The sequence below is a fragment of the Catharus ustulatus genome, chromosome Z, assembly GCF_009819885.2.
Source record: "Catharus ustulatus isolate bCatUst1 chromosome Z, bCatUst1.pri.v2, whole genome shotgun sequence".
NCBI lineage: Eukaryota > Metazoa > Chordata > Aves > Passeriformes > Turdidae > Catharus > Catharus ustulatus.
Window position 1 is genome coordinate 2,349,416 of NC_046262.2, and position 60,948 is coordinate 2,410,363.

The 60,948-nt window shown below is 43.7% G+C and overlaps 1 protein-coding gene across 1 annotated transcript; it reads left to right on the plus strand.

Moving 5' to 3' along the window:
• The first annotated feature begins 8,251 nt into the window (after positions 1 to 8,251).
• Positions 8,252 to 60,445, plus strand: ST8SIA5 (ST8 alpha-N-acetyl-neuraminide alpha-2,8-sialyltransferase 5). Its single transcript, XM_033085655.1, is given in 10 exon segments — positions 8,252 to 8,309; positions 8,711 to 8,811; positions 8,813 to 8,844; positions 25,720 to 25,827; positions 37,994 to 38,086; positions 40,546 to 40,632; positions 43,889 to 44,033; positions 46,237 to 46,349; positions 51,330 to 51,422; positions 53,728 to 60,445. Coding segments are annotated over 10 exon segments (1,293 nt in total). The 3' UTR covers positions 54,191 to 60,445.
• Positions 60,446 to 60,948: the final 503 nt, after the last annotated feature.

A 60,948-nucleotide genomic window follows, 5' to 3' on the forward strand; every position in this document is an offset into this window, starting at 1 on the left:
CATTTTTCCAGTTGGGAAAGGAAAATGGAAGATCTCTACCTAGACCAGTGTATTGTGAGGGATGGCTCTAAATGAAGAAAAGCAAGAACAACTAGGAGGTTAGAAATCTGTAAATTCAAAAGGGACATTCCTCATACAACCTTCCCATTTTGCTTTTAATTCTCTTGCCTGGTAAAGCTTAGAGCAAAAGTTGAATCACTTTATAATGACAGTGTGCAACAGTTTAGGATATATCCTCTGTAATATCTTTGTCTTTGCCACGGTGGAGAGAAAAAAAAAATAAAAAGAAACAACTGATAGATTGTGATTATTGCCCCTCTTATTAAACAAATATTTTGTCTGTGATCCCAGCAGAGGTGAACTCACAGCATTGTTCTTGTTTGCCAGCTGCTTCCATGCACTGCAAGGACCCACAGACAGTACTACATATGGTTTTTGTTGTCACAACAGGGAAGAGCTCTCCTCATCAATTAAGCAACTTCTGAACCTCTGACACCTTCAGTGTGAATCTGACTATGTGGTTCAAATTCTCAAGTGCAGCAAAAGAGAATTCTGGTTTGGGCAACCCAAATCTGTGAAAAGGGGAACCACAATAACAACACAAAGTGCAGATCTAAAATCTAGACAGAGTATTTAATTTTAACTGTTCATGAAAAGAAGCAGCAGGCTGGAAATCTTCACTGCTGGCATTTCACTGTTTAATGTTTCAAATACTTGAATTACATTTGGAAGTTATGTGCATTGAGAATACTTGTCAGACTCTGAGCCCAAACAACCATGGTTTTTACCTGTGCTTGAGCCCTTGGTTTATCTTCCTCCTTTACCCAGGTCCAAAACCTTTCTCTCTCCCTGCCAGTAACCCTCTTCTTGCTGCTGTTTGCTCTTGTGGATATTATTTATTATCATTTGATATTTATTATCATAGAAGCTGAAATTGAGTTCAGAGAAATGCCTTTACCAAGAGTAATTTGTTCCCAGCAAGACCTTTAGCTACACAGCAACATGAAAGCATCAAAATGGCAGGAGAACATTATAAAAATAAACTGCCATGGTGCTAAAATAAGATTTAATTGATTGAGAATTGCACTGAACCTGACAATCTGAACCATTTATTATTATTTTTCTTTCAAGCTTCAGCTACATGTGATTTAGAGTGACTGAATTATAGTTCCCACATACCTTCCTACCCACAGTGCGTGAAAGAAAACCCACGCACAAATTTCTCAGCTCCAGAGGAGCTGCGGATACACCTGTAAGAACATTAAAAAGCTGATTGAAAGTGATGTTTAAATAAAGGTGATGCTGATAGGAAAGTTCTGAAAAAAAACCAGCCTTATTCTGGCTGAATGCCATGCTGTGCTTCCCTTTCCCTCATCCCCACTCTTCTGGGATGTCTCTCCTGTCAAAAGCATTTCTTAATATCTGCTTGCAGAGCACTGGATCCTGTGGGCCGTATGGTGTTGGATGTCAACATTGGCTGTGGATAAACTACCATTCTGTCTTCCCCATTTTAGGTTCTTAGAGAAAAAAACACCTCCAATTGACTGTACCTGGCTATTTAAATGAATACTTGTTGCAGGGTCTCCAGCAAGAGTCAACATCACCACCAAAGACTGTGGATAAAATGAAAATTTTCTGATTGATGGCTGTACTTGTAGTCCTGATATAGAAAGAAATATGTGGAATACAGCACTGGAAGTAGTTGGAATATATCTAACGTCAATGGGGTCATCATAAATCATAGAATCACAGTTTTGGTTGAAAAGGACTTTAAAGACCACCTTTTTCCAACCACTGCTGTCGGCAGGGACACCCTCCACTATCCCAGGCTGAATTTAAGATCTCATTGTAAGTCTTGAAATCATAGCTCTGGACAATTCACTTGCAGCCAAGAGCCAAGCAAGGATTTTCATTTAACTCTCAACATCCTGAGAGGAGAAAGATGCTTAAATGCATTTTTGGCTGTGGCCTCCATCTCCCTGCCCATTGCCAGTTGTTAGTGCCTGTAACAGTGCTGTAAAAGCCCAGGCTGCTGGCAGAGGTCAGGGGTGATCCAGGCCCTGCCTGTGGTTTGGAGCTGATCCATCTGGATGGCTGGTGGCTGCCCTTGAGACTCTCAAATTTGTTTGGCAGCAAAATGGATCATTGTTGTCTTGGTTTTGCACTTGTTCACAAGCTGAGCCGTTTCCATGCTACCAAACACGACTCCCAAATGCAATTCCTGCTGTCTGCCAAAGGGCTAATAAATCCCACTCTCACCTTTCCTTCTTGCCTGGGTAAATGACAAATGCCCGTGGCAGGAGCTGACTCAGCTGATGCCTGGCTGCAGTGTCTGACTGTTCCAGGAATGGTCTTTATTTGTTTACCCTAACACAGGAAAGCATGACTCAGGGATTCATGGCAGATCACAGGTCCAAAGGAAGGAATTTTAAAAGGCCACCAGTTTTATTAATAGCCATCTCTGTGCCCACTGTCAGGTCAGACCAGAAAAGATGCAGGGCTTAAAAGCTGAATCCACACTGTCCCAGAAGGGGGGAAAGATGTGTCTGGTCGCAGTGCTGTAAGGGCAGAGGGTGTCTGTCTGCCAGGTTCCTTGTCCAGGTTCCAATGGGCATTTCCACAGTGCCAGAAGAGCAAAATAAAGTATGCCTCATGAAGAATAGGGGATTTTGAAGACCACAGAAGCCAGGAAAGGATTTTTTTTTAAATTAAAGATTTTGTCATGGACTGAACTAAACATGGACTCGCATGGATTATTAAAAAATTATAATGTGTCTGAATACACATTGACTTTGGCTAGAACAGTAACTCAGGTGAACAGTTAGACTAGTGGTTAGAAATGTGTGTAGCCAGCATTTTAATTAGTGCTATTGGAGGGCATAATGGGAAATGGCTCAAAACCTGAATGTCTGGGCTGCTTGAAAGGTCATGGGGCTGAAGCTGATGGTTAATTCAAGAGGAATATACTTCGTTCCTTTGAATACAAAAATCACCACAGAGCTGAGATAAAAAGTTACCCTTGTAACTTTTCCTAATAATTTTCTGTAATAGATCTATTTTACATCTTGATTATAAGAGCAGTGTAAAAATTTGAAGGTTTTAATTAGCTGATAGTTCAGAGGAAAAATTTCCTTTTCTCTTTACATTCATTCTGATTAGATGCCACCTCACTGACAGAGCAAAACATATTCCAAAATCTGATATGCTCTCTCTTGTGAATTAACCTGAACTTTATTATGCATATGTCTGCCATATTATATATTTTTAAAAAATATCTGAGATTAAAATTTTCACTTTTGCTGTAAAAAACATATTGTTGAAATGGTGAAATAATTATTAAATGTCGTTTTCAGCGTTAGATAATGTGTGATCCTTATTCTAGTCACAGGAAATACTATTTCATCGTGTGTTACCATTAGACTATTTTCATCCAAAGGAAATATCAATCTTTCAACACCCATTAAAGTGAGTGCCACTAATTCCAGCACTTTCCAGGCTTTCACTGGGAGGTTTTAAAGGTGGTTTTGGTGAGCTGGGTGGGGAGTTATGGCTTGTTTGGAATAGAGGCAGGATCATGTTCGAGAGCAACTGCTGGCCATGGAAACCCTTGACCCCTCTGTGGTTCTGCCAACATCTCAGGCCCCCTTGATTTGTTGCTAAACCCAGGGTTCCCATGCAGTGCTCCAAAATCAAACTAGTTTTTATTACTGATGATTCCTGTAAATTAATTGAGTCCTGTTTCTTTTTCTCTGCAGAGTCTGGGCTTCCACTGTTCTCAGTTAATTCCACGGTCTGAGCCTGAACAGTACCATAACAATCACACTTAACTTCCTTTGTTTTCCGGGAATATGGAGATGTCACTGGAAAAGCAGGCATGTCCCAGCACTGAGTTTTGCATTTTGCTATACATTTTAGCAGGAATTGTCAATATCAAATGTACAGCACTGCAGCCAGGCAGCCTCTGCAGAGCTTCCTGCCAGAAGACCTTATTCCTTTGAGAAGACATCATTCCTTTCCAGCAGAGATGATGTCAGGCAGGGTAAAAAAAGGAGTGTTTCATGCCCTGGGTCATTTTTTCCCCATATGGGGCCCTATGTGACCCATAATTGGAAGAAAATTGGTTATGATTAAAGAGATGACGTAATGTATATCCAGTGTACAGACCATATGTTATGTTCAGGACATGTCCTCTAATTCAGCTGTCTCCACAGGCAGGAGCCTGGTGCCAAATTAGCCACTGTCATCTCCACGTGGCTGAACCCAACTCAGAAGAAAATAAATGTTTACATCTTAGCTGAATCCTTTCAGCTTCCTTCACTTTCTCAGTTTAAGACATATGGGTTTGTGGCAGTGATGGGGACTAGACATTGTGTTAAGCACTCCATTATGCTAATAAATTCATGTTTTGTATCTGCAAAAGAATTAATATTGATAAGCATATGTTTTATGAGTTTCGTATTCAGCAGAACCTTTCAGTCATGTACCTATGTGCCAGCTCTTTGCAAAATCAGGGATCTAGCAGTTTACACAAGTATTGTAGAAACTGTAAATAGACATGATTTATTTAATTTAGGGAGGGAAATGAGGTGTAAAAAAATGTTCTAGTCAAACTGTTTACAGACCCTAGTATTCTGCAATGCTGGCTGTGAAGTTCTTTGGTCTGAATAACACCATGAAAGATGAGAGAGGCTGAGCAGGCAGGAGGAGAAAAAAATCCTGAGGGGCACTGTGAAGCATATCTTGTTTTTCCCTGAACCTGTATGATTCCATGAGTTTAACATGTTCAGTTATGTGTTCTGTGATTTGAACAACCAAGAGACAGATCTGCTTGTCCCAGACACCAAATACCCTTGCTTTCAGCTGAAATTAGAATGCGTGATCAAACACTGATTCAAATGACAGGTTCAGTGAAAGATACTTAAAAAATTTCCCAATCAAGATCTGCCTATCAAAAATGATTTTTCTAGTTCATTTGCATTAAATACTAAACTGCAGCTCAGTAGAAAAGGCTGTGTATTGTCCTTTCAACAGAGAGAGAGAGAGAGAGAGATGAACTTATTCCTTCCACAAGAGAAGTAGAGTCTGGCCCCTACCAGATTTTGTCCTCTTGCCAATTCATCTTTGCTCGTGTAGAGCTTCAGGAGCAAGGTCTTGGCTTCTTTGTCTTTGAGATGTAATGTTAACTTCCTTTTAAAAAAGCAAATAAATTCAAACCTGGTTCATTGGGCCTTAAGAGCAAATGACGAGCTCCCATTGGAGGGTGCCACTGTGAGGAGGCATGTTTTTATTTGTGTTAGAGCTCTCAGAGTCTCGCTGCTCAGGCTGGAGGAGTTTCTTGTGACAGATTATCTCTGGTGATATTTAGCAAGCAGCTCACATGAAACAAATAAAGGCCAGACACGTGTAAGACTGACTGCTTCTGGCAGCTTCATATTAAGATCCATTTGCCAGATTTGCTTTAGACTTTGAAGTCTGCTCCAAGAACTGATGCAGGAATACCCGTTCTGAGCTTGTGTCTGTCATGCTGGAAATGTTATAAAAGCAGGTGGATGCAGCATTTGGGGATGTGGATTAATATGGACCTGTCAGTGTTGGGGGAATGGCTGGGCTCAGTGGTCTTAGAGGGCTTTCCCAATCCTTCTCAGACTCTGGAGGGGGTCTGTTGTCGTCTGCTGCTTGTTTAAGTGCTGCGTGAAAAATTAGTTAAAATAGTAGTTTACAAGTCAAACTCTCAAAGGCTCTGGGAATGAGTGCTGACACTGCTTATTCAGCCTTTCTGCTGCACTCTAAGAGGGTTTTACTCACAATAAATATTGCAGGCAACCTTGAGCAATCTTGAGAAAATTTGTCAATATGCCATCCTATTTCTCTGTGCTAGCACAGAGCCGGTCTGCTTCCAGTTCTGCAGCGTTGTTGTACTGGGCTGAAGGCAGAAAACAGATTTCTTTCTCATGTGACGTCAGGAATGATGCACTTTCTGTGCAAGTTCTGGCACAGAAAACATTTCTATTTTTTGTAGATACCTTTGTACTTTGCTCTTTGGGTCTGCAGCTCTCCTGCTCGTAGGTCTCTCAGGTGCTGTATCTTCTGGTCAGTCCTGATATAGCTGAGAATGATGAGATGACACAGAAAATCAAAGACTGATGGAATACATGGGCTGTTTGCTGCAGCTCAGGCTCACCATCACTCCAGGAGAAAGAGCTTCTGCTAGGCACAGGAATTTGGTGCATTACTGCACACATCTCAAGAGAAAAAAATCCCCTTGAATGGAGGGCAGTAAAAGTAGAAAAGCTGAAAGTATTTTCACCAAAATCTAGGTGATATGAAAATCTGCAAAATCAGTGTTACACCTACAGAAAATCATAAGAAGCTGAATTCTACTCTCTGGTACTTTCTTGTTATTGTAAAATGACTCCCTGAGCAACTGAGGCAAATTTCCCTGAGTTTTCAAAGCTATCAGTAGAAATAGAACAGTTCAAATCATTAAGTAAATTTTCCTTTACATCTGAACTTACTGGCCTTGACTAAGCTCCTGCCTACAAACCTGCCTGTGTAGTATCTTCTGGGGTCTCAGCCTGGGAATTTTGATGACCATAGAGCTTTTCCTTTTACTGAAAAGATTTATGGTTAGATCCATCTAAATGGTACAGTTCCTATATGGAAACAGTCTCATGAACTGATCACTTAAAGAAACATATTTGGCCCCAGATCTGATGGCTTTGACAACAGGGAACCAAACTACTTTTAGTTTTTAACTTACAGTTCCCTGATAGGTGTATTATTATGTGTTTTATTCCCAGTACAGTGCATCCCACTGAGTTATTTTTCTGACTTAAAATATTGGTTTTCTTCCTTGGTTCTGGAAGAACAAAATGGTAGAAGAGTGTTTCCAAGGAAGTATCAATATGTCCTCCGCCCTCTGCCTCCACTTTTCCCTGGATAACCTTTGATCTGATCCAGGGGGTCCCTGCTCTATTTTATGTGATAATGGAAGCATTAGCAGGGCTCAGAAATAGAGGGGTGGGAGCTGTGAGGGACACTGAGGCAGGACATCTCAGGGGCTGCATGCCCACACCTTCTCTGCAAAGTCAGTTTCTGCCTAAAGTGCTGCTCTCCAGCCTGCTGGAGTTCAGGGTGACCAGCTTCATACCTTAAACTCTTGTATGACTTTTGTTGCTTAAAATTAGGTAAGGTTAAGCCTGCTTTAGCCATAGCCTGTCTTGCCTAAATTGCTGTAGGTCACACTGAGGACTAGCCCTGTCTTCAAGGACTATGTTGAGAAGGGTTGCACAAGGTTGCCTTGGCCCTTCTTCACATGGAGTTACAGCTGAAACAAAGTCCATGAGCACTCCCTGTTTGCTGCTGCACACAGCTGGGCTGCTGGCACCCTACAGCAATACACTGATTTAAACTGTTGGAAAATCTATTCTCACACAAAAATCTTCCTATTCTCCTTAGACAAAGGATTTTTTCCCCCCTCATTTTGTTGTCAAAATCCTTTCCCATCTGTTACTGGGGCGAAAACAACCTCCCAGTCTGGGAGCTTCATTCATGGATTAAGCTTTTGTCGGGACTTGTTTGAGGGTTGGGGCAGATTTTGCTCGCAGTGAAATGAGTAACAAAACTCCCTGTGAGCTGAACTGAGCCTCTCCTGAAAATGTGGGGTTTTTAGAGGAGTTACAATGGCCGTGGACAAGGTCTTGTTGCTCTGCCCTTTCAAAAGAGAGCTGTGCCTAGCGGAGGAGCAATCAGAATATTTGTCTCTTTAAATGAATGGTTCTTAGAGCCTGCACTGAGAGGCAGGCTCCCTCTCTGCGGCTGTGAGGCTACTCAGAGCCTCCAATAAATCAGCATGCAGGCACTGGGGAGCTCTGTCCTTGAAGGGATGCACAGTGACCTTGCTTGTGCTTACTCTGGAGGAATAGGGGGAAACAGAGGAGCCCAATAGTGAGCGGTGTGTGGCTGAAGGCTCTGCATTCTGCATGCAAATGCCACAGCACCGAGCCACGGCACGCTGCTACACAGAATGCAGTTTTCCTGCTAGCCTGACCAGACTGCTGCAGCTGCTTTCTTTTTTTTCCTTTTCTTCTTTTTTTCTTTTCCTATTTTTTTTTCTTTCCCCCTGCAGGGCTCTGATGAAATCCTCATGATTGTTGCATGCTTGTTTCAATAATAGCACGCCCCAGTCACGTCTCCTTGCGAGCACATTTGGTTGGAATCACTGAGCAGAAGCAGAGAAGAGCTGACGACTATGTGCTTCCAACGCAGGTTGCCGGAGCCCCGTGTTTGCCATTGGCTGCAGTTTTCTGGTTTGTGGTGCAGCTTCCCCACATCTGGAATATGAAATGGGATTGAAGTAGATAATTGCTAGCAGCGGGTTTTCAAGAGAGGCTTAGAGGGAACAGAATGCCTCTCGCACAGCACAGGCTGCCTGCGCTGAGAGAGCTCTGAGAGATGATTTTAGATGTTACCCACGGTCCTGAATCTCCTGGAAACTTTACCATGGAAGCAAGCCACTGCGCACAGTCCAGGAAGCTAACATCCAAAAGGGGCAAGGAAGGGGCAGCAGGGCCAGACAATGGGCTACCTTGTCCTTGGATTGCTCACAGAGAAAGCCAGCAGGCATTCCCCTCCGCCCCCCAGCAAAGAGGGCATGAAGGTGGCGATGAACTGAATTTTACCCAGTGAAGCTTCAGTGGCTTTTAAGAAGGATGGGGGTACACTGACCCTTCGTCAAGCCGGGATTTGCTGGGGAACAGAACTTTGTTCTTCATCTTCATCTGCGCCTTTGCCGTGGTCACCTTGCTGCAGGCAGATCCTCTACGGGAGAAACTATCTCAAGAGGTAAGGGGGGACCAGAGGGAATGGGAAAAAGTTGTTTGATCAGACCTGAGAGGAGATGGGGCTCCAGGGAAACCTTTACAGCAGTTCAAACCACTTCTCAGTGTTTTGCTGACGGTAACAATACCTTTGTCAGTTTGGGAAGGTGCATCCAGCATCTGTAATGTGTGTTAGATTATAAACGCAGGAGAGGGTTAAGCTGAATGTAGTGTTTGTGAGTTTCCTGGATTTTGCTCTAGTCCTCAGCTGTGGCAAAAATACAGGTTTGTGTTCAACTTAAACAGACTGAGTATTTGCCCCTGATCAGAACCCTGCCTTACAAGGCTTCTTGTGAGTTCAGGTTTAAACGTCTCGAGATTGAGGGAGCACGTTCATTGCTGAAACTTCAATGTCTTTGGAAACAAACATGCAGATGCAGTTCCTAAAATCAATGTTAGTGTTCCAGATAACCGAAGAGAGCACTTTATTTTTGCGCTGCTGTGTTCTTATGAATTGCTGCTGAGACTGCTTTCACTGTCGAGCACATCAATTCTTTGATCTGAAAATGCTCTTTTCATCAGCAAGCACCGATGGGGCTCTATAAATGTTTAACCTTGACCCACGCAGAGTTTATTTTACTTAAATCTAGTTTGGAGAAGTTACAGCTTGCAATGATTTTATGAAGATGAATGTTTCCCTTACATGCTTTGAGGTAAGTGTTTCAGTTGTGCAGCAGCTGCTGTGGGAAATTTTTTTACTGGGATTAAGCTGCATTCTGCCAGGAGAGATTCAATGGTTTGGTTCTTGCTTGCTTGCAACTCATGTAGTTGTTTGCCTTGTGCCAAGAACAAGCAAAAATGCTGGCAAATCAGCAAACGTTTCTCTCTGGGAGGGAAAAACAATCATGATATTAATATGTTTAGACAGGGGTGTTGTTTATCCACAGAGCATTTGTGTGCCTCAAGTAGCACAGGGCCTTGTCTGGGGGACTCTGATTTTTGGGGCACCTTAGCTCCAGAAAGATTTGACTTCCTCAGCTGGAAGAAGCAAGAAGTGTAGGAAATATGGGGTTTTTGCTTGGAGAAAATTGAGGGGAAAAAGGATAACTGACCTGAAACACCCAAATTAACCTTAGAAGAAGAAAGCAATAAATACATCTCTCTAAGCAATCACAAAGGTGAAAAAAATGTTGTAGCAGGAAGGAGTTGGATTTGCCATGATGGGGAACTTTTAAAGAAAACAGTTACCTGAGGAGGTACAAAATCTTCATATTTGGGGGCTTCAGGAGCCTGGCAGGTAGACAAGGGTAGTTTCTGAGCTTTCTCAGTGTTAAGAATATGACTTTATGGCCAGGTCGAGGTCTCATCTTGCCTTATTTTCTCAGTTTTTCCCATTTTGTCCCTGGAGGCCTGGCAGCCCTACCAATCCCTGCTTTTTCCAAGTCAAAATGACCACAACAGGATTAGAGAGTGGAAAAATAAATCCCAAGTACAAACTGAAACAAAAAATGGCAGAGTAAAGATAAAATGATGAGAAAGATGCAACCAAAAAACTCTTCTACTGAGTGTCTCTGTGGCTTGCCTCTGTCCCTGCCTTATGCCCTGGAGCCTCTCCTGTCACCATCAGGGAAAAAAAAAAAAGGCTGATGTCCAATTCCCAGGATTTCAAGGAGAAAGCCTGTTCTGAGCCCTCTGCCATCAAAGAGTATGGAGATGAGTATATATTTTGTCACTTGGACTGAAAAACACAGTTCTTTTTTTTTTTTTTCTTTAACTCGAGCTTGCAATAATTTGTTTATTTTTCCTTTTTCCCCATTTTAAAAAAATTTTTTGGGTTTTAACTAATCATGTGAAATATTCTTGTAGAGGGCTCCCCTAACTCAGTACAGAAAAAAAAAAAAAGCCCTCAGCTCGTTTCTGCTGGGAATTGGCAGTTCCCATCTTCCATGGAAATAAAAATGCAGGATGTGGCTGTAAGGTTTTGGTGACAAAAAGGTGATTTAAACAGTGCCTGTGTTGTTACCCACAATATTTTCACAAAGTGTAATTTTTTTTTTGGTTTTCTTTTCCCTCCCTCACTCCCTCACATCCTAATAGCCCTGCAGTACCTTCTGGTGAGCATTCCAGGGCAGTCTGGTTGCCAGTGAGCTCCGTGCAGGGGCAGCTGTAACCTTTAATTAATCTAGCATTTCTCAAATCTCCGTGTTAAGCCCCCTGCTAGAAAGCTGATTCCGGCTGCAGGGCTCCTTGGACGTGTTATAACTTGTACCTGGTGGTTTTGGAGAGGGGAAGTGGGATATTTAATAGTCTGGTGCCACTTGCCAAGCTGCCTGAAACCCTCAGCCATTTACTCAGATTCCACGTGCTGCTGGTTTGGGATGCTTTTGCCTGCATCCCCACACCTGCATCAACAGTGGGGCCCCATGGCCTCTTCCCAAGGCAGCAGGAAGAAATTCCCCAGTGGATTTGGAGAAACCTGAAGATTGCCCTGAAGTACTCCTTCAGTAAATGTACACGTGCTTTTAAGTCTAAATATAACACTGGGGTAGCTCTTTGCTCTGGCAAGGAGGTGGTGGAAATGGGTAAAGCCCAGCAAGGCAGGGCAGTGTGACCTAAAACAAGCACAATGCAGGGGACAGCAGAGGCTCAGGGCTGGTCCCAAAGAGCAGAGTGGAGAAAGGTTCCCTTTTGTGGGAGAAAGACAGAAAAGTTTGCTGCGTGGCTGTAAGGCTGTGCCGTGCCACTTTCCCTTACAAGCAGGGAATGGGCTGGTTTGATGGCCATGAAATCCCACCTGAGGCTGTCCATGGTGGCTCAGAGCCCTGCACTTGCCCATAGCCATGCTCCCAGAGCATCTGTGGGGGGGCAGAACTGTGGACAGGAAAGGATGCTCCAGGAAATAAACTCAGCTCAGTGAAATTTGATAAGAGGCCAAGGGGCCCAGCCTCTGGGCAGAACTCTCTCTTTCCCCTTATGGGATGTTAATGGGACTCCTGGCATTGCTGGAAGAAGGAGACAGTGCAGAGATTGAATTTCTAGGCATTCACACATTTTTCCCTCACGGTGTAATGTTCTCCACTCCTTCCTTTGCAGCTTTATACAGTGTCATCAGAAAGTAGAATCCTCCCCACCTTTATTTTTTGCCCATTTTCAGTTTTTCCCCAGGTGGGATGGGGTGTGGTGCTCTCACCAAGGCCAATAAAAGGCTTTATATCCCTGTAGTTGCAGCTGAAGTCCTGACAGGAGAGTCAAACTGCAAGCTGGAGAAATGGACATGGGGAAGCTCTGGTTTCTGCAGCTTCTGATCCCCAGCAAAAAGGATGATGAAATGAGATATAATTAAGGGGACTTTAATACCGCTCTCTGGGGTAATTATTTTATTTTAGGATTAATGTGATGATTAAAAATCCACTGCATTGATCTGCTAAAGTAGGTTAAACGCTGTGGACTTCTGCTTAATCCAGAGCAGCCACTTGCTTTTGTATTGACTCATCTTTCCAATGCTCGCCTTTCAGCTGAATTTTCTTTTGAATCAGATGCTCAGCTGAGGGCTGGCCTTTTTTTGTCAGCTCTTGTTTGGCCAGTAGGGAATAATCCTGGATTACATCAGGAAACTGCCACTACTGTAAAAAAATGTTGAAGTGTGTCTTCATCTCCCAACCTGTAGCATGGGGGAGATCAATAGGACAGTCCTTCCCTTTGGCAAGGGAAAAATATCAAGCAATACTTTGCTGTATAGCAATATTCTGTTGGCAGGAAATCCACTGAATTCTGGGTGTTTTTACAGACTGAATTCTGCACAGGGAGAGTGTCAGCTGAAGAAGGAAATCTGCGCCTTTAAAGCTCCTTTTTTTCAGCTGAGTGAGGAGAACACATTTCTAAAACTATTAAATAAATATTACCCCAGGGCCTGCCAGAGGGTAAATAAAAGATCTCAAAGAATTACACAGCAAGAGTCAGCAAACCTTCCCATGCAGGTAGCCTGCATTGTTTGAAAGGTTTGCATCTTCTAAATGAGAATAAAACATCATTCTTATGTATGTGTGCCCTCTTACTAATATAAGAATCTCATGACTTGAGGTAAACCCATCACATTTTAATATCTTAGGCAGCTTTATTCAACAGTTCCAAATCAATTCCTAGGCATCCTTACTTCTTTCCTTACCATAAAGGATTATTTGTGATCACATTCTGCACTGCATGGACTAAAGGAATAAACACAGAGAAAATAAACCTGAACTACATATTTGAGGGATTATTTAGTCTGTATCCTAAAATCGTGTCATTCTTACAGCAGGGACAGCAGGAATTCCAAAGGGGACATGGAGGCTACATGAGGCCCAAGCTGTATTTTGTCCTAAACTGGGTTTTTTGTCCTAATACAGCCAGCTCAGGTGAGCTGAGAGCTTCTGCCCCATCCCTGGCAGATGCTTCTCTGGCCAGCTCATAAACACCCTGTGAAAGTGTTAACTATTACCCAAACCATCCTATTCCTGTGTTAAAACTCTCCTTCCATTTAAATATCTTCCCCAAGAGGCGTAATCTGAAGGTCACCTGGTGAGTCATCTCTGTCTGGTCACACAGCTCTGTGCTTCCAGTTCTAACCAGAGGGAATTACTACCCCACAGAAATTACATGTATCCTGTGAGTCATCTGGATGAATCCCTGACAAAGTGCTAGGCAGGTCTTGGGTTTGGGGAGGTTTTCTTCAGAGAAGAAATTTCAGAGCAAAGTCTCCAAACAATTTAGAGCACCAGAAAAATGTGTGTTTATGGGATATGGGCATCACCTTAAAGTGGCCAGATGAGTCAAGCACAGCAGGAGAAGCTGAGGCTCCAGCCACGCTGTTCCAGGGCATTCCCAAGACCACTTTATGGGATGCAGGCAATGGGCAGAACCAACAGGGAGCTGATGGATTAATTCAGCAATCCCCAAAATTGTGGGATCACAGAATCCCTGAATTGTTTGGGTTGGAAGGGACCTTAAAGCTCATCCAGTGCCACCCCCTGCCATGGGCAGGGACACCTTCCACTGTCCCAGGCTGCTCCAAGCCCTGTCCAACCTTGGACACTCCAGGGATCCAGGGGCAGCCACAGCTGCTCTGGGCACCCTGTGCCACCACTGTCACTGGGAATAATTTCTCCTAAAATGTACCCTAAACTTTGTCAATTTGAGGCTATTCCCCTTTGTCCTGTCACTCCAGGCCCTTGTTGGCTCCCTTCACTTGCTGGAAGGTCACATTTAGGTCACCCCATTCCCTTTCTCACTGCTGCTGTTGGTTGCTTTAGGCAATTTTCCTGAATCCAAAATTTTTTCCTTCTTCTACTTAAAGGTTTGGGGATTTTTAATTTTAATTTGCTGCTAAAGGAGAGCATCAAGTGGCTGAAGATTTGGTACTAGAGTGTGAGGAAATGTTATTTCCTCCCTTGTGCTCCCTGGCAGTGCTCCCCACAGCCCTGATGCAGAAATCCAGCAGGGTTTATATCCCTGCTCCCTCTGTGCTGTGTTTCTAGCACTGTTTTGTTTCACCTCTGCTGTTGAGATGGCAAAACCACCTGCTGGTCTGGTCAGTGAATTGCCAGCCCTTCTCCACTCTTCAGATGACAGTGAATTAAGGTAATTATTTCAGTGTTTAAATGTGCAAATTGCATTATCCCAAGCGTGCCATCCCTGGTGTCTTACCCCATGGTCCTTCCTGACCTCAGACCACGAGAGATGTGTCACTACAGAGTGGCCTTGGGACACTTGCCCCTTTTTTGTGGCTGTGGCCACCCAGGAGCTCCTAGGTCAGTGTCCACAAGCCCACCCTGTGGCTGGTTTGGATCGTGCTGGGCTGCAGGAGCTCCCCAGCAACTTTTTGCCCTGGAGCAGAGAATTATAGGTGTCCTGCTTACCAGCCATAAAATGGTCATCATCATTACTGATTAATACAGGCACAACCAAATACTGATTCTAATTAATCTAGTACTCAGCAGCAGCTTCCTTCAGTCTAGCTTTGTTGTGTGAAGATCTAGGCCTGCTTCTGTCTGTGCAAACAATTCTTGTTGTGTATTTGACTGAATATCTGGGTTAAATCCTCATTTTACACAGATCTGTTGCCTCAATATGACAAAGTAATGGTTGAGTTTTGCCAATGCCCAGCATTCAACACCTTTTCATCCAGTGTGATTTAACTGCTGTGACATTTCTTTTATAAAAGAAATGCCATCAACTTGTTTTATGATGTTTTGAAAAGAATTACCTGTTTGGCCTCTGTGTGTGTGGACAGATATGAAGTTCAGTCTTGCCTCCATTTGTAAAGAGCCAAACCCAGAGTCTTGTGTTCCCATTTTGGGTTTTTTCCACCCATGCTCCCCACAGCCCCAGCTGTGATGGATCACAACCCTTGACCACTCACCTCTGTGGCCAGTGTTGATGACCTGGTAACTTGTTCCTTTACTTTTGACCCAGTTGGAGTTTCCTGATCCTTCTTACACTAGCTGGACTTGGTTAAGGCATAATTACTGTGCAAAGCTTTGTATTTTCTTACTTCCACTGTGCTTCGTTCTTACCCTTGATTGCTTTTTCATTTCATTTCTCAATTTTTAATTCAAGTGTATTCATTGCTCAGCAGTCCATGTCTCCCTCAGGCAAACCATGGACTTAACCTCTCATTTCTTTGAGGCAATGCTTGCCCTCTGTTACTTTTACCCATTTTGCTTTTCCATCAGCCCTGCAGATAGTCGCTGTCCTTCCACGTCCTCTTTATTTAGTTGGGTTTATGCTTTAGTTCTCAGCCTTAAAAGCAGCCTCTGTCACTGGTTAGATATTTTCTATCAGAACAAATGCAACCAAAGCTGGGTTTTTGACAGTCCTAACTGAACATCTTAGGCTGTAAATATTTTGGAGGGGTTGCGTAAGTGGCAGGATAAGATGGTGCCATCCACTTCTGTGGTGGAGAGAGGGAATATCTGCTACTCCTGTGCCTGGCACTGGGTGCACACTCAATGTCTGTGAATTCATTTTGCTCATTGTCTTCAGCATGAGCCCTCAGGGCAGAGTAGGGACACTTGACCTGATGCTGAATATATTAGTACTGGAAACTTGAGAGGCAGTGCAATTATTTTATTCAGATCTCTTGTGGTGTGGTGAGGTTTGGAACCCACGCTGCATCAGGCATCCACCATCTCAAATGTCAGAATTTGCTGGTGTCTTAAAACATTTGGGATTTCCTGTGAGACTCCATGCTCAGGGCTTGGTTGTTACGGATTTTTAGTGCTTTTCTTGAAAACCACCTGCCTCACTGTTATTCCATTCTGTTCTTGGTTTTGTGCTCCCCTCAGTATTACAAATAACGATATTTCAATTATTAATAATTATCATTATTTATAACTTGAATAATTACTACCAATAGGATTTATAAATATTATCTATTAATCTTTAGATGTTTATCTTCCAGCCACAGATGAGAAAAGTTGAGATTGTAATGGTTTGGAAGGTATCCTTTGATGTTCTTGATGTCCTGGTCAACATTAAATCCAGTTTTAGCCAACTATTTAAATTTGTTTTATCCTTCCTGGGAAGTGATTTTAGACCAAGTTATTTCAGACATTGCTTGTGAATATCTGATGCAAGATTTAACCCAAATGTGAAATGTGCTACGTGAAACAAAACTTTTTTTATATGTAATAATGGTTATAATCCAGAAGCTTCCCACCTGTGTTTCCAATTTTGCTTTTTGTACTAGTCAAAATATACTCCTCCACCATTTTAATACTATTATTTCCCGCTAACATAAAGAGCTAAACTTGTCCTTGGTATAATTCTGTAAGGCCAAGAGTGTGGTGATACCAGATGTGCTCCTTTCCCACATCCTCCATCCAAATTTTGTTTTTCGTAGGGCCCATGTTATTTAATTTCTTCCTTTTGCTTGAATATACCATTCCTACTCTTCCACACATTTTCATACAATTTTCAAAACCTTTTAATAATCTTGTCCCTGTGAGATGGCAAGTGATCTTGCTCAGTAATTACCCACTATCAGTCAATTTGCAAAGCTGTAGGTCACTGAGACAAAGGTTGATCTCTATTAATTCAGCAAGCAGAAGTGTGTATGTGCTTGTATCAGGACTAAAACTTGCATTTTACTAATTTCTCTGGAGAAATAACTATTTCTCTAAACTTGGCTGGTCAGATTCAGTGCTGCTTCCACTGAAAAACATGATTTTTTTTGGACTCACCTAAGGAGGGAAGTATCTTGCTCAAGTACAGTAATTTCACGAATACAAGCCGCACCAATTTGACCAAAATTTTGGTGGAAACCCGGAAGTGCGGCCAATATTCCGGGGCGGCTAATCTATTAACAAAATTCTAAAAGCTGCCAACACGGAAGTGAGAGCCCGCGGCAGCCCCAAGCCAAGCTGGAGCCCGGCCGGCCCCGGCAGAGGTGGGAAAGCCTGGCAGAGGCGGGGCCAGCAGTGTGGGGGCGGGCGGCAGAGCCTGAGCCAGCAGGGCGGGGCAGGGGGGGCGGCAGAGCCCGGGCCAGCAGGGTGGGGGAGCCGGGGAGAACTGGGGCTAGCAGTGCAGGGGAGCATGGCAGAAGCAGGAAGGCCGGCGGGTGGGGCTGCCTGGCAGCGGGGGGAAGCCCAGCAGAATCGGGGCCAGCAGCGTGGGGGAGCCCGGCGGTGCGGGGGCCTGCAGTGCCGGCCAGGGCGAGGAAACGCGGCGGCGGTGCAGACGGGAGGGGGCGGCCGGCGAGCCTGGCAGCGGCGGCGACAGCCCTGCCGGCGGGGCGAGCGAAAGCGGCGCGGGGCGGGGCGGGCGCGGCGCTCGCGAGGCGCGGCGCAGGGCGAGCGAAAGCGGCAGCGGGGTGAGCGAAAGCGGCAGCGGGGTGGGGCGGGCGCGGCGCTTGCGAGGCGCAGGGCGAGCGAAAGCGGCAGCGGGGCGAGCGAAAGCGGCAGCGGGGCGGGCGGCAAGCCCGGCGGCGGCAGCCCTGCCAGCCGGGTGAGCGAACGCGGCAGCGGGGGCGGTGCTGACGGGGAGAGGGGGGCCAGCGAGCCCGGCGGCGGCGGCAGTACCACCCAGCCAGCCCCGCCGAGCCGTGGCGCTGAGCTGGGCCACCCGGCCCCGTCGGCAACCATGAGCGGGCCGAGCCTGCCTGGCCCCGCCCCGAGCCAGTAAAGCCCGCTATGCCGCGATCCTGTTACTAATTGGCCAATTTGTGAAAGCTGCGCACGGATTCTCGCGACGAACGAAAGTGCGGCTAATATTCGGGGTGCGGCTTATCTATTGACAAAGACAGCAACATTGTCGAGGCACCGGGGGTGCGGCTTATAATCCGTGCGGCTTGTACTCGTGAAACTACTGTACTTGAGTTGGCCTCTGCCAAAGCTGGCAGGCTTTTGGTCCTGGATTCTGGAAAGAGGCCATCACACACGTGGTTTTTTCCCTGGAATTACATTGCACAGGTGAATTGAACCTGGACTGCTACAGCAGATATTTCTCTTTCTTTTCCTTTCTTTTCTTTCTTTCTTTCTTTCTTTCTTTCTTTCTTTTCTTTCTTTCTTTCTTTCTTTCTTTCTTTCTTTTCTTTCTTTCTTTCTTTCTTTCTTTCTTTCTTTCTTTCTTTTCTTTCTTTCTTTCTTTCTTTCTCTTTCTTTCTTTCTTTCTCTTTTCTTTCTCTTTCTTTCTTTCTCTTTCCCACTTTTTTTCTTTCTTTCTTTTCTTTTCTTTTCTTTCTTTTCTTTTTCTTTCTTTTTCTTTCTTTCCTTTCTTTTCTTTCTTTCTTTTCTTCTTTCTTTTCTTTCTCCTTTTAACTTGTTATGCCTTGCATATTTATTTCAAAGTGGATTGGGGTGTTTAAAGTGGTATTTAACGATTTGAGTAAGCATTTTTCTTTTTCTTGTCAGCTGTTTTCATTATGTTCAGGGACTAAGTCTGGACTTTTGTCAGGAGAGAGGTTTTGGACACAGGCTGGTCAGGGCACTGTAGGGCTGGGTTTGATCTCAGTGCCTCACTGTTCTCTGTGTTAACTATAGTCCTTTACTCCTTTTGGGCCCCCTCTGATGTCTTTTCAAGTGCAGTGTAAATAAACTTGCTGTTTCTGGCCTGTTCAAAATTAAAAGGGATCCTTATTTTTGCTCCAAAATTCTCCTTTCTGCTGTCTCTGCAGGCTGCTGTGCTCCTGTTCACACAGGACACTCCTGAAATTCCCCTCACCCAAGCTCCTCACTCCCTGGTCCATTTTAGTGAGTGTTTCCAATCACTCTCATCTGCAGGTCACTCATGCGTACCACGGTTTTCATTTTATTTTCCGTTCACCCTGTGGACACAGTGAGTCATAGTTTCCTTATTCTGCAGAAAGAAGGAACTGGATCTCTGGCAAGATTAACCATATGACTTTCCAACACCTCTGTGACATCCCTGTTAATAGGCTGGGGGCATCACTTTCCATTTTCAAAGACAGCAGAGTGATCATTTAACACTGAAGTCTTCAGTTCCTCCTCCTCAAGGACACAGGAATTACAAAAGAGGGAAACTGAGGCACACTGAAAGTGATTTTCCAGTGACTTTAGGAGGCCTTTGCATGGCCTGGGCTGTTGGTCATCAGGACAGGGACTGGATATGGTCTCTATACCTGAGCAGTGCAGCAGGGAAGGCCAGCACCATGACCAGGCCTGGAGGAACAGGATTGTAAATTACTAATGATATATATGGAATTAATGAGTATAATACTTGCTTACAGCTTTAACAGGAGCTAGAGTCAACAAAACCTGGATTTCCTGTCAGATCCTAATGGCCTCTTTGTAATTTCACGATTATAAGCCGCATCATTTTGACTAAAATTTTGGTCCGAACCCGAAGTGAGGCTTATAATCAGGTGTGGCTTATATATGGCTAAAGGACAAAAAGTTGCTGTTTTAGTTTGGAGGACAGGTGTCTGCTGAGAAAGGCAGGAACTTCTCTTTGAAATGGAGAATGTAAACTCCCTCCCTCCAAATTATTATAATTTGGAAATCAAGGGGCTTTCAGGCAAAGATATGGGAATTAGGAATAACAGTTCTTTACTAGGGAAATTAAAATAGAAATACAGTACTACAAAGAACAAACCCCAAACCCTGACACAGTCAGAGTACAACCTGACACCCGTCAGTCAGGCAGGGTGTTGGCAGCAGTCCCATCCCATGGTGGCTGCATCCTCCTGCAGTGACAGATGTGGCTCAGTTGGAGCAGTGCTCCTGTACAAGGTGCAGTTTCCCTCTGGAGCTCCAGTGGTGATGTGGAGAAATCCGGTTTTCCTCTGGAGTCCAGTGGAGAAAGGGGCTCCCTTAGTGTCCCAAAACCTTTGTTTTTATCTTGGTAAGAAATGTTGGGCTCTTCCCCCTGGCTGGAGCAACTCCCAATGGGATGCAGTAATTTTATCAGTGCCACAGTGGGACTCAATGGCCATGAGCAGAAAATGACTGGCTGGAGGAAGGATGGGCTGTGAAAAGATAAAGAACAATGCCCTGCCTGGTTTCAATGGATGGCCCATTAGCAGAATATCTGCCGTTGAGATAAGGATCACTGTCCCCACCCTCAACAGATGGTGATAGAACAGATACCTTCTATCACACTCTGTATTGTAAATGTGCGGTTTATAATCAGGTGTGGTTTATGTGTGGACAAAGAACGAAAAGTTGCTGGCACCCGGAAGTGCGGCTTATACTCAGTGCGGCTTATAATCATGAAATTACTGTACATATGGAGAAGGGATATGAGAACTGCTGGAAAACAAGAGCAGGAGAAGTGAAGAGGGAGCTCAGAAAGACAATTAAATAATTTTCCTTGTTCTTGGGGACATCCATATCTTCCTTCTCTTCCTCTGCTTCTCCTTCCTTATCCTTCTGTGCAGGCCAGCAAGCTGACTCAGGTTTTGGCTTAGCTTCACCCTTATAAAATAACATTAGCTTCTCCCTGGTTTTGCTTGGGTTTGGATTTAGTCTGCCTGTGGTAGTGGAGGTAGTGGTAGCTGTCACTTTTTAAAGATGAGTGGGAATCGCCTGCTGCCTGGGATTAAACGGGATGAGCTGGTGGTGTTTGGGGAATTGGTAGTGTCTGGAGTGGCAGGGGATCCTGCTGTCACCCAGAGGTGCTGATCACTGTGTCACTCAGCCCCTTGTGCCAGGACAGCACATAGATCTCTCTGCTCTCTCAGGTTCTGCTGCACACACAGCCATGGCCCACTCTGGACACAGCCCAGACCTCCAGCTGCACCTGGAGACTTTTGGGTCTCCTTCACTCAGCAGCTCCCTTGTATAAGCCTTGCCTTCCGTTCTGCAGTGAATTTTCACTTTTCCTTGCCTTTTCAGAAGGACAATAGGCAGTGGTGAGGGGGGATCTCAGTGTGACAGCAGCATGGGTGCAAAGCTTCTCTCTGCAATTCATCCACTTGCTCATTCTTGCCTTATAGTTCAAAAACCTCATAATTATCTGACATCCTCTGCTATTAAAACCCCTGCTTGTGTAGGAGTTGTTTTTTGTTTGGATTGCAGCAACAGGCTTTCAGTCTTTGCTTCCTGCTGCTTCCTGACAGCCGGTTTTGACAAGTCCTTCAGAGTCACTGCTGCTTTGTTAATTTTCTGGCTTTCCCCCCCCTCTTCCTATCATTACTTTACACCAGTGTTTATTTGACCACACACTGATTCAGCACTTAGAGTTACCAATTAGGATCAAAATATTGCTTTGACATTTACCTGAAACTCAAGGTCTCTGTTGCTAAGACATCCAACTTCATGGAGTTTCTCCAACGCAAGGCAGAGCATTGCTCATACTTCTATTTGTTGGGGTAAGTCTTGTGATTAATGGTAGCCACAACTGACGTACATCTTCCTTGATGAACATTTTGCTTACATTCAGGGGCAAAACAAAGCATCTCTGCACTGAGAAAGTTTCTGGTTGTTGCACTTTCTATGAATTCTTTCCTTGCTGTCATCAACGTCGCACATTGGGGACACATACCAATTTTAGAAGTTGTTATAATAGGGCAAATTGAGCAAATGGCAAAATTCCACTTGGCAATCATTGGCAATGATTCCAGGTTTAAAAATTAGCCTTTCTTTCTTTCTTTTTTCTTTCTTTCTTTCTTCCTTTCTTTCTTCCTTTCTTCCTTTCTTCCTTTCTTTCTTTCTTTCTTTCTTTCTTTCTTTCTTTCTTTCTTTCTTTCTTTCTTTCTTTCTTTCTTTCTTTCTCTTTCTTTCTTTCTTTCTTTCTTTCTTTCTTTCTTTCTTTCTTTCTTTCTTTCTTTCTTTCTTTCTTTCTTTCTCTCTCTCTTTCTTTCTTTCTTTCTCTTTCATTTTCTTTCTTTTCTTTCCTTCCTTCTTTCCTTCCTTCCTTTTTTTTGAACTGTTTGACATGAGCTATATTAATTACACAGTACACCTCTGTGTCTAACTCATTTCCTCAGCTTTCCTCACCTTCTTTTAACTTTTCCTTACCTTTTTGCTCTGCTGCTTTTTCTCTCCTTTTTCTGTTTTTGTCCTGTGTGTGCTTTTGCGTTGCAATTCTGATTCACAGAATCTTAATTTGTTTACCCGTTTAAATTCAGTTAGTGCTGGGAGTGAACATGGTAGAATTTGACTGAAATAGAGTGCCAAAGAAATACGCTGATGAAGCAGTTAAAGTCTCTTTTCTGTTTTCTCAGGCTGTTTGCACAATTGACCAGACAATTTTTATGGATGCTTACAACTCAAAACTGAGAGGATTAGAAAATTTTATATTTCAAAAATTAAATTCTCCCAACTCAAGGCTGGTTGAAATCAATGGTAAAGCTCTCAGTAATCCTGTTAGAATCAATTCAGTGTTTTTAAATATCTCATCCTTGGTTTCTACTCAGTCCTAATACTACAAACCATTATTTATGGAATTTTTTCTTACTGTGAGAAAGAGAATTATTGCACCACCCCTGCAAGAAATGCAGAGCAGCAGCTTGGTCTCAATCTTTCAGGCTCCCAGTGAGACACACAGCCCTATAAGCTGTATAAAATTTCTTTGGTGGGGTATTTGTGTATTTATAATTCTGTTTTCTGTTAATCTCTGGAGTGCCTGTTGGAAGAAGAGCCCTGTGTGGTCTGTCTGGTTCAGGGCTGGACACTGAGCTTTGATCTGACCCTAAGCTCAGCTCTGTACTTTGTCCTTAACCACAGAGAAGTGTCATACCCAGATCCCTCACTGGATATTTTTGTACCCCAATCGGATCCCCACCCTGACACTTCAAAGCTAAGTATATTGAGCTGGACATCACGCCTGCCATTCCTCAGGATTCCTTCCAATCTCCCCTTGGATCTCACCCAAAACGTGAATGTCCTTTGCACTTGGTGCCTCTGCTGTAGTCCATGCCCTTCCCCAAAAGCAGCTTGATGAAAGGGGAGCATTGGAGTGATTTTACAATTTGTTTTGCTCGATGGACAGATTCACCCCCCTCCACCTTGGAAAATTTGCTTTCAGCTTTTGCATGCAGTGTAAAAACATAGACAGGAAAAGGACTTCACTGCATGTTTTAATTCCTCATTTAATCTGCCTGAATATTGGCTGTGCTGTAGCAGAGTTCACCTCTGGAGGACACACCAACACCTCTGGAGGACACAACCAACACACCAACTGGATTGGTGCTCTCTATTTCAGTTTGCAAGCAAATATCTAAGCCCCAAACAGAGAATTTAAATTCAATTAAAAAGCACAAGTCCAGCTTGGTTTTCCCACACTCTACCCTCTGTCCCAATGCATCATTCAGTGAGGCCTTTAGCAAATAAAAGATATTTATAAGGCCATATAATTAAATGTCTTTTACGCAAATATATATTCAAAGAAACCGTGTTTCTATACCAGTTATAGTGTGGCAAAAATATGTTAGACTCTGGTATATGGGAGAGAACTACAAGTGTTTATTTCAACAAGCTTCACAGTGAAGGTCTAAGAGCAATTTTCTTATGTTTTCTCACACCAATATTCCACTCATAAATTGTACCTTGAGCAGATCAGCTGACTAAAATCTGCCAGAGAAACACAAGCTATGGGACTGCCTGATAATGCACAGCACTGCGTTACCCTGTGACCATTGCAGCATAAGGTCTGCAGGCTTTGACATGGATCATGGAATCCAAACAGGGTGGTGTGGTGGGAAGGAAACTTTAAAGCTCATCCAGTGCCACTCCCTGCCATGGCAGGGACACCTTCCACTGTCCCAGGCTGCTCCAAGCCCTGTCCCACCTGGCCTTGGACACTCCAGGGATCCAGGGGCAGCCACAGCTGCTCTGGGCACCCTGTGCCAGGGCCTGCCCACCCTCCCAGGCAGCAATTCCTTCCCAATATCCCATCCAGCCCTGCCCTCTGGCACTGGGAGCCATTGCCTGTGTCCTGTCCCTGCATGCCTTGTCCCCAGTCCCTGTGCAGCTCTCCTGGAGCCCCTTCAGGCCCTGCCAGGGGCTCTGAGCTCTCCCTGGAGCCTTCTCTTGTGCAGGGGAGCAGCCCCAGCTGTGTCAGCCTGGCTCCAGAGCAGAGGGGCTCCAGCCCTGCAGCATCTCCGTGGCCTCCTCTGCACTGGCTCCAGCAGCTCCACGTCCTTGTGCTGTTGGAGCCCAGGGCTGGGGCAGCTCTGCAGGTGGGGTCTCACCTGAGCTCAGGGGCACAGGGGTGGAATCCCCCCTGCCCTGCTGCCCACGCTGGGGGATCAGCCCAGGGCAGGGGGGTTCAGGCTGGGGCAGGTCCAGCTCTCACCCACAGCACCCCCAGCTCCTGCTCCCAGGGCTGCTCCCTCTGCTCATCCCTGGATTGATCCCAGGGGCTGCCCTGACCCAGCTGCAGCTCCAGCACTTGGCCTTGTTAAACCTCATGAGGTTCCCCTGGGCACATTTTAACATCCCATGTTGTTCCATCTTAATTCCCTGTGCTAATCATTGCCAACTAGACTAGAGGATGGATGTGGCCAGAGAAATTCACCAGCCCTTGTCATAAGCCTGGTGTCCAGCAAAACTATCGGGGTCCTGGATGCCCCTTCTTTTGGACAAAGGTGCTGGCAGATTTTTTCCTGGCTGTCCCCACACAGCCCAACTGGGAAGTTAACTCTCACTATTGGCAGCACCAAATGTTCACAACTCAGCTTGCCAGCCTTCCGAAATAATGAAATTGGGCTAAAAAGAAGAAGATAAAAATAACAATCTGCAAGATCACTTTTGGTTGGCTTCAGAGATAAGGAAAGGGTTTTGACTTGTGTTGTGAAACATTTCCCCAACTTTTTAAAATTTCTACCCTGCCATTGGGGTAGTTTCCAGACGACTGCAGGGATCATGGGGTTTGGAACAAATCTGTGAAAGTTTGGAAAACAGGGACCTGTGATGACTGTGTTTATGCATTGGCTTAAAAAAAATGCCATCTTTCCAAACAGACAAAAGAAGCACTATATTGTGACTTTAGAGATGTCACCAAATGACACATCCTTTGCTAGCAGAGCCAACAAATCAGAGGAAGGACCCAGTGCCCACCACATTTAGCAACTACTGTAGATGTAAAGCTGAAGTTTGGAACTTTTACTTCTTTGGCTCAGTGGTTTCTCCTGCCTTCAGCTTTTTGCCCTTGTGTTTTGGAGAAGGAAATTTCTATCTCCTCATACATGTGTGTTGTTTATGAGCACAGATAATTACTGGCCTTCAAATTTGTATGGGGAGCCTGCTATTGTTTTCATCCAAGGACTTGCAGAGTCTATGGGAAATAAAAATTAATTTTTTACCCTGATAAGGTGATATATTGTTCTTGGTATCTTTTAATTGTTTTTGATGAATGTGTTATAGTCACATTTGTGTGTTAAGAAATAGGACATGAGAACTCATGCTGATAGACTTAACCTAATGAATGATACCAAATATCAACTGCCTCGTTTTCTTGCTAGAGGGCTGCAGTTTAGCTGGCAGAATGGAGAGGAATTGGCAAATTGGACCGGCACCTTTAATTTCACGGATGACGGAGCAGTGAAGAGTGGCAGTGACACAGGCACCAGGTACCAACACCCGAGGGAATGACTGTAGACATTTCTCTCTCCTTGTGTGAACCACAAATGTGAGCACAGGCTGTATGAAAAATGAGATTGCAGTGCGCTTTGGCTGCTTGGCACTGCTCCCCACAGTACAGGAGATGTCAGGGATGCCCGAGCACTGTGCTGTTTTCCCCCTTTGCAAGCCTTGGGGATATTTTGGAATATGCCATAAGCATCCATGAAGTCTGCAGGGTGGTGACTTCTATGTCCTGGCCTCTCCTCTTTTCCTGCCAATGCTGTGTGTCAAGGTGTGGCAGTATGGGAGAATGGGACTTCAGCAGAGAATGTCCCAACGTGACAGCATTGGTGAGCACAGAGCACACTGGGGAATGTGGTGTTTAGAATAAAACATGTATTCCATGAAAATAATAGTTTAACTTGAATTCTTCGCAGGACCTAGAAGGGGAAAAGTGTTCTGTCAAGATAAGACTGGAGTATTTCCTTTATTTACAGTATTTGGCAACATGAGAAGTACTGATGTGCTGCTGCACTCTTTGTACTTCCTAGTTTGACTTGGGCTCAGGTGTCTGCAGGACCATGTGCAGACTCAGAAAACTGGCAGCAGTTGTGCCTAAGGAACTCCACAGCTATCCCAGGCCATCTGCACAAATCCAGGCACGGGCACAGGGTGGGTATTTGGGCTCTCTTCCTGGAACACCAGTTACAGGGGTTAAAAATCCTGAGTCATGTGTAGCATCAAGTTAAATAAGCAGCAGGGAAATCTTAGAAAGAACTGCAAAATAAAGAAAAAATTAAAGACAATTGAAGGAACCTTACACTTAATACTTGTGTATAAACAAGACTCTGGGCAAATTGCCCATTTTATTGTAAATATCATCATTTTGTAACCGTACACCGCTACAGCTGTGGAGCTGATAGCACTTCAAAGGCAAGCAGAAGTTGCAGAGTCTAACCTGCCAGAAATCATCCTGTCACTGAACCACAGCAATGCTGCAGTTCCTGTTCAGGCTTTTGCTGTAATGTGATCCTGTACGAGTGCTGCCTGCCGCTCTGCTGGCTGTCTTGTAAAGGTTCTTTAGAAGAGCAACCAACTTCCACTGCAGATTTTCACTTAGAGGAGGGGAAAAAAAGGTTCATGTGTTTGTGTGTGTGTTTATCGATCTCTCTATTATCTATCTATCTATCTATCTATCTGTCTGTCTGTCTGTCTATCTATCTATCTATCTATCTGTCTCTATCTATCTATCTATCTATCTATCTATCTATCTATCTATCTACCTATCTATATCTATATCTATCTATCTATCTATCTATCTATCTATCTATCTATCTATCTATCTATCTATTTGTCTATCTATCTATCTATCTATCTATTATCTATCTATCTATCCATCTATCTGTCTATCTATCTATCTATCTATCTATCTATCTATCTATCTATCTGTCTGTCTGTCTGTCTGTCTATCTATCTATCTATCTATCTGTCTCTATCTATCTATCTATCTATCTATCTATCTATCTATCTATCTATCTATCTATCTACCTATCTATATCTATATCTATCTATCTATCTATCTATCTATCTATCTATCTATCTATCTATCTATTTGTCTATCTATCTATCTATCTATCTATTATCTATCTATCTATCCATCTATCTGTCTATCTATCTATCTATCTATCTATCTATCTATCTATCTATCTATCTGTCTGTCTACCTATCTATATCTATATCTATCTATCTGTCTATCTATCTATCTATTTGTCTATCTATCTATCTATCTATCTATCTATCTATTATCTATCTATCTATCCATCTATCTGTCTATCTATCTATCTATCTATCTATCTATCTATCTATCTATCTATCTATCTATCTATCTATCTATTTGTCTATCCATCTATCTTTCTATCTATCTATCTACCTATCTGTCTGTCTATCTATCTATCTATCTATCTATCTATCTATCTATCTATTATCTATCTATCCATCTATCTGTCTATCTATCTATCTATCTATCTATCTATCTATTATCTATCTATCCATCTATCTGTCTATCTATCTATCTATCTATCTATCTATCTATCTATCCATCCATCCATCCATCTATCTATCTGTCTATCTATCTATCTATCTATCTATCTGTCTGTCTGTCTGTCTGTCTGTCTATCTATCTATCTATCTATCTATCTGTCTGTCTGTCTATCTATCTATCTATCTATCTATCTATCTATCTATCTATCTATCTATCTATCTATCTGTCTGTCTATCTATCTATCTATCTATCTATCTATCTATCTATCTATCTATCTATCTATCTATCTATCCATCTATCTATCTATCTTCTGCTCTTGTTGCCTTTTCAGTGTCTGCAATATATTCTCTGTATTTACAAAACCTCCAGTGTAGGCACTTGGCATATAAAAGATCTCAGTGTGACACAAAGACACACATCATCTTGAAAGCATGAGAAAACAAACCAATATAGATTTCCTCCTCTAGACACCTTTGACAGAGACAATTGAACCATCATTGATTGCTTGACTGGGAACCAAAACCCTTGAATACAAAAGACACAGTGGTGAGGGGCTGAACCACAGTGCTGCTCTCAGTCTCTTCAGCCTCTTCAAAGAGTAAGAGGTTCAAGGTGCAAGTGGTTTTTACACAAACAAACTGCACAAGCTAGATATAAACTGGAAAAATTTATAGTACCAATAATAAAAAAAAAGACTGTGTTTCAGAGCTCATGTTATGTGGTGTGTCAATGACTGTGTCTCCACTGCCCAGGCTCCCCAGGGAATGGGCACAGCCCCGAGGCTGCCAGAGCTCCAGGAGAGTTTGGACCCTGCTCCAGGGATGCACAGGGGGGATTGTTGGGGTGAATGTGCAGGGACAGGAGCTGAGCTGGATGGTTCTTGGGGGTCTCTTCCATCTCAGGACTTTCTGTGGTTCTGTGTTACTGACAGTGGAGCTTTTCAGTCAGGAATGAGTCTACCCACAACATATTTCACACTTAAGTGTGTTAGAGATATTATTTATCCTTTTGTCTACTGCATGAAACCTAGGAACACAGGAAAATAAAAAAGTACTGCGTAAGTGTGGAGATGAGACTGTGTGGTGGCTGCTGCAGAGCTGTGTCAAAATTGTTTACTATTTACCTTTGATCAACTTTCTGACTGTGTTGTCACCAGACATCTCCTGAGAGTCTTAATGTGACACTCAACTTTAGACTGTTGATATAAAATGAAAACAAGTCTTCCTCTAATGAATAATTCTTTCCACTGAATGGAAAACTTGCAGACTGCATTTTGCAGAACTGATTTTATTTGTATACATTTACAGGACTCCAGAGAGATGTCTGAGATGCACAAAACTAATTGCATGTCAGCATAAGCACAGAGAATTCCTTTCACTGCATAGCTCTGCAGTTTGCTGTGCCACCACCTTATTGTAAAAGGTTTGGTGTTAAAAGATATTAATTGAAACAGGCATGAATATGATTTCCATTAACCTGTACCATTTATATAGAGACACATGTTTATTCATGCATATGTGGTATCAACTTGAACATATTCTAGAACTACTCTTTTTCTTTTAATTACATAACTTAATACAGGGTGTAGAGATGCTGACAACTCATCTTGTAGGAGTGAAGTTTTAGATGAAAATGAAGGACTTCAAAGCAAAAGCATGCTGAAAGAAGGAGCACATTAGAATTGCGAGTCAGCCCAACTTCATGAGAGCATTAGCCTAAGGGAAACCAATGAACAGTGAAGATTAAACACTGCATGAAAATGATCAAGTAAGAAAGAGATGGAGATTAAGGTGTTATGTGGTTTCAGTAAACACTGAGTCACTCCTTAGATAGAATCACGCAATAGTTTGGGTTGGAAGGGACCTTAAAGCCCATCCAGTGCCACCCCTGCCATGGCAGGGACACCTTCCAGTGTCCCAGGCTGCTCCAATCCCATCCAGCCTGGCCTTGGACACTGCAGGGATCCAGGGGCAGCCCCAGCTGTGCCAGCCTGGCTCCAGAGCAGAGGGGCTCCAGCCCTCTGATGGCTGAGGTCTGAAATCAAACACATTTCTCGCACTGAGCCCTGCTCTGGCAGGGTTAGGGTAACTCAGAAAACCCAGCTTTTCATCACAGTGCTTAAGACAGCTCTTCAGACTGTGCAGGAGCAGTCCATGGAAATAAAAGCTTATGTCGTGTGTGTGGTGAAACCAAGAGTGTGCGTCCAGTTTGTGTCACCCAATACTGCTCTGGGCAGACACTTGACAGATCTCAATTCGCTGGGCATTTTGGGGCACCAGAGCCTTCATTTTGATTCAGATTGGATTGCTGAAGGCCTCTATGTAGCAAGGAAATTGTGAATATTTGAAAGAAGTAAAAGTGAAGCACAGGAGCGCCCCAACACCATAAGGATTTCAACCAAAGGAAGACTATCCACTGCTTGCAATAGTAACCAGCTGTTGAACAGCTGTTCGATTCTTGTTCATCACCCATTACCCACAATTCTATATTTCACATTTTATTTGGTGCTAAGCATCATTAAACCTTCCAGCATCCTAGTGGAGAATCAGGCAAAGGGTTTTATCTAATGCTGGTTATGAGGAGTGATATGTACAACCCCTTCCCAGAGCCCTGAATCTTCTGCTCTCCTTTTAATATGTCTTGGAACTTACTGGGATTGTGAGTCATCATGCTTAAATAATTTTTCACTAGCAAGAATCTGCCTCAATGACAGAATGACTTATCTGCCATATTAGTTGGTTTATGGTGTTCTCTTCAGTCTACTGGAGCTAAAGATAAGATTTAATGTAGAGCTTTTGTGGTGAGAAGCCTTTGGTGGGTGATAGGGGATTATACCTTTTGGCCAGTCAATTTGTACACTAAATTCTCTAGTATGACAATTATGAAGCTTTTCCCCCACTGGCTACGAAATAAAAGGTAGAATCAATTTGATATAAAATACATGTTGCACAAGAGTGAATGTAAATGCTTAAGATTTTCCTTAAGTCACATTGCTGAGTTCCTCATACAAGGATCCTAAAATCTAAAAACACAAGAAAAAAAAAGAGGGAAAAAAAAATTAAGTAGCTGCTTGCAATAAGCTAAAATGTGGGTTTTGAGATGTCATTGATGTAGAAGGGTTGTCATGAGTTCTGCTATGCCTTCTAAGTGGGTGGTCGTACAGATAACAACATCAGCAGATCATTTCAGTCAGAGTGAATGGGAAAGGGCTTGATTAAAACGCCCAAGCAGCAGTTTATTAAAAATCTGAGGGTTTTGAAATGAAATTGGGAAAACAGGGCTTCCTGCAGCACACTCCACTGTGCTTGTCAGGAAGACAGTGTTGGTTTGATACAGAGAAAGACAAGAAGCACCAACATGTCCCTGAAACTCGAATTCGATGTAGCCTCCAATAAATCATTCACATTCTGCACAGTGGGAAAACCTCTAAATGAAGACAGGTGTCAGTCTGTGTCAGAGAGGACCTGGGGAGCACAGAGGGTGGTGGTGTGATGGGCTGCAAGGTGGGCTTATCTCCAGGGAGAAGCAGGAGGCAGCCTGGACTTTGCTGTGCCATTTAGGGCTTTTTCTGCTGGAGCTCCTGCTGCTACACCCACGACTGCTGCAGTGGAGCTGTGTTTTGCAACTTGCTATGCTAGGCTGAAACCGTGGAGAGGCTTGTGTCCCAGATCAGTGGACAGATTGGAAGGGAACAACGTGCCATTGGCAGGAGGGGATGTTTGGTAAATCCACGTTGCTGACGAGGTAATGAGCAGCAGAGCCAAGCAATGCCAAGTGATCTGTGCGTGGATTTTGGAGAAATGGGATCATAATCAGAATGGCAGTGAGCAGCCAGTGCCAGTTTGCCAGGATTTTCCATTGCTGTGATGGAAAACGTATCCTCAGGGCATCACAACCATCATCTGAACTGCAGATACCTGTAAGATACCTGTGGAGTCATGAGACCAGGTCAAAAAAAGAATCCAGAGAAGGAGCACCTCTGAGGGAAAAAACCTTCATTTTCCACTTTCTGGGAATGTTCAGTGAGCTATCCATGAGCAGCCTTTAAAGGACAGAAATATAAAAGCCACTTCTGCTCTGTAGAAAATCAAACTTAGGAATTTAGGGCTGGTCCATGGAAGCACTTCTGGTTTATTGAAAGCAAAAATTTTAACTTGGAAGACAGGCACAATATCTTGGTAAGCTGTCCTTGTCTTAAAGAACAGACCTATTTAACACCATCTATTATCAAATCCCAGAAAAACTTATGACTCTGTAAGACCAAGGGTATTCAAATATCCTAAGTGAATCATCAGTGGATTTATGAATCAATAGCTTTTTACCCCAGCTTCAAGAATCTCCTGAAAAACTTGAGACCCTGCACAAGAATTCTGAACTTCAGTTCACAGATCCTGAACTTTAGTTACTCTGGTTCTGCTAGAAAGAAATCCAGTCTTGAACTGAAGATACCATTTCTATCTTTGGCTTCCAGGAATTGAATATTATTTTTCCTTGCTATACTGTATTGAAAACCTTCCTGCCACTGTAATTGCTTCCTGGTGCAGTAGCTCCTTACTCAGTCACCATATGTTTAGATTGAGCTTCACACGCCTCTCATAATTTTTTAGAATCCAAATAATTTCTGCAGGTCCTCTTGTGACTCTCACCAGCGTCTCAAACCCCCAAAGATGAAATGTCACAACTGAATGCAGTAATTTAGGAGAGATATTGCCACATAATGTGTACAGAGATATATGACCATTTTCTTTTGCTTACATTTTATTTTTTTATATGACACAGTTCTTAGTGGCATATTTTGCTCCCACCTAAAGAGCATACCAAAAGTTCATAATCAGTGAGATATCTAATGCATCTACTAGCACTAGAGAGGATGATTGTACAGGATTTAAACCAGTTATTGCCAGTGACATTGTCATCAGCACGTGGTAGACAGGAGGAATGTGAACTGTCTTTTGTATTATTTGCTGTCCCCAAGGATGAGACGATCAAGTAGTTTCCTCAAGCTGTGTAAAAGAAGCCTGCTTCTTCTCCAGTCTCTTCTGTTGAGCCCACAGTTCTTCCTCTGTCAGTTCAGCCTTTCAAGCACCATCTCCTTGTGGACAAGTTGACTCAAACAGCAGAACTAGCACAAGCAACAATGTGATTTTTTTTTTTGTGCCACAGTGATCTGGAGTTTAAATTAGTCTAAGAGCATCAAACATTCCTGCTTCCCTTGACACATCTACATCAGCTTCTTTACCTGCTGAACAGGGATCATCCCTTCCCAATGGGACAAAATAATCCTGGGAGAATAGGCCATGTAAAGTGGTAGGATGGTTTTATCAAGGGAGAAAAATGCCTGAATTTATGCAAAACCCTTAAAACTTTTGACCAATTTTATGGGCTTTGATGTTGTCACACACTGAGAGAAGCAAAGGCTGGAGGGATTTTGTCTCTCACAATGGGCTGTGATGAAGTCAACACTCACTGTGTTCTACTCCAGATGAATTTTCCAGGGCCTCTATAGCTCCACCCCAGCAGTATTTTTGCTCCAGGAACCTGAAGATTCCATGCAGGCCTTGCTAGATGGTGTGAGTCCCATGTGCTTTGGGGAATGTGCCTGGCACACATTCCTGAGTAAGGAAGGTGAATTTCGACCCAAGGTTGGCCATGGATCTGCCCATACTGATGAGTGCAAGCACTGCTAATTGGACAGCACTTTTTGTAGGCATTTAGTAGAAGCCTGCAGGGCTTGGTTCATTTATTCTCATTTCTTAGTCACTGGATAATGTATATTTTTGGAAAGATCTTTGTTTTTCCTGCAGGGTAGGTGGAATCCTTCCTGCGATGCTCCGCAGCCTTGCTGTGCAAGTGCTGCAAACAGTGTTGGGAACTGGCACTGCAGGAATGAGCAGAATGAATGGGAAGGCAGCTTCAGAAAATAAAAGGATGCCTGACCATTGCACTAAATTATACTTTAAAATCTTCGCTCAGTATATCAGACAAATCAGTGTCTCAACCCAAGCGTCACTCGAAGGCAGGATTGAAGTGTCGGGCTTTTTAATTCGTGTGGTGTGATCAAGAAAAGCTCACTTCTGATCAAAGCAGCAGCAGCCCCACTGCAGATGATCAAAGACCTGAGTGTTAGCTGATGTACTGAGAATCCAAATGTGTCTCTCACCAGCGAGCTCAGTAGGCAGCTCAGCTGGAGGTGAGGTTGCAACGGGGGACATGAAGGTTAGGAAAGAAGAAAGTTTCAGTCAGTCAAAAATAGAAAATTACAGAATGAAAAGCACCTAATTTCTGGGCACTCAGTGCTGTGGGCTGTAAAAAACCGGTCCATCCAAGCACTTGCAGCTTGTGTGTGGTGTTCGGGCACAGGATTTGATCCTGGAAAAGTGTTGCAGGTTTGAAATTTACGATTGATTTGAGCAGACACAGAGCAGTGAGTGCTGTGCAGTGCTCAGTGCCCTGGGAAAGCACAATCCTACATGCAACTGAGTTGTTTGTTGTGTTCTTAAGGTAAAGAATCGTGAATTCTTGTATTGGTTTTCCTGTAGGCTTGTGACCTTTAGAAGGATAAAAGTTATTTATGTTTCATCAGGGGAAGTGGAAAAATGCAGGGAGAGGACATTATGGTAGTGACAGATCAACTCTGTTTTATGGATAATAAAACTTGACTGTCATTCTTGTAAAGCCAAAACACAGACCTTTTCCACAGCAAAAGGAATGAGTAGTGCAGTCAGGTTTGTCACTTGTCACTAAATCAAGAACATAAATCAAAATAAACTGAACTACATCCTTGTTTCTTAGCTCGAGATCAGACTGAGGAGGATGATGAGGAGGACAGTTTCCATTTGTGCTAATTAAGCTTTCTGACAGGCAAATGTATCTTTGTTCACGGGGAACTACATGTTTTAGAGTGGGAGTTAATAGGCAGAAGGAACTCTCAGAGACCAGGGAGTGGGTGAGACTGATGCTTCCTCTGGGAAAGTGCGGGGGCCTGATCTCCAAACACTCCCTGCAGGACCAGACCCCAGCAAGATGAGGACGTGGGTTTGAGGGACACCTCTGGATGCTGAGGAAACCCATGCCCCTTGGACCTGGTGTGCAAAAGCTGCACTCGAGGAAAGCACAGTGTGAAGCACTTCTGTGGGAAGAGGTTTTCCAGCGCTCCAGGAATATCCTGCCGTGTCTGCAGCAGGAGAAATAGCTGTGAAGCAAATAAATAGTATGAAAACTCCTGGGAGAAAGACATGAACCCATTTTTCCTGAGTGTTGGCCAGCCACTGTCTTGAAAAACCCTTAGTGCTGTTGCAGCACCATTATTACTTGCAGCATCTGTGGCTTTTTGACTAAGGAGGGTTTAGTGGCTGGCTGGCTGCTCCAGTGGGGCTCAGGGCTGATGAAGGACATCCATAAAATAATGTTTATTCCACAGCTTGGGATCACTGAGCTCCCTTCAGTCAAGCTGGCCCCACAGCCAGCAGCATCTTCTCCCCTCTCTGTGCAGAATGACACTGCCATTGGTGTCACCCAGCCTGTCCCAGGGACCCTCCCTCTCCCAAATGGTGAATTCAGTGCTCCCAGGGGCTCTGTTGGGAAAGCTGAAGCTGTTGTGAGAGTTAGAGGCTTGCAGGACAGTCCTGTGCTTTCTCCATCTGTGAGCTCACGGAATAGCTCTACCGCAAACACAGCGTTGCCTCATGGATTGATTTCCTTTCAGATCCAGAAGTGGTTTATTTTTGACCCAATCCTTTCCTCCTTAACCTTCTGCTGCTTAGGCAACACAGGCTTTTTCGTTTCTATTTTTGGTTTGTGGATTGAGTAAACAGGCAATGATCAAAGGGGATGGCTGGAACACAGGAAATTTCATCTCCATTTCATAAAATGACATCTTTGACTCCAATGCCACAGGCTGAAGGCAGCTTTCCTGTGCTGTGGTGCTCCCACATGACAGCATGTGCTGTTTGACATCTGAGCTGCCTCTCTCTAACTTAGCAGCACAGCCAGAAGTGCACAGCAAAGATAAAAATAAATGCCAATCTAGATTTTTGCTCTGCTTATCTGTCCTGAGGCGCATCCAAGGTACTGAAATGAAGTGTTAGGTGACAGGTGAGGGTGAGGCTGGTAGGTGTTGCTCATTCCTGCACATCCTGAGAAGCAGGAGGGGTGTGTAGGGTGCTGAGTGTTGTGTGGGGGTGTGTGCCTGCCCCCAGGTACTGTGTAGAACACGCACACCCAGGCTGCCAGCACTGTCTGATTCAATGATCCAAATAAAAGGATTGATACTGCAAAACACAGCCAGAAAAACGATTATTTCAGAGGATTAAAACGTTGTACTGGTAGCCAGAGGGGACTCCTTCAGCCCTGGAAAATCCTGTGTGATCAGAAGAAATACTGTGGTGTCTAAAGAGAGATTTTGGTTTGGGAAGTTACCTATAGTACATCCACCCAGGGCTTTGGTGGGCTCTTCATCCAAACCCAGCTGAAACCTCCTTCACAAGTTGTTCAGCTCCAGACCAACAAGACAAGCACGTGGGAGATGTGCCAGAGCAGTGGATTACAGCTGCTCCTTAGAAAATGCTGAATGTCCAGTGAATAATTCAGCTGGAAGGAGAGTGCAAGCCTTTGGTGAGAGCCCAGATGAAGATTCATGTTGGGTCTCCCTTCAGGAAGTCATTTCATAGAGTTCTCATTGATTTTGGGATACTTTAACTACATAGTTTCCTCTACAAAACATATGAAAATTCTTTTTTGTTGCCTTGAAGGCTATGCAAACACTTTTACAAATAGCCACACTTTTAAAAGATGAGCTATTGGGTTTTTCTTTATTTGGAATTTTTTTGTTCTCCTCCTGCCACCTTTAAAGCATAGGCTTCCTCCTTTAAGTCTCAAGGATTGTGCCTTTCCCTGGGGTTTGAAAAAGCTGAGGTGTGAAAAACTCAGGGAGAGGTGAAGGAGACACCTAAAGCATCACTTGGCAGGACAGAAAAGCAGCACTTGACAGGACAGAAACATTCCCAGTAGAATGCAAATTGCTTTGGGAGGCTCTTGGACTTTTTCCAGTCACACACGGGTCAAACATGAATTTTGATATTATTTTGCAATGACACAAACCTCAAATATTACATTTCCAGTGAAGGCTTAAATAAAGCTTTTCCACAAATCTCATCTTTATATTTCCCATTGAAGATTCAAAAATTGAGTTCTTGGAGTTAGAGCCTTGTGAATTCCAGGATTTTAAAGGATCCATCAAAAGAGCTTCTTCTAGCCTTGTTTATAATACCTATTTCTCCAGGTCATCTTCTCTTAGTTTTTCATTGTCCTCTCAATTGTTTTATGGGTATGTGGAGTCTTAGGAATAGGTCTGAATACAGACTTCATTGATTATGAGTGAAACTGATGCAAAGTTTGGTTGAAGCCTTAAATCTTGTTTGCAATTTCAGTATAGACTCACTGAGTTCACTTGACAGCCTGGGCTTTTTCTTTTCTACCATTGAGTTTTTCTTCCTCTTCCTCTGGTGACTAAGGTAAAGAAATTAGCCAATAAAGTAAATACTTATGTCTATATTCTAATCAAGAATATCACTGTTATTTGTGCTGTGTCTGAGCATCCAAATCTTTTGTTCCCAAATTATTTTTTCCAGAATATAATCCCTATTTCCATTCCCTTCCAAACAGACCAAAAGAGTAAATCCCAGTGAAAAGCTCAGTTTCTCAGGAGCTATGGAATAGCCTCCACAGACAGGATACAACCTCTAGCACTTTAATGGCACTGTTTTTTCCAACCCAGAACAGTCAGGCACCCACAAGATGGGAACTGTGTTCCTTAAATGATCAGTGCTTTTGCCCTGACTTTCAGTTCCAGCTGCCAAGTGCTGATTGCTGGAAAAGGTACCTGGTCCTTGTCATTGCCTCAAGATATATGAACTCCTATAGGAATTTAAAAACTGGGTATGGGAGACTGTTCTAGGACCAGTAGGGACATCTGTGCTTTCCTGTGAAGAAACAAACTGCCTCTTGTCCAGGCAGCGCAGCCTCAAGTTAGGCAAAAATCATAAATGACAACTTTCAGCAAAATTCCGTTGATGTGCAAGACCATTTTTCTAGGCTAGACCTTATTCATGGTGTCTCTTCTTGTCCTTCCTCAGGTATTTTGAGTTTTATGAAGGACCTTTGGAGTACAACTCTACGAAATGCCTGGAATTAAGGCAGGACATCATTGAGGTGAAGGTCCTGTCTATGTAAGTATGAAATAAATGTAAAAAGTAGAATGATTTAGCAATAAAATCATTGCTAAAAAGGTTACTTCTGAGGCAGGCTGGAATGGTATCTTACAATGACACTGTCAAAAGATGCAAGGCTCAAGAGATCACATCAACAGGGATCTCAGAAGGGATCCTCAACCTTCCCCTGTCTGTGCAAGCAGTGTTTGAATTTGATCAGAGGTCCATTTACAAAACATGGAAGCTTTTCCCATACACTGAGGCATTTTGGTCAGGCCCAGAATTATTGCTGGAATTAAACACAGTGTTTATGATATCCTATTCCCAGTAATTAAAGAGCAAGAACAGCCAGACTGACTCATGCAAGTGTCCATCTAGCTTAAGGCTCTTCTATTGACACTGGCCAGTAGTGAAAGCTAAGAAAGGAAGAAAATGCTCAGCCCTTCCTGATAATAAATACTACCTGGGGATTGTGGACTGGTAGAAGGAGTCCAGACTGGAGTAATCAGAGTGGACAACAGATCTTTCTATTAATTTGTTTAGATATTTTCTGAGCCCATTTGTATTTTTGACCTCTTCAAACAGCAGAGAGTTTCACAACTCAAAACTCCTCAGTGAAAAGGTAAGAAAATGTGATTCTGGTAAACAATAAAACATCTCTAAATTGTGTTTGGTGGTAATAAGTAAGTCAGGAAACCAACGAGTTGAATGAGATGTATACATGAAACCACAGCAAAAGGAACTGGGTGAAAAAAGTGAATTTGTCAGGGTGACAGTGCACAGTTGGGTAATTTTAGTGTTGCCTTTTTGCATTTTCAGCATTTCACTGTGTTTAGGTGCTTAGATTATGCTTAATCCCTCACCACTTCTAAAGCCAGTGGTTTAGTAATGTTACAGGCAAAGCACGAGGTCTGCAAAGTGCACTGGGAACGTCAGCTCAAAGTGCAGCTCCACAGGTGCATAACATTTGGCAGCCAGGGCTACAGAAAACACAGTTTGTTGCTCCAGGTCTGCACGAATCTGAGCATGTCTCCCTCACTGACTTTGCACAGCAAAATGTAGGTTATGTCCTTGCCTTCTGCACTGGATGGAGGGTGCACGAGTAACACACTTTGCACTGCCTGCTGACTTGCAGCACTTAAAAATAAATAGGAGGGGTGAGAATGTCACACTTCTGCCAATGTTCTGCTGAAAATGGGGAGTTCTGAATTGCCCTTTTTTTTTTTTTCTTTTTTTTTTTCTTTTTCTTGTTTTTTTTTTTATTTTTTTTTTATTTTTTTTGCATACTTATCAGAGGACACAGACAATTCCTCATTTTTCTTCATCTTACCCAGTGGCCCAAGGAAGGTAGTGGATCCTGCTCAGCTAGATATGAGTTACCCTTAATTCTACAGTAGATGCCATTTGGCATTAACCCCTTTTACTCTGCTGGTCTCTTCTGCTGCTCTTGATTCAGATGTGCTGTGTTTCCCAAGTCAGCCCTTATGGTAATGGAAGATTTCCAAGTTAGTGTGCTCTGGTGGGCCACAGAAAGTACAATATGACCTAATTCCTTCCTGTAACTTCCTCAGCCTGGGAAATGCTAGGTTCTACTCACATTAAATATATAATTATCTTAAAAGTCTTTGCTTTATTCAAACATTAAAAGCCCTCAAGCCTGAAGAGAACTCATTAAGACCTATCAATCTAGCAGAAATCACAGACTTCCAAATTTCTTAGCTAGATCATGCAGTTGCTTCCTACCTCCAGTTATTTGCAAAGCCTTCATTATCTCTGTTGTCCAAACGAACGAGAATATGTGCGAACTTCAGTGAGGAAGTTCTTGGAATTGGTGATATCATCAAAAAATGAGTCATCCTGTGCCAGCCCAGATGAAATAGGAGTGTTTTGTTGTTTTTGTTTTGTTTTTTTAAATGTGACTACAGGTGTATTGATTAGCAGAGGAGGAGGTAGAGATCTTTGTGTAAAAAGCTTTTCATTTCCTCGTACCATCACAGACTCCTGTCCCTACACGTGAGCTCACAAATTGTTCATAAAATGAATTTACCTACAATGCTTTGCTGTAGGATCTCAGAGATCAAGTTAAACTCATCCAAACAGAGCCTTATTTGGCCAAATGAATCCCCTTTTCCAATACCCCTATCCTGGGCCATTCTTCTGTAGAGACCCATCTGTTTCCCAGCAGATTTTGGTAGAGAAGATGCTTCTTGCTCAATATTTCATTTTTTATCCTGAAAATAATGGAGAAAGCCTATCACGGAGAAGAAATCAGTCCCAAACATAAATTCTTGCATACAAAGGGTTTAAAGTGGCCATGTCTGAGCAGAAAAAGGAAGAAAAATCATAAATTTTGTACTGTCTAGACTGACTGATTTACCCCACCAATTTGGATGGTACTCTATCTGCAGCTGTTTTAGGAAATTATGCCCTTGTAGTAAAATTAATTTTTATTTTTTTCTTTCTTTTTTATATTTTAGGGTGAAACAAACTGAATTGTTTGACAGATGGAAGAGCCTACAGATGTGCAAATGGGAGATGAATGTCACAGAAGCCAATTTATTCAAGTAAGAATGGCTCACATTAATGAGACTGAGTAAAATTTACTTTAGTTTGAGTTTAGCTTCCTGCAGAGAGATCAAAATTTCGTATGGATAGCAAGTGCAAGCATGACAACATTTGGAGGGCCATCCTTTTGAATAAATGTGGATTTTTATCCCTACTTTAAAAACAAACAAACAAAAAAAAACCAACTCAGCATCAAGAATGAAAGAATGTTTTCTGGCACATGGAACAGTCTCCCAGGAAAGGCAAGGAATTTGGTATGGGAAAGACTTCCAAGTGTTATTGGGCAGCAGTGAGGATGGAAATGAGATTTAGTGGCTGCACCTAACACATCAACCTAATTCTGTGACTTGGAATGGTAATATCACTGGTGATACTGCAAATTTGGCCTGCAAAATACTCAAACTGGTTTCTTCTGGGTGTTTTAGGTACTGTCAAACCTTGGTTATGACTGTCCCTGTTTGGTTTTGTTTTTTGGTTTTTTTAATGGCTTCTCAGCTATTACACATTTTCTACATATTTATTCTGGTCTTCAGAGACCTCTCTGTTTCTGTAGTGTTCTGTCTTTCAAGTAACTTCTCTGCTGAAAACACAACTTTTGAAACTGTGAAGGCAACAGTAGATTGAAGCAAAAACAATTTTTGAATGTTATATATTGATATATTCCAGTGCCATATTTGAGCAGGTTTTGAGAAAACAAACGATTTCAGGGTAAGTGCTGTAGACTGAAGTCTGCAAGTCACTGGTACAATTCAGAGCTGTTGTTTATAATAAGGCCCCCAGCTTTATCCCAAATTCTCCTGCATGATTCCAGGAAATAGCTGTCTGGAGTTAATGAGAGAATGTGAGAATGCATGTGCTGAGTTAGTCATTGACATCTTTAAAAATAACATTATTAGTCTCAGGCTCATAACAGTTTCTCCAACGTGATCTCCACACCTAAGTTTTTTAGGTGTTGTTCTGGTTTTTTTGTTTGTTTTTGTGGTTTTGGGTTTTTTTGTTTGTTTGTTTGTTTATTTTGTTGGTTATTGTTGCTGTTGGTGGTGGTGGTTTGGGGATTTGTTTTGTTTTGTTTTGTTGTTTTTTTGTTCCCCTGTATTTTTCCTGGAAATTACTTGATAGGCAATTATGAGAGCCCGTTTTCAAGAGAGGAGTGATTCAGTATTACAGCTCATTATTTTAATAACAGCTGGAGTGAGAGGAGTAATGATTGTGCCCAGAGAGCAAGCAGCCCTTTGAGGTAGGGAAAGGAGCCCTCTGAGGTTTGGAGGCCAGAACAGAGGTGGGAGAAATGAGGAAGGACTATCCAGAGACCACCAGGAGGACCATCAATCCATCTCAGGCCCCAGCAACCAGGACATTAAACAAAGAACCTTTCTCCACCCTGTGCACTGAGAGAAAAAAGAGATTAAAGACTCCTGTCACGGCCTGTACCTGCCTGACTGATATATCACTGCTCCAGGAGCCTTCACTGGCACCCAGATGGAACAAAATCTTTGTCAGCTGCTTTCAGGAACAACAGTAGTGCTTGCAATTGAAAAGAAAAAAAATGTCTGAAGTCTGTTTTGTCTGTGTTCCATGGGGCAGAGACATCAGGGCAAGCTGCTGTCCCTCAAAAGCAAACCAGGGTCTCTCAGGTAGGAGGGTGTTTTAGGAGAAGGCTGAAATGTGCAACCCTCTGAGCTGTGGGATTTTGAGCTTTGCCAGTCCTGGACCATCATGTGAGATGGGGACAATCCAGCAGATTTTAAATGACAGCTACTTAGGCAGCAGAGAGGGAGGAAGGGCAAAAATCACAACAGGGTTTGCATCTGGAGGTTAAGGAAAGCAGTTTCCTTGAGAGTTTTCTTCCATCAGACATCAGGCATTCACATAAAGGACTCTGCCTGTGGAAAACCAGCTGGACATTAAGGAAAAACATCTCTTCCAATTCCTTAAGGAGCAGCCAATGATGAGGTTTTTCTCACATCCCAAGTATAACAATTCAATTCCACTATCTGCTTGTAATTATTTTTGCTGTTAGACATTATTCATTGACTTTTTCAGTCTCATTTGCAGCCGTGATCTGACAGTCATTTTGTGCCATCCTGCATGAGTCAAGTGTGTGAGAGTAATTGGGCATCACTGAAATGTTTGCATAATTCTCTATTTGCTTTCTGGTGCTTGTAATAAAGCCCATAAAGAAGACTGGCTTATTCTTCCAGCTTACAATATGAGGCCACACACCCCAGAGGCAAGGCATTTAATCTGGGTTATTTGAGAGCCATTTGGCTTTGTCTTCATGCTTGTACATTCACCACGACACGTATTTTTCATTAAAGGTATCAAATGCATTTACTGAGAAATAAACCATCTCTGGAATAAGAATGAGCAGAAGTCAGGGCTTTCAGTGCCACCAGGAAAAGAAGAAAAGCATTCAGGGGAGGATGGGAGCTGGGAAAGGGAATCTTATTTGCAAAGCTGCTTTTCCCATTTACATTTCATGTGCAACATGGCAAAGGGATCAGACCTGAATATTCTTTCTCTCTTACTCTGAGTCCCATATTTGGGATTTTATTTGGTTCCTGTTTGCACTGGAATTTCATCCATTTTGTCAAATTACCATTTTGGTAATTTGTCTGAGATTTTGGAGTTTTAGGCAGGACCAGTTTGCCTGGCACCCACCTGTCAGGGCCACATCACCTTCCTGATGCACACATGTGCAAGGCCAAGGTCAGAACTAAGAAATTTTGAAAGTTTTTTTGTTGTAATCAAAGCGTGCTGTGCTCCACAGCAGTCTGGTACGTGGGGCAGTGTCTTTGGGTATTGCTGTGTTTAAATACTGCCCTGCCATATTTCCACATCCCCAGAGGGATTCTTTAACCCTTACATTTCCTGCCCAGTGAAGAGTATATAATTTATAAATGTTGAAGATGTAGAGAGGGACTAATTCACTCAGGTGGTTTTGCCAGGATGTTGGAAGCAGAAGTTCATCTCTGAGGACTAAAGAAGGGCAGAATTTGCACATTTATTTCCCACAGCCTAGAAGAGACAAGTACAGGTGTCTCATTTACTCTCTTTCTGTTTTGCCATAGTTTTCTCAAAGAAAATTTCACCAAATCTGAAGTTTTCTGAATGAAAATCCAGCAAACCACTGTTTTAACCATTCTAGAGCTAAAAAATTTTTTTGGTGAGAAATGCCTTGTTAGGAGTAACAGCAATTGCAAATCCTGTACCATGCCATCAGCTCCTTGATGTTATTTCTTTTTAATTTCACAGGTCTACTCTGTCAAGGTGTTGCAACGCCCCATCCTTTCTGTTCACCACCCAGAAAAACACTCCCTTGGGAACTAAACTGAAATATGAAGTGGACACGAGTGGAATCTTTCATATCAACCAAGAAATCTTCAAAATGTTTCCAAAGGTGCCTCTGCCCATTTGTAGGATCAGTTTCACTGTACTTGCTGCATTAGGCACTATCCTATAGCCAAGCATTTAGCATTTGTTTAACATTTGTACAAAATTCACTGCTTATATTTTGAAAATCTTTACCTTTGATTCCATATTTTAGATGATTGTCCTGTTTTCTGGTGGTCATATGCAAAATATATGCATGCACATGCATGCATACATATATATTTATATGTATATGTATGAATTTTTATTTGTCATTTCCTGCAGGATATTACTGACCTAGGAGGAAAGCGGATAATGAAGTAAGAAAATAAATAAAAGAGACACTTATTGATCAGAACTCTTTCAAAGTATAATATTCACATATAATAAATCCAACATTTGGGAGAATGCTGGATATGCTTTTGGCATGATTATTTTATAATTCATACTCACAATTACTATTTTTATTCTTATTTCCGTTTGCAGATAATCTGTGAATGGGCTTTGTAATTTTTAAATGTACTCATCATGATGATTATTCAAAGCCTTTCCACCAAATGACGCTTGACCTCCAGGGGTATTCAAGGTTATAATCAGGATATAATCTGCTCTGCACATTCCTGATGTGCAGGAATGGGCTGCAGATTTATCACGAGGCACACCCCTTCAATTTACAGCAGCATACTTGGAGGGGGTAGCTGAAATTTATCCCTTTTGAAAAGCCAGATGTATATACAGGTTAAGTTTAGATTTGTGCCATTGAACCTGTCCTTCAAGGTCCAACCACTTGTAATCTTTGGCTTTCTGAGCACTGCTGAGAGGCAGGGAGGTGCTGTTATCTGAAGGTGCACATGGGGAGCTGGGGGAGAAGCAGGGGAAGGGATCGGATCCAGGAAAGCACTTTGGCATCTGGAGATGTGCAAAGAATGGGTACATCTAAGTCCAGGAGTATTATCCTCAAAATCCTGCCTGATTAGGCAGATGAGCACATGAAAGTCTGAGAGCCTGAGACCTGCTAGGAGTGTGCTAGAGCTGCTGGGGTGTTTGCCCAGGTGTGATCAGGATGCTGTGAGGGCGTGCCAAAACGCCTTTGGGAGTCACTGGGCAGTGACCAAAGCCACCCTCTGCACCCTCAGCACCCTCAGCCTGGCACATGTGGGAAATAAAGGGCTGGAATCACAGCAGCAATGCTAAGCATGGGCACCTGGATTCTGATTTCCCTTCCAGGGCTGCAGAGTCACTTTGTGTTAAGAAATCACTGCATAAAGCACAGACAGCTCCATATTTCCTCTCTGTCAGACAGCTGCTGCTTTTCTCAGACAGGTGTAATTGCATGCCCTTTTTGCCTCATGGCTTATGGATGCTGTGGAAAGATCCTGGGAATAATCACCCAGAAATGTCAAGCCACTCCTGCATCCCTCTGTAGTTTGCAGCATGAGATTATTGATAAAATATGTATGTACCAAAAACGAGCACTCTCATGCTTATATAAGCACATCCCTACATATTCATAAGGTGTAGCGTGGCTCAGTTCTGCGTCACAGCCCTCTCACCCTAACAGCCCAGTTTGTTCCCAAGATGTGATTTTCACTCTCTCTGGCTTCGGCAGCAGCTGCACCTCTGTGTGTGAATTCTGCCCAAAGATTACAGGAAGATGAATCCTCCACAAGTCCAAAAAGGTGCCTGCAGTGCAAAGGCTGATTAATAATAATTAATACTATTAGTACAATTAGAGTTGGTAAGCACTAAAGTTTGGGCTGCTTTCTGTGATGTGCTGTGTGACAGACTCCTTGGGCTCTACTGGCTGCTCCAGAGCTCTGTGTGCAGCCTCCCAAAAGCAGGACACCGGAGCCTGAGGAGCCAGCAGTTTGCAGGCAGCTCAGGAAACAGTGCCTGAGCTACACTAATTTATGGTTTAACATGGAAATCAAAGGGGAAAGTAAATATCTAAAACTGCTCCTTATGTCATTGAACCTGGGAAAAAAGAACAGGTTATTGGTTTTTTTTTTTCCCACTTGGGTTTGTTGCCTGTGCCATCTCTAATTGCACAGCAGAATATCCCATCACTTTGTGAATACAGGGAGTGCTGCACCCCAGAACCAGTGCCAACATCCTAAGGTTAATGCATCAAGGTGCAGTTGCAGAGGGAAAAAAAAAGGAAAAAGTGAAAAAGAGACCTGCTGGCTCCGCATTTTGGGGTCCTTAACTGCTTCCTTGCCGTGCTGTTGCAGGACATGCCGTACCACCGCTCCCAGTTTAAGAGATGTGCAGTGGTTGGGAACGGAGGAATTCTGAAGAACAGCAGGTGTGGCCGGGAGATCGACAGCGCAGACTTCGTGTTTCGGTAACCACCACAGCTCCGTTCTTCTCTCTTTTTTTGCCTCTTCTAATCACAAATAGAACATTGCAAAGATATTCTCTCTCACGTGGAGACATGACATCTGCTAAATTGGCTGTCCAGCCTGTTCTTGCACAAAAAGATGTGTTTCAAAAGGAAAAAAACAAACACAAAAAGTCCAAAACATCTTACTTTATAATATTTTTTGTAAATTAAGCTTTGAGGAACTATTTCTCCCTAACTTTGTGGGGTTAATCACTGACTTATTGGCAAAGTCTGATGCTGTCTTTCAGGATATCCCCTGCCAAAGAGGTTGTAGATTTATTCCTCGATTGACATTAGCCTATAAACAGTGTCCTGTGAACCTGGGCATAATTTTCTGGGGCAGATCTAAGCCTCACAACCTCAATGGAGTGACAAGCAGCTTGGTCAGGTGTTAATATCTCACAGCTGATGTGCCTCAGAGGTGTGTGTCTGGGCTGGTGCAGAGCTCAGGTGCTCAATAACAGGACTTAGTGTAATCAATCAATCAATCAATCAATCAATCAATCAATCAATCAATCAATCAATCCAGGGCCTCCAGAGTCACCAGAATAACTTTACAGGTTAAGTGTCTTTATTGCTCCTCGCTATATGTGGAGTTATCCAGGTTTTGCATAGACTGGGATGTCCCACGACGAGTGTCCCTGGATAAGAGAGTCTAGCAGCAGTTTTATAATCCTAAATATATATGAGAATGATTTTTTTTGTTATTCATATGCATGACTAATCCCTCTCTAAATCCTGTTAAGCTCTTTGCCTGGGTCATGGCATATGACCACTAGCTCACAGATTCATGACTTGCTCACTAGAAAAGAAAAATCTCTTTATTTCAGTTGGCCTATTTTCTGATCTAGGGTCTGGTGTTGTCAGTTTAGAATAACTATGCATAAAATAATTAATTCTTTGACATCACACTAGCAAAAATTAGATCAGATTTTGGTTCAGTGAAATCTTAATTTAATTTGGCATCATATGAGAAAATTTTACAGGTCCTATATTCAGTATTCATTGTTTTCAGACCCTTTTGTCTGCCTCTTGTTTCAACTTTGCAGAAAACTATTATCTTAATTTTCAATGAAAAAAAGTCTGTGAGAAAGTCCAGGCTTCACATAACTTTTTTCTTAAAAGCCTAGTGCACTCCATATGCATTTAATACTTACTGTAAATTCTGTGCTGTTGTGTTGGATCTCAACCATGAGTATGGATGAAAGGAGAAGCCCATGTGAAACATGGAGATGGCAAGTTCTTAGGCAGAAGCTGAAATCTCATTTATGCTTAAGGACTTTTAGTAGAGGTCCTGTTTTACCACTGCTACTTTTCCTTGAACTGGTTTAAAAAAAAAGATTATTAGAGAACTCAGGAATTGGGTTTTTCTTGGTAATAGCAACAATGAAATAGAAGTTTAGTCAGAACTGGAGTATGAATATATCAGTGCCAAAGAAAACCCTGGTTTGCCTTCTCCAAAATGTGGATTATGCAAAATGATGTGCCAGTGTTTTAAAACTCGAGATCTGCTGGCATCACTTTTAAGGTAAAGCTTGCTTTCAATGTCAGGTCTGAACATATCTGCTTTCCAGCCAGCACTCCAACAAACTATCAGGAATTATCATCTTGGTCATCAGTGAAATAATTTAAAAGTTTTCACAAGCTGCTTATGGAGCCCTGATTACATTCAGTTATATCTTCAGGACACCTGGGAAAATCTTTGTTTGTGGCCAGCAGTGTGCAGCCAAGATTGTTCTGTGAAGTAAATTCTGAAAGCAATTAGTTATAGTACAATAGAATACAGTAATTTCACGAATACAAGCCGCACCAATTTGACCAAAATTTTGGTGGAAACCCGGAAGTGCGGCTAATATTCCGGGGCGGCTAATCTATTAACAAAATTCTAAAAGCTGCCAACACGGAAGTGAGAGCCCGCGGCAGCCCCAAGCCAAGCTGGAGCCCGGCCGGCCCCGGCAGAGGTGGGAAAGCCTGGCAGAGGCGGGGCCAGCAGTGTCGGGGGCGGGCGGCAGAGCCTGAGCCAGCAGGGCGGGGGAGCCCGGGAGAACTGGGGCTAGCAGCGCAGGGGAGCATGGCAGAAGCAGGAAGGCCGGCGGGTGGGGCTGCCTGGCAGCGGGGGAAGCCCAGCAGAATCGGGGCCAGCAGCGTGGGGGAGCCCGGCGGTGCGGGGGCCTGCAGTGCCGGCCAGGGCGAGGAAACGCGGCGGCGGTGCAGACGGGAGGGGGCGGCCGGCGAGCCTGGTGGCGGCGGCGGCAGCCCTGCCGGCGGGGCGAGCGAAAGCGGTGCTCGCGAAAGCGCCGCCGCCGCTCGCGGAAGCGCCGCCGCGAGCCGCGAGCCGCGAGCCGCGAGCCGCGAGCCGCGAGCCGCGAGCCGCGAGCCGCGAGCCGCGAGCCGCGAGCCGCGAGCCGCGAGCCGCGAGCCGCGAACCGCGAGAGCGCCGCCGCGAACCGCGAGCCGCGAACCGCGAGCCGCGAAAGCGCCGCCGCGAACCGCGAGCCGCGAACCGCGAGCCGCGAACCGCGAGCCGCGAGCGCGCCGCCGCGAGCCGCGAGCCGCGAACCGCGAGCCGCGAACCGCGAGCCGCGAGCCGCGAGCCGCGAGCCGGGAGCCGCGAACCGCGAACCGCGAGCGCGCCGCCGCGAACCGCGAGCCGCGAACCGCGAGCCGCGAACCGCGAGCCGCGAACCGCGAGCCGCGAGCCGGGAGCCGCGAACCGCGAGCCGCGAGCCGGGAGCCGCGAACCGCGAGCCGCGAGCCGGGAGCCGCGAACCGCGAGCCGCGAGCGCGCCGCCGCGAGCCGGGAGCCGCGAACCGCGAGCCGCGAACCGCGAGCCGCGAAAGCGCCGCCGCGAGCCGCGAAAGCGCCGCGGGGCGGGCGCGGCGCTCGCGAGGCGCGGCGCGGGGCGAGCGAAAGCGGCAGCGGGGCGAGCGGCGAGCCCGGCGGCGGCAGCCCTGCCAGCCGGGCGAGCGAACGCGGCAGCGGGGCGGTGCTGACGGGAGAGGGGGGCCAGCGAGCCCGGCGGCGGCGGCAGCACCACCCGGCCAGCCCCGCCGAGCCGTGGCGCTGAGCTGGGCCACCCGGCCCCGTCGACAACCATGAGCGGGCCGAGCCTGCCTGGCCCCGCCCCGAGCCAGTAAAGCCCGCTATGCCGCGATCCTGTTACTAATTGGCCAATTTGTGAAAGCTGCGCACGGATTCTCGCGACGAACGAAAGTGCGGCTAATATTCGGGGTGCGGCTTATCTATTGACAAAGACAGCAACATTGTCGAGGCACCGGGGGTGCGGCTTATAATCCGTGCGGCTTGTATTCGTGAAACTACTGTATATAAAATACACACCAGAATTGCATTTACTAGTAGTTATTGTCTGTCTCCATCTACTGGCCAGAGCAGAGCTCTGTGGTGAAGCACTGGGTGAATTTAGAGATGGGACTGCTCTCTTGGTGGGGATGAGTTTTTGGAGTCTCATGGCAAAAGCACAGTTTGAGCAGATGGGCCCATTTTTATAAAGCTTTATCACCTTCAACACATTCAGTCCCTCTTAATCTTGGTGTGAATTTCCTGTTCAGAAATGTTGAAGCTGATTATTTGAAAACCTGCCTTGAAGATAGTCTGATAAGCACAGTGCCCAGTGCCAGGTGGTCCTGGGGGTGCAAAAGGACTCGAATTGCATGACCCAGCAGAAGAAAGTGCTGGAAATGGCATTGACTATGGAAAGGATAGCCAAAAACTATTCTCTGACCTAATAAAGACAGACTATCTGTGATGTGGATGTGAACCTTTAGATTGTGAGAAGGACTTTGAAGGAATTCTGCGCATTCTTCTGCTCCCCAAACTGTCCTCCCTCTTTGAATGAGGAAATATCCTGACAGCTGAACTGTGGTATTGTGAAAACAATAAGCATCTCTTACCCTAAATACTATCACAGTTTTCTTCCTGTTTCTGCTCAACCCTGTTCTTCAGAAATATGAACAACTTTGAAAATTAGGTGCAGCAGTGTTTTTGAGATGTGGGGGTCTTAACAGTGATGGTTTTACTTGAGGCTTGCAAAACACTTCAAAAAGCTTTCAAAGTGTCATTTGCTGCCTAACTCCAGCTTAAACCGAGTGTAAAATCAGTTGCCAGGCCATGTTCTATCCCTGAAAACACATGCTGAAGTTTTTTTCCAGCTGGATTTCCTTTGGAAGCAAAGACAGCGTGGTAGCTTGTGAGTGTGTGTTTCAGTAACTGCAGCATCTCTTGAGGGATGCTCCAAATTCTGTGAGATGATGTATCTAGGACAAGGCCAAGGTGAATGGAGGTTGGGCAAAGTCAAGTCTTGCAAGTCTCACAAGTTTGCTTCCAATAACTTTGATGTCCTGTGGTGAACTTGTGGAGTCGGAATTGCTGGTATCACACTATGTTGGTAGTTGCTTATAAATGGAAAAGGAAGTAAAGCAGATAGATTGGGATTAATTACATCTGGATTGATTTGTCTCTTGTGGAACATTTCCCCTAAATTCTCCTGGGTATAAACCAAAGCATCTTAAAGGCAGTGTTTTAGATATAGTTTATTAATTATTGAATACATCTGAGCTCCTGCTCAGCAAGCCTTTGATTTTATAGGCTGATTGGCCTTGGAGCTTCAATCCATTTTGCATCCTAAACTGCCAGAATAAATAGGTAAATTGCTATCAAGGATGCAAGATCAGCATTTGCTACACTTGCAAAGAGAGGTTATCTCTCACAGGTGAGGGAACAAGAGAGGTCTTTGCACAGCCCTCAAGAATTTGTTAGATTACTGCATAGTTTGGGCATCACCATGTTTTGATGCAATTTTAAATTCTGACTCTGTTTCTAGATTTGTTGCTTGGCAGAAAAGCTTAAATAAATTATATTTTCTAGTCCTGAAAAGGCGAAGGACATTTTTTAACTTTCTTACTAATTTCTCTCTTTTATAGATGCAATTTGCCTCCTATATCTGAGAAATACTTCATGGACGTTGGGGTGAAGACAGATGTCGTGACTGTCAATCCCAGTATAATCACCGAGAGGTTATTTCTGGGTTTTTTGTGTTTTCATGTCACTCTTGATTTCCCAAATCTACCTTAAACTTAAGTCTGTTGCACAGATTTTTTTTCCCCCAAATCCTACTTGATACCATCACTATGAATCATACATTTCATTCTGAACTAAGTAACAAGTTGTAGAAATGTGTTAAACACTTAAACCCGCACTTTGATGATAGAAAATGGAAAGGCAATGAGCTAAAATTAAATTAACAGAGCCATCCTTCCCCTGCTCTGCTTGCAAGTCCCAGTCAAACATCTTAGAAACATTCAGGGTGAAAGAAACTGGATCCCACCTGATGTGTGGAAGTCATAGAATCAGTCATTAACATTGGAAAATAAAATCATCAAGTAAATAAAGTAACACATATTGTCACATGTTTAAAAGAAATGTCAGTAAAACATTACTGTAGACAGGACTGACTAGGTAATTTTAATTTTGAATTTGTTAATGCCCTAATGCTACCTTGTGACATATCTGGGACCATGAGGCTCATTGTTGCTTTCCTTTCTTGATGGGGGAATGTGTTTCTTTTCTCAAGAAACATGCAATAATTGGTTTGATTTTAAAATGTTGCAGTAAGACACTTGCTAGACAGTTTTAGACACATGCTAGCTTTGGCATTTGCCACTTTTTTATACAGCTCTGCACTACATGGTGCACTACAGAGCTTGGAAAAATTACATACTTCTAATAATACCATGAGAAGCAAGACATGTTCAGAAGCATCCAAAGGTTATGATAAATTTTTTTATGCCCTGAATTTTACCCTACATTTCATGCTGATGCAGTAGCTACAAATCTAAGTACGTACATTCCTGTCGATAACTGAAACATCATCTCAATTATCCCTGTGTCAGAAATATTTATAAATACAGAAAAAATAAATATAGAAAATATAGTATAGTGGGGGTTTCTTGCTGGTGTTATAAGCTACTCACCAAAATCGAGTAGGTCAATCAATAAGGCAATTTATTATTTATAATTTATTATCAACGTTTGTTGATGAGGAACAGGCAAGCAGTGCTGGGGATGTGGGGAGTCTGCTCTGCCAACACGTCTGTCCCAGCCCTGGTCACTGCCCCTTTTATAGGCAGTTTCTTGGTGGCCTGTGACATGACCACTATACTGGGGTACAAGTGCTAGCCCAAATATGTTGGCTAGCACTCAAGCAGCAGTGGCTACAAACCCCCACCAGGTTTGAACAAGGTTTGAACATATTCTCAGGTCACACACCTAGCAAGCAGTGACAAGCCTGCTCATGTCCAAACAAACTCACATTTTCCCTATACATAAAAGTGGATACAATTCATAATTATAGTGACAAAACAATAAAAATATATAAAAGCAAAAAACCCCAATAATTTACAGCAAAGAGATTTAAACAAATATAATGAAATCTGAAATCATTAGATTTTCCTTTGTCTCACGTCCATGCTTTACTTTGGATTCAGTATCCCTGTTTACATTGATTCTATGGTGTATTCTTAGAATTACAGTAAATTCACGAATACAAGCCGCACTGAGAATAAGCCGCATCTCTGGGTGTTGGCAAATATTTCGTTTTTTGTCCATAAATAAGCCGCACCCGAGTATAAGCCGCTCTGTCGTTCGCAGCGAGGACCCGTGTGCAACAAAGTTGCCAAATACTAACAGAACCGCGGCAGGGCGGGGTTTACTGGCTGAGCTAAGGCTGTGCAGGCTCGGCCCGCTCGGGGCTGCCGATGGGGCCAGGTGGCCCAGCCTGGCGCTGCCGCTCAGGGCTGGCCGTCGCTGCCACTGTGCTCGGTCACCCCGGCCCGGTGCTGCCCCACGGTGGCAGGCAGGGATGGAGCCCCCCTTACTCCCGCGGCGGTGGGCAGGGACGGAGCACCCCGCTGCCTCCCCGAGCTGCGGCCATGGCGGTGCTGGGCCCCCCCGTCTCTCCCCCGGGCTGTGGCAGAGGAGGGAAGGAAAGAGCTCTCCCTCCTCTCTCCCCGCCCCCCGTGCTGCCTGCGGGGAGCCAGGCTCCACCTGTGGCGCAACAGAGTAACACTTTGTAACAATCGCGAAATGCCGGCTTTGCAACTGCTCGGCTGGGCACCCTGGCTGGCACTAGTGAGGTTGTAAATGTCAGAAAATTATTCACATATTAGCCGCTCCTGAGTATTAGCCGCATTTCCGGTTTGGGAGTAAAATCTTAGTCAAAATGGTGCGGCTTGTATTCGTGAAATTACTGTATATTAATCACTACATAACATCTCACACTGGGAACGTGCTGGCCAATCTCTCACACCCTCTCCCCTTCAGATTCCACAAGCTGGAGAAGTGGAGGAAGCCCTTCTTCGACGTGCTCCAGGTGTACGAGAACGCGTCCGTGCTGCTGCCGGCCTTCTACAACACGCGCAACACGGACGTCTCCATCCGCGTCAAATACGTCCTGGACGACTTCGAGTCCCAGCAGGCTGTTTATTACTTCCACCCCCAGTATCTCATCAACGTCTCGCGCTACTGGCTCGGCCAGGGCGTGCGGGCCAAGCGGGTCAGCACCGGGCTGATCCTGGTGACTGCGGCCCTGGAGCTCTGCGAGGAGGTGCACCTCTTCGGCTTCTGGGCCTTCCCCATGAACCCCTCAGGGATTTTTATAACTCACCACTACTACGACAACGTGAAGCCTCGCCCCGGCTTCCACGCGATGCCCTCGGAAATATTCAATTTCCTGCACATGCACAGCAAGGGGATCCTGCGGGTCCACACGGGGACCTGCAGCTGACAGGCGTGGCAGGAGCTGGGCGGCCCGTGTGAGCTGTAGGAGGTTTTGTTACACCCCGAGATTATGCAATAATTGTTTGATATAAATGTCCTCAAGGCATTGCATCCCATAAGATCTAGGATACCAGCATCTTTCCTGCTAGCAGAGTTGGGTCCGTAACAGTGTAGGAGAAGGAAAAACTTCTGTGCCCCAGGGTACACGCTGTCCCTGTCCTGGAAAACAAGTCAGATAAGAAGCACATTTACAATACATTTAGGGATAAATAGAGCACATTAATATATTTATCATTTCACATGGAGAAAAGCACCAAACTTTTGAGGAAAAAACAGTGATGGAGAATTTTACCATAGACTGTATGACTTTACATAGGCTTCTGATCGAGTACCTTGGGGTATTGCCAGATTTTATTGAACACTCTCTTCTCTGGCCTTTAGGTTTTTGAAAATACTCTTTAGCATTATAGCTTAATGGGGATATATAACTTAAAATCTTTGTTCTGTAATGTCACAAAGTGTTGATCAAAAATAGCAGATAGATGTGCTAGGAATAAACAAAAACACTTTATGAATTTTTTCAGCCAGGATAGACTAGAATGTTGGAGTCCCACTCACAACAACAGGTGACTGTGCGAATCATGTTACGATATTGTTTTAGAGATTATTTCTTCTTCCTTCTTGTGTCTTGCATTTCTGTTCTCTTCTGCTGATTGTGCTTCCTTTCTCCTTGTCTGTGTTGCTTTCCTTCTGGCTAACACATGGCAATGTGTGCACTTCCTCCTACAGCCACCATCTCAGCATCACATTGGAGTCCTTGCTGAAGAAACAAACTACTTCACAAGGTTTTATTGAGATGAAGAGCAAGGGGATATATGTAATATAGTTATATTTTGTAAGTTGATTTTTTGGTTCAGCATAAGATAGAATAAACACATTTCCTCGTGGATTTTTATTAAAGACTTCGTAAAAGTATCTGAATGTTGACTCACCGTTCTGCAGGTCGAGTTAACACTTTCAGGTATCTGTACTAAGCTCACGTGAGGAAATGGAGTTAAAATTCAGAGAAGTTATTTTGTGGCTTAGATTATGATGCTTATTTTAAAATTATGCATTTTGAGATGTCAGATGTCTTAATGTGGCGTTTTTGTACATTGAGAATGTTATTAGGATAGTAAAAGGGCTGGTGGTGTGTTCTTTAAATGTCATCAGTGTAGCTCTGTAAGGTATGCCAAGCCTAATTTTTTGCCTGCTGCAGTTGACAAAATCCTGAAGGAGAAAAGATGCCACAAGTTGCTGGAGTTTATTTTGTTGTAGCAGGCCACTGGTATATGCCCTCCCGTACTGGTGTGACAGAGGAGGGGGTTTGCTGCTTCAGCTGTGCTGGCATAGTTAAATTAATAGAGTTTCCCTGTCTGTGGTCTTAGTCTGAAGTACTAGGGCTGTTGCCTTGTCTTGTCTCATGTAGATTACAAGATCTTTGATCAAGGATTTGAAGTCCTGTATGAGGGATATTTTTTTATTTTGCAATGGGAGGAGAGGGTTTAAATCCAAATGTGGGTTTGGATTTTGATTTTGTAATGCATGAATGCACAAAGCTTCTTTTAAAAGCCTCTGTGCTATGCTGAGAGCTGTGCAAATTGCTCACACTGCAGATAAAATGATCACAAAGAAAGTGAAAGCACGGTGGTCACCATTTCAAAAGTCCCTGCTGGCCAGCAGTGGTCTGGATGGTATGTGAGAACATATTTAATTTACACTAGACTCCTGAGGTCTGACTGCTTTAGAAGTTGATGAAGGTGTCAGAACTCACCTGGGAAACACCAGCCAGGGGCAAGTGAAGGACCAGTGCTTAAGCTTAATATATTGTTTGTGGTGTTGTGTTTTAGGTCTTAGATTTACACTGCGTGTTATTGAGCACCCCCTCGTATTGTCCACCTGTGAAACAGGCAGCACACCCAAGAGCCTGCAGGTGAAGTGGTTCCCTTGATTCAATATGCAAAAGAGATCTTTGTCTTTGCTGTGTTCTGTAAATCTGTGTGCAAAGGGCTTTGACAATGAAGTGCTGTGATGAAAGTGCTATTTAGAGAGCAATGTGACACTGCAGGTTGGCCGTCTCGCTGTGCATTAAGTTTTATGATAACAGTAATGACACTGAAGCTGGCACTTAGAGCCCTTACTCCTTATTCTGCCTGAGTCTGGGGCTAGTAGTGGCTTCAGGTTTGCTTTGCTGCTGCTGCTCTGCTGAGGTTACCTTCTTTAGTAAGAGGTTTTTCTTTACCATGGTGATCGAAGTGAACAAAATCAGCTGAAAGGAGTCTGGTACGTTGCAAAAGGCACTTCAAAAAAGATGGGAAAGCACTTGAGAAGCATCCATATGTCGATAGAAATAGTGCAAATCCCTCTTTCTAGTTGCAAGAAATCCTTTTGGACAGACAAAAGGATAAGCAAAACTGCATTTACAGTTAATCTGTAATTACAGGGTCACAGACATTTCCTTTCCATTGTTTGCTTCATATAAATGAGCAATGTAAATTCACTGTAATTAGTGCAGTTTTACTGTGTTTAGATTTTGATTGCTTATAAATCTATAGCTACTATATTTTTTTAATGATAATAAGAAGTGTGTGCAGGATACTTGCACATATGCACCAAAGGCCCAGTCTTGCCAAATTTATCTGAAAAGAGCCCCCATTCAGGTGGGTGGGTATTTTATTTGTGTAGGGACTGCAGAAACAGGCCCAGATATTTCTGTGAAGGTGTACATAGGTGTACAGGTAGATGTAAGGAATGATTTGCAAGCCAGAAAGATAATTAACAAAATATATATAAAATAGTCTTTGAGATGAAATGCAACATGTTCACTTTCTGATTAATTTTTCAGGTGTTGTTCAAAAAATGATTGCAAAACTATGGCATTTGTCAGAAATGCCATATGCAGAAGGGCTTTTGCAGAAAGAAGGACCCTCCTTGTTTTCTGCCATCATTCTTTTGTGTGCTGAGCATAAGAAAATATTCTTTTGACATCAATAATTTGTCTGAGTTTGGGGCTGGTTTTGTTTCCCCTTCTCCCATGTGGTCAAAGCTCCGAATGTCCGGTCTTAACCTTTGAACAATGGGATATTTGAGTGCTAAAGAAGTGACTGTCAGGTGTGTTTGCTGCAAGTAAAGGATGTGTGTAGCACGTTGTGCTTTCCCAGAGAAAAGGCTTCATGCCCCAGAGAAATTCCCCCCACCAATAATTCTGATCAGTCCATGAAGAAAAGCTGTCTGGTACCACATCCTGAGCTGGAGCTGTAATCTCAGCTCTGCTGCTAAGGATGTGAAGCCTGAGACAGGGAGAGAGAAACTTCCATGGTTTAATCCCCAATTCCTCACATTATTTAGGAGAATCCCTTAAGAAGTTCCTGATATCTGCACACACTGGCAATGCAAGTTCAGTTGGAAATCATAACTAGGATTGCTTTGTCTTTATTGTCAGGTCAACAGAGGAGGCTTATGCATCTGCCAGTGCTGTCATCAAAGGGAAGGAAGTATTTAGCTGGAATAGTTTAGCTGATAGCTTTTGATTTATGAAATCCAACTTTGCTGTTGGACAGAATGGCTTCAATGGCGAGAGGGCCATTATAATATTTTAGCATATTTCCTGTGATTGCAACAGAGCTGTCAAAGCCGGCTCATGAATTGCAAAAGGGAGAACCACGCCGTGGCAGCTCCTCCTGCTGCTGTCTCAGGGAGGAGAGGCACTGTGCTGAGCAGGTCTGGGCTCTCCTGGAGGAGCAAAGTGAAGGGAATATGGGAGACTGCAAGCACAATGGTGCTCCAGAGCCTTCAGTGCTGTGGAATAACTCAGAGAGACAACAGATGAAGTTTCGCAGCTTGCAGCTCCTCCAGTCCTCGAAAAACCCACCCTCCTGCAGGCTGGTGATGAATTAAAGGTGACTGGGGATGGCCAGATGTAGTAGATGGAAGGGAACCAGCCCCAGGAATAGTGTCTCTGTGGGTGTCTGGTGAATCAGTGCAGCGCTGCTCAAGCCTTGGAGGCAGGAGCGCTGGCGGTGACGCAGCTGCGTGGGTGCGCTGCCCGTGCTCAGCCCTCCCTGCAGCCAGGAGCAATCTCTGCTTCGTCTGGGGGTGAAACTGGGGTGGGACACACACTGAGATGTGCACAGGGAGGGACTCTGTCCTGTCTGACATTCTGGGGGCAGGTGGTTTGTGCACCTGTCCGCTTGGGTAGTGAGCGTGGAGGGCTCTGGAATGGGAGTTTTTCCTGATCCCACCCTATTGTGAGTGTGCAGGGAGTTTTGGAGCTTTTACAAGTGCAGGAGAAAGGAAACAGCAAAATTCAGCAGTCCCTAAAGGGCCAAGCTCCCCGGGAAATTCCCAGCGAGCTGGAGTTTCAGGAATAAAGAAGTCAGTATTTATGCTTAGGGCCTTTACAAAATCCAGTGAAGTGTGTGGAAATTTTGGTGTGCTCCAGGAACAGGCCTTAATCATGGGCAAGAAGAGCAGCCCTTTTTTCCCTCTCACTTGATTTCAGACATGCTTTTTATTATGCTTTAGATACAGTGCTGCAGCAATACCATGTTTTTAATAGTGTGAGTAAAGAACTTGTCTGGAAGCAGAAGTGTTGTGACTGTCACTCTCCCTTCCAGATTTCATCAGTTCATCTTTTCAAACTCATCTATGCAAAGCATTTCATCGTGGCAGTGTAAATCATAGACGAGCCCTCTGTACCTGACAGTGTGTGTGTGAACCACAGGCCTCAGGAAAAGAGGGGTTTTTTTCTGCTTGCTTTAAAATACCAGCATGGAATTTGTGATATGAATGTGTTCAAGGCAGGATGCAGCCCACGACCTTTGAAGCCACCACACCATTCACATTTGGGTTCAGCAGAAAGAGAATTAAGGCCTTACATCAGTGTTTGTAAGTCAAACCAATAACCTGCATCTCCCAAAAAACCTTCCCAGAGTATTATTATCACTTTGTGTCTTGTTATCATCCTGTCTAATGTGGGTGAGCCTGCTTGGCATCCTGTGTTGTCTGCATGGTATTAAAAAAGGAAAAAAAAAAAAAAAGATTCTACTCAAAACTGAAATTGTACTTAAGTGCTTTTTAAAATAAACTGAAGGGAAATCCAAATGTGCAAGAGGCATTAGGTTGAGGGAGCCTGGGTCCCAGGCTGCCAGCACCTCCAGTGCTCCCCAAAGCTCTGAGCATCCAAGAAACATCAGAAATGAGGGACTGGGCCATAGTGGGAAGCTTAAAGAAAGACAAATCTGCCTCAGTGCTTCAAGGATTGAAAGATGTAAATATGTTACCAACATGTCTGACTTTCTGTTTAGAAGCCATAGATGTTCTCAGTGTTTGATCTTTGGGTAAGCTGATGTACATTTTTAACTATTCACTGTAAAATGTGTTAGCATGTAAAACAGTGGCAAACTAAGCCAGAAAAATCAGATACTGTGTTCTCAAGATGTTTGTTGTACCTGAAACTGTCTGATGGACCAAGACACTGAAGTATCTCCAGTGCTCCATGCAGCTTGGGAAGACTCTGGTTATGCCTTCTTAGCAGTGTGGAACAGGCAGAATAAACCCCCATTTGTTGACCTTGTGTTGGCCAAATGATACACACTTATGTGTGCATTTGAGCCTGTCCCCTTGGAGATGAGGAAAGGAGGAAAACTCCCTTCCCTGCCTGGGCCAGGACAAAAATCCTGTTATTTTTGCTTCATTTCTGGGCCTCAAAACTCTGCATTGAGCCCATGTAAATTGTACTGAACAGCTGCTGCCTGCTGAATATATCCCTGTTTCTCACCTGGTGGGAAGCAAATACTTAGTTTGGGAATACTGGAGTAAAACTTTGTGTCTCCATTGTAGGGGAGCTTGGGCTATGACAAAAATAAAGCTGTTTCATGTTTGCTGTTTCTGTAAGGCACTGGCAGAGGGGGTGGAGAAATCCATGCAGAGTCAGGTTGGTTTTATGATGATGTTAATCTCTCGTGTCCTTTGCCTGACCTTTATTTTGTCAAACTTACATCCTGTAATTTTGGCTTATAATTGTTTCTGTAGCTGTACTATGGTTGTGGTAGAAAGCCTATCAATTTCTGTAAGCCATAACTAGAACAGTAATCAGGGTTTTCTTGGTTTGTTTTATTTTTTTTTTATTTTTATTTTTGGTTTTTTTGGTCTGTGTCACTGTGTTCGAAAGATGATTTAATTCTATTGAATAAACAAACAACTTTAACAGTTTTCTGGGAAAGGCAATCTTTGAGCCACTTATTGTGCCTTCAAACTGATTTTGTATTTTCTGCTGTTCTACGTCTCTTAACAGGGGGAATGGGAAGCTCAGCTGGTAGAAATTGGTTCACAAAACTAAAAAATGCCACTTTGGAATTATTTAATGATATAGCATCATTTATAGATACATATAAAAGTATATTTAGGGTTATGCAACCACACAAATTGAAAATTTGGTGTTTTGATCACTGAATATATAGTATGTGTTCAGGATTGTTTTCCATAAAATATCTAAACACAGTGAGGTAATTTATTGCTGGAAGTAGCAATCTGTGCACAGGCAGCCTTTGAAAAGCCTCTGCAATCCCTGGGATTTGCTACTTACACCTTCCTAACAGCTCTGTCCTTCACTGCCTTCATCCTTCACAGAAAATCATCTTCTTTGGATCTCGTCTGTCTTGTTCAGCCTCAGCCTTTCAAGCTTACACTTCCACCAATATCCTCAGAGAATTAAAATACAGATGT